At 41.8% G+C, this 72,089-nt stretch overlaps 1 protein-coding gene across 1 annotated transcript; it reads right to left on the bottom strand.

Moving 5' to 3' along the window:
- Window positions 1-21,118: 21,118 nt before the first annotated feature.
- LOC135507370 (protein TUNAR-like) lies at window positions 21,119-33,254 on the bottom strand. The gene is made up of 2 exons (XM_064926922.1): window positions 33,187-33,254; window positions 21,119-23,421 (listed from the first exon to the last, which is right to left on the bottom strand). Exon 2 carries the CDS (start codon window positions 23,380-23,382, stop codon window positions 23,236-23,238), a length of 147 nt encoding a protein of 48 aa, XP_064782994.1. The 5' UTR covers window positions 23,383-23,421; window positions 33,187-33,254; the 3' UTR covers window positions 21,119-23,235.
- Window positions 33,255-72,089: the final 38,835 nt, after the last annotated feature.

Genomic DNA, 72,089 nt, shown 5'->3' with positions numbered 1-72,089 from the left:
AGTTGGAAAATGGAAGCACCACATTAGTAAACCTGAACATTTGATCATTTTAGCCTGCAGCACACACCTGGACTTAATTAACATTTTGCTGCATTAGGAATGACTTTGCAGCAGGGCTAATGAATTGCATTAGCGAGAAATACTTTTTAGATAGTGTGTCACAGACAACACATCGACCTCCAACGAACACATGCAGAAAATCTAGGCACTTAAAAATTAGGCAACCACCTTAGCCAGAGACGGATTTTAAAAAAATATTTTTTTTGTGGAACCACTAACCTTTGATGACGATGTCTTAATGTACATGTTCACCAAGCAGCACCAGCCCTTAAAAGAGATACTTTAAATAAATTGCATATATTTCATATTCCTTTTGAAAGCTGCTAAACTGCACCGTTTTATTGATTTATTTATGGGCATTAATGGCTCCCCAAAGGCGAGTCCTCCACGCCAGGATATCTGGATACTGGATAGTGTTTGCTACAGTATAATGTGTACATTTTAGTAATATTTCTTAGTAGTAAGGCAGGGCAGAGGACAGAATTTAGCCTGTAAATAAGACTCCTTTATAGTCCAGGGGACACATTAACCATTTATCAACAGGCACAGAGGTCACAATGACAGCTGAAGCATAACCTTTGATGTGTTTGGATTGCATCCAATTACACCTCATCGCCACTGTCTTGTCATCCAGCCACATCTGAGTGCTAATGTGATTCATCACAGCAGACCGCCGGTGAGTGTTTTTCTTAGCGCCAACGCCAACCCTTGAATGAATTATGGGAAAACCATGTTGATGATGCTCAGATGAACGGGAGACCAATAATGGGCTTGTGTCAGGATCTTCATCTCATGTGCATGCAAATGTATTCAAGTTGAGCTTCTAATTTATTCATCCAAATGCAACTTCATCTATTTATCCTTCATCTTTTCCTATCAATATTATTCTCAGACGAGGTTGGAGTAACACAAAGGAATGTCCACTTTACCAAGATGATAAGTTTGTGTTGAGGTTCTTCCCCAGAAGAGGAAAACAAGGAAACAACAAGGGGATCTCTCTCTTTTTTTTAGCAATGTGAGGATAAGTAGCAGTGTGGTTGAGTATAGGGCTGTGTAATTGCTTCATATGTAATATGATGAACATGAGGCAGGGTTGGTGAGAGCCTCCCACAGATGAGGGGTGCGGATGCATTCCACGTGCTGCTTACTACTCCTGCTTTTATCTTCACTGGGCTGTCTCCGGTATGCACTTCTCCTGTTTGCTGCACTGGTGCATAAAACGGGTTACCAAATTAGTGTGGCCAAGCACTCTCTGCAAACGTACATGAACTAGGCCAAATACAGCACCTCGGAAACAATCCCTGTCACATTTGTGGTCGCCAGGGGGCAAAACCGATGCAAAGAAGATTGATCCTACATATTGTCAACTGGGCCAAAAGTTCTCTCAATGTCAATTGAAGTGGTGAAAGTGTTATAACCTTAAAATAAGCAAAAATGTTGAGCTATTTTTATCACAATTTTAAGTTCCTGCCTCATACAGTATTTTGTGTATTCAGTACGTTGTTGGCAGGATTTATGCTTCAAAGTGAAATATTGATTTTGGGTTGTTCTTATCAAGGGGATGCTGGATGGAGCCAGTGATTCGATCAGTGTGTGTGGTGCAGTTTTTTGGGGAGCCTAATTTGGTTGGCCAGATAAATGGTAAGTGGTCTCTAAAAGGCTGTCAGTGTTAATTAAAAGATGCGCTCTGAAAAGGTCACCAACCCCCCCTTTCCCCTCCCCACCGCCTCCAGCAACACATGGGGCCAGAGGCTGCCTTCCAAATGGTGCCATATTCACTATATAGTGTACTACTTTTGACCAGGGCCAATAGGGCTTTGGTCAAAATAAGTGCACTGAATTAGAAATCTGGTGCGATTTGATATGTATACAAAGACATAGTGGGAGAGAAAACATGGGGGCCAATGCCACCCACGGCATTAAACCTACTCCGCTATCATGCCATGCACTGACATTTCAAATAATGTTGTGTCTGTAGATGAGATGGACACCCTGCCTTTACAGTACCAGCACTCATGAGAAGAGGAACTTTGTTCAATTGCTGGTTATTCTTACTGCACAGCACAATGTGGGGTATACAGTATCTATTGCATTCTATCAGATTTTATGAAGTGTAACTTAAAAGAGGTAACCTTGTTAATCCAGTGTGTAGCTGCCATAAATTAATCTAGCATTGTGATGATTTCTCTATAACGTATCAACAAGAATCGTATTCTTTTTTTGAGGTCACATTCTAATCAGAGTGAGTCTTTCAACTTTTGTTTTCTGAAGTGCTTATACTACCTTGTTTTTCTCTCTCGATCCTATCTGATCGTGCAGTAAAACCAAAGCCACAGCCAGAGTCAGAAAATCGGGGAGGTAAGAGACCTGGTATTAAGGTCATGCAATGGGTGCAATGAAAGACAATAAATTTTCCATGCACACAAGGAGAGACAATACATTGGGGTTTTATCCTGGGAAGGTGACAAATTCTAGGATCCAGTTCATGGAATAAATTATTTGCTCCAATTTTGTGAGGAGAGTCAACAGGCTCATTAAAGTGAGTAACTCAGAGGCCTTATTTCATGGTGCTAAAGTCTTGCACCAGCAGGCAGAGTCATGAAGAGGAGCCATTACACAGTCATGCACAGTCACAAAGTCTGTACAGAATTGGTCAGGTGGACACAATCAATATTGATGACATAGTTATTGTCTGAACAATATTAGACCTTGAATCATTCGATCCATAACACTTCTCACAGTTCATTAATTTTCATAATTTTATTTCACTTATTACTGCATGTTGGCGTTCAGAGCCTAAGATTTTCACTGTACGCCGCAATAACATCTGCAACCCTGTACATTTGACTATTAAACACTTTGAATCTCTGATTATATTGGTTTTTATTTTATGTTCTTTTGTTTTTACCCTGTAGCTTCAAGGCAGAACTTTGTATTACCAAGGCAAAGTATCCATTGAGCAAGGCACTCCTGTAATTCGCTCTGGATAAGAGCATCTGGTAAATGACTAAAATGTAAATGGTAGTCTTTGATACTGGAGTGGCTAATTACCATGATGACAGAGCTCTATCTAAATTGCCTGACCTTTACATTGAGTGTACAAAACAATAAGAACACCTTCCTAATATTGTGTTTCACCACACCTTTTTTGCCCTCAGGACAGCCTCAATTCTTTGGGCCTTGGACTCAACAAGGTATCAAGCGTTCAACAGGGATGCTGGCCCATGTTGACTCCAATGCTTCCTACAGTTGTATCAAGTTGGCTGGATGTCCTTTGGGTGGTGGACCATTCTTGATACACACGGGAAACTGTTGAGGGTGGAAAAACTCAGCAGCATTGCAGTTCTTGACACAAACCGGTGCGCCTGGCACCTACAACCATACCACGTTCAAAGGCACTTCATTATTTTGTCTTGCCCATTCACCCTCTGAATGCCATGTCGTCATGCTAATTAGCCAGTCCAGTCTCATAAGATGGCGAAGAAGGCTGACGTTTTACGTGTTCCTATCCAATTGTGTTTTTTTGTTTGTTTCTTTGCGTTGTTTCTGACTTGTTTTTTTATGTATTTTGTACATAATGTTGGTGCTACCGTCTCTTATGACCGGAAATAACTTCTGGACATCAGAACTGCGATCACTTACCATGAACTGGCAGAATCCCTTTTTTCCTTTAACGAGTCCAATGAGCCTGACGTGAATGATGTACTGCTTTCCCGGAAACAGACCCAGATCCCCATCATTTGCGTGAAGAGAAGAAGGAGAAAAAGGGGCCGGAGGGTGGACTGCCTTCTGAGAATTCGTAGGCGATCTAATAAACTCCCACCGCTTTCCATTCTGCTAGCAAACGTGCCATCTTTGTGAAATAAATCGATCACCTACACGGAAGATTAAACTACCAACAGGACATTCAAAACTGTAATATCTTATGCTTCATGGAGATGTGGCCGAATGACAACATGATCAACATACAGCTGGCTGGATATACGCTGTATCGGCAGGATAGAACAGCGGTGTCTGGTAAGACAAGGGGCGGCGGACTATGTACTCTTGTAAAAAAAAGCTGGTGCACGATATCTAAGGAAGTTTCAAGGTTTTGCTCGTCTGAGGTAGAGTATCTCATGACAAGCTGTAGACCACACTATCTACCTAGTGAGCTTTCATCTGTATTTTTCGTAGCTGTCTACATACCCCCACAGACTGATGCTGGCACTAAGACCGCACTCAATGAGCTCTATTCCGCCATAAGCAAACAGGAAAACGCTCATACAGAGGCGGCGCTCCTATTGGCCGGGGACTTTAATGCAGGGAAACTTAAATCGGTCTTACAAAATTTCTATCAGCATGTTAAATACACAACCAGAGGGAAACAACTCTGGACCACCTTTACTCCACACATAGAAATCTCTCCATCGCATCAATGAGCGGGACTCTAACCTGGACGCTTATAAGAAATCCCGCTATGCCCTCTGATGAACCATCAAACAGGCAAAGAGTCAATACAGGACTAAGATCGAATCGAACTACACCGGCTCTGATGCTCGCCGGACGTGGCAGGGCTTGCAAACCATTACCGACTACAAAGGAAGCACAGCCGAGAGCTGCCCAGTGACAGAAGCCTACCAGACGAACTAAACTACATCTATGCTCGCTTCGAGGCAAATAACACTGAAACATGTACGAGAGCACCAGCTGTTCCGGAATACTGTGTGATCACGTTCTCCGCAGCAGATGTGAGTAAGACCTTTAAACAGGTCAACATTCACAAGGCCGCAGGGCCAGACAGATTACCAGGATGTATACTGCGAGCATGCGCTGACCAGCTGGCAAGTGTCCTCACTGACATTTTCAACCTCTCCCTGTCCGAGTCTGTAATACCAACATGATTTAAGCAGACCGCCACAGCAGACCGCCATAGTCCCTGTGCCCAAGAACACCAAGGTAAATTACTACCGACCCGTAGCACTTTGAAAAACTGGCTCACATCAACACCATTATCCCAGAAGGCCGCAAGGCACTACAGAGGGTAGTGTGTACGGCCCAGTACATCACTGGGGCAAAGCTTCCTGGCATCCAGGACTTCCATACCAGGCGGTGTCAGAGGAAGGCCTTAAAAATTGTCAAAGACTTTAGCCACCCTAGTCATAGACTGTTCTCTCTCCTACCACACGGCAAGCGGTACCGGAGCGCCAAGTCTAGGTCCAAGAGGCTTCTTAACAGCTTCTACCCCCAAGCCATAAGACTCCTGAACATCTAATCAAATGGCTACCCAGACTGTTTGCATTGCCTCCCCCCTATTTTATTCCACTGCTACTCTCTGTTGTTATCATCTATGCATAGTCACTTTAATAACTCTACCTACATGTGCATATTACCTCAATTACCCTGACTAACTGGTGCCCCCGCACATTGACTCTGTACCTCCCTGTATATAGTTTTGTTTTGTTTAATTACTTGTTACTTTTATTTGTTATTCTTATTTTAATTATTTTTTAAATTTGAACTGCATTGTTGGTTAGGGGCTCGTAAGTAAGCATTTCACTGTAAGGTCTACACCTGTTGTATTCGGCGCATGTGTCTAATAAAATTTGATTTGATTTGAATGGCACACATACATAATCCATGTCTCAATTCTCTCAAGGCTTAACAATTATTCTTTAACCTGTCTCCTCCCCTTCATCTCTACACTGATTGAAGTGGATTTAACAAGTGACATCAATAAGGGATCATAGCTTTCATCCTGAATCACCTGGTCAGGCTGTCATGGAAAGTGTTCTTAATGTTTTGGACACTGTGTATTCCCTGATTTTCTGTGGGCTGTGACTTCTGGGTAAGTCTCCGGTTCTAAGAATAGTGCCCATGTTGACCCACTTTCTCCCAAGACACAGACTGTACAATCAAACCACTCCAGACAGACAGGCTTGTTAGTTTGGGAATGCACTTCCTTGCAGGGAGAGTATCAGAAACGGAAGTACCTTAGCACGCAATGGGAGATGGAAAACATGGGTTCCCTTTCAGTTGGTCACTCTGTATAACATATTATGGGGAGTCAAGGACCAATCATATTCACCTGAAGAAAACTGAAATTCGCACAACGGGCCAATGGATGCCGAGCCCGCCCCCGAAGCCCTGCTTTCTGGCTATAATACCATGGCTCACATTAATTTCCTAAATTCTTTGCTCTTCAGCTCGCCTGAAGGAAGAACCTGTCACACAATTTCAAACTTAAGTGTTTGTTAATGGGGAGAGAGTACTCGTCCCCCTAGATGTTATGAGTTTTGGGTCATCGTATCAGTTTTTGTGTTTGCTAAAAGGTTTTGCTCTGCTTGTGTAGCTAATGCATACTTGGCCAGTGGTAAGAGTAAGGTCAAAAAGGCTAACCAGCTGAGTTCGAACCTAAGACCGTGCCCTATGGCATGTGGTTTCACAATGAAAATTGATGATAATCACAAGTGCTGCCCTGTTTGCCTGGAGTGGATTCACGTTCAGGAGGCTTCGGCTCAGACGAAGTCATGTGACCATTGTCTCCAGCTGGGTTCAACTTCCATTGGGCGTCGGGTTGACTTTGAGAGAAAGACTGGGTCCGCTGAAGAAGGATCTTCTGGTGAAGCAACCTCGTGAATGGGGTTGTCTGAATGGGGTTGTCTGAATGGGGTTGTCTGAGGCAGGGAGAGAGCAGCAGCGGTGGTCGGAATTGATAGGGGTGTCATGGCAGCTGAGTGTGGCTCTTTCTGGTTTCTCAGGAAGTGTTCAGAGTCCATGTTCTTGGGATGATATACTATTTCTGGTTAGCTCTGGAAGGATTTCAAAGTGTCAATCGGCTTTGGATTCAGGAGGGGAAGAATGAACAATTGGTGGTCAGTGCGCCTTTGATGGAGCTGTGTCTTAGGGCGGCAGATCACCTGGGAGTGGATTGGCCGTCTTCTCCTCCACAGTGGAGTTACTCCAGGTTTGGGGGAAGGTATTTACCTCCTGTACCTGAAGAGGTGAAGCGTCACATACCCGTGTTTAAAGATTTCGCAGATGAGCTAAAGGCGATATGGGATTCCCCTCATTCAGTCAGGCTGGGGCTAACAGGTTACGGCGAGTTTATGAATGTCGAGGGTATGGAAGAGGCGGGGCTCATTTACACACCGCCGATGGATGGAAAGCTGGTGAATTACTTAGCTCCACAGGCTTACAATCCTAGCACGGTGCTTCCGAATAAACAGTTCTGGTACTCAGCGGATCAGCTGGACATTGAATGTGTTCACAATGCTGCAGATGTGTGTCATATTGATTTGCTGATTTTGTGCTATGTCTGTTCCACTGTAGTATCCTGGCTGTGGGGAAAGGTATGGGGGCGACGGTGGTGGCTCAGTGCCACATCTGGTTGACGTTGTCCCAGATTCCTGAGAGGGACATGCAGGTTGAACCAGTTTCACCAACAAGGTTGTTTGTCTCGGCTATGGAGTCCTTACAGACCCGTTTCAAAGAGAAACGGTTCCTCGGTGTTCAGGGATATCGAAAGTGCAGTATCGTCCAGGTGTGTAATAAACACAGTTTCTTCCCTACATACAGACAGACGGTTGTCAAGAGTGGTGGATTTGAAAACAAGCATAACAAACAAAACAAAATTACAGTTGGTGCATCCTAGCGAGTGGTTCACGTCCATAGATCTGAAGGATGAGTATTTTCATATGGCTATACATCCTCCCCAAAGAAAGTTTCTGAAGTATAATTTCATGGTGTGGCCTGTACATTTCTGGTCCCGCCTTTTGGGCTTTCCCTATTGCCCCGCACCTTTTCTATGGTGGTGGAGGCGACTTTGGCACTGGTGTGGTGCCATGGGTTCAGAGTATTGGCCTGTCTGGACAATTGCCTGGTCGTTGCGGAGTCGAGGGAACAGGTGAAACTCCACACTGCCATGCTGGTTTCCTATATTTAGTCTCTGGGGTTCATAGTGAATCACAAGAAAAGTTGTTTGACTCCGGCTCAGCGCATTCAATTTCTGAGTCTCATTCTGGACTCGGTTCTAAATCATGCATTTTTGCCTCAACAGAGGAAACCGTGCCTATCTGGCACAGTTCCAGCTAGGGCTATCGGTGCCTTGTCGCTTGTGCCTGCTGCTATTGGGTCTAATGTCCTCTATGGTAGCTGTGGTAAATGGGACTGCTGTTGATGCGTCTGTTTCAACACTGGGTGATTGCTAGACGTCTGGATGCATTTCACCACTGCCATCAGTTGCTTAGTGTATCCCCATCATGACTAAGGGTGTTGAATCCTAGACGGGACCCGCAATTGTTGTTGCAGGAGATTCTGATGTTCCGGGTAGTGTCCGAAAGACGCATCCTAACTCAGCCTGGTCTCATAGACTAGACGTATCATAGTACATGTAAATCCGGGACACTCAAATTAGTATGATATGTTATGTTGGTAGGGTTACATACATAAGCTAGCTAATATTAGCCACCTTGCTAGAATTAGTAACATAGCACATGTTTTGCAGATTCATAACATATAGTACAAATTGTAATTTGTAACATATCATACAAAATGTGTGATGAACAACCACAAATGAATACATACCATACGAAAGGTAACATATCATACTAAATGGAGTCACGTACAGAAAAATACAAAATGCTCTGAGACCAGGTTGCCTTACTAGGATGACGAGTGCTGTGTGTGGGCTTTGGTCAACAGTGTAAAGGGTGCTGCATATCAATTACCTAGAGCTACTTACTGTTTTGCTAGCACTGAGGCATTTCCTTCCGATGTTGGATGGCCAGTATTTGTTGGTAAGGTCCGACAACAAGGGGTGGTCTCTCTCCTAAACCTGCTCAGTTATCTGCTCAAATGGAGCAGTGCACATTTTCTGTCACGCAGGGCAAAGTATCTTCCCGGATCTCCCAATGTGGGTGCAGATCTACTTTCCAGTGTGGGTCCTATCTCTATGGAGACTGCATCCCTAGGTGGTTGCCCAGATATGGGACTGGTTCGGCAAGACCGGTGTAGATCTTTAGGCAATTGGGAGAAAATGCACATTGTTGTCTGTTCTTCTCAATAAGGTATCTGGGCACTCTGTTGGGAACGGATTCTTTGACGTATCAATGCCCTGCTCTATGTATTTCCTCCGCTGGACCTGATTCAAGCCAATTCTGGTGACTCCCCTTTGGCCAAGACAACCCTGGTTTTCAGAGATCATTTGCATGGGTGGGGTGGGGGGGGGGACTTGTGGAGGGTTCTATGTCATCGGTTACCTATTGTCCCATGCGCATGGGAGAGTTTGGCATCCACACCCGCAGATATGGGATCTGTGGGTTTGGCCCCTGTAAGGTTGAATTTGATGGCAAGGGGTTTACCCTCGAACGTGATTACGACTATACAGTGGGCGTGTGCACCCTCTAGAGGGTTGTAGACATAAAAGTGGCGAGCATTTGAGAGTTGGTGTCAGATTAAAGGTGTTCTTTTCAGAGCTCTTTGGTGGACATTCTGTTGGACTTGCAAGGGATTTTTGAGCAGGGCCTTTCTTCTTTCACATTGAAGGTTTATATGGCCACCATGTAGGGATTGACGGCTCTACCCTGGGGTCTCATCCTCTGGTGGTGCGGTTCCTGAAAGGTGTGCATTGGCTCAGATCAGTGTCTAAGCCCATGGCATCAAACTGGAACCTGAATTTGGTCCTGGGCGCTCTGTGTGAGCGTCTATTTGATTCATTGGAGTCTGTGGACCTGAAGGTCCTTTCCGACAAGACTACCCTGCTCATGGCCTTGGCGTCGGCCATAGCCCATTGGGGATCTCCACGCATCAGTACACACTTCCTGTTTGGTAACTCCAAAGTGATGTTAAAATCTAATGCAGCTTTTGCTCCCAAGGTTATGCCATTCTCTTACAGGTCCCTGGCTTTTGAGCTGTTCCCTTTCTCACCTCCTCCATTTGCTTCCAGTGAACAATGGAGGTTGCATGGCCTGTGTCCGGTGCGTGCTTTACCCACGTATATGGATAGGATCAAGGATATCTGTTTTTGTGACCAGCTTTTTGCCTGTTTCGTTAATCCAGCTCGGGGTAGGATTGTGGAGGCATATCTCCCTGACACATGGGGGCGTGGCGGCTACTTGGGCATTGTTCAGGGGCCTGGCATCTGATATCTGTGCTGCAGGGAGTTGTGAGATTTTATAGCTTGGACGTAACTGCTCCATGTGTGGCTCATAGTGTTCTTATGGCTGGGTCCGGGAGTGGGTGTTAGGCAGTGCGCAGGTTGCACATTTATCCAGGTTACCACAGTTCCCTGTGAGTTGTAGCCTTGGGCTGCGGCAGCATGTAAAGTACACACTATCAGGGTAACCACAATTTCCTTTGGTTTGAGCCTTGGGCTGTCATGGCAGCGCCTGAGTACCCAGTTTCCAGGTTGCTGCAGGTTTCATGTGGGTTTGAGCCTCGGACTGCAATGGATCATCAACGCTGGTCAATGTTATTCAGTGCAGTTCCTTGTACGAATTCTGATATTTCAGGCTCGAAAGGTAAGTATAGTTCTTGGAACCGAGGCGTGGCAGCATGGCAGTGCGCATAGCCAAGTTGCATCAGGTTCAGGTTCCCTATATGGGTCTCTGACAGTTCAGGCCTCATGAGGCTCTGACAGTTTGGGCTTATACCGAGTGACAAACTGAAAGGGAACATACTGTTTTGAATATAACTACTGTTCCCTGAAGGAGGGAATGAGGTATAACATATTTTGGTCCCACACCGTCAGGGGGTTTGGGCTCGCTGAAGAGCGGTACTGAACTGAGGAAATCAATGCAGGCCCTGGTATTATAACCAGGATGGTGGGGTTTCAGAGGGCGGGCTCGGCATCCATTGGCCTTGTTGGGCGTGATTTCAGTTTTCTCCAGGTGAATAGGATTTGTTGTTGACTCCCCATAGTATGTCATACCTCATTCCCTCCTCCAGGGAAAAGTAATTATATTCATAACTGTACGTTTTCCCCACATTGATCTATAGCACATAACTAGTCTCAATACTGAAGTTTAAAATGTGAAATGCTGTTGAGAGTGAACATATAGTTTGCAGCATTGTACAATTGTCTGAAAGGAATATAAGTCTCTTAATGTTGAAATAACATTTGGATAGTGTGAACTGACCTTATTTATAGGCTGACATGTATTTTGAGTATTATTATTAGTTATTGGTTATTGTTGTTTACATGTTTTATTGACTGACATGTATTACCCTACCGTTTGGCATGGTATAACCCTCCTTCACTTTTACTGGTCCTCATAACTACCTATCTATTTAATTGTGTTCGAAAGATCTGCTATTACCTTCAAATCAAATGTTATTGGTCACATACATGTATTTAGCAGATGTTATTGCGGGTGTAGCGAAATGCTTGTGTCAGCAACTGACCAATGTTTTGGAGCTTGCGCGGCAGGTTTTTGACAAGTTTCCAGTGAGAGGGAATAGGGATGGGTGAATACAGTAACAATGATTTATTAATTACACCCTCATTTGATATGGCTTGGTTTGGTATGCTTGATATCACAAATGTGATGTGAAATGTTTGCAAACTTCAAAACCAGAAACGAAAGCTGCTCCAAAACGGACAAAATGGAATGTTCAATGATTCAGCAGTGTTTTATATGCTGTTGAAAACATTGCTAGATAGATGAATGACTTGTGTGTGTGTGTGTGTGTGTGTGTGTGTGTGTGTGTGTGTGTGTGTGTGTGTGTGTGTGTGTGTGTGTGTGTGTGTGTGTGTGTGTGTGTGTGTGTGTGTGTGTGTGTGTGTGTGTGTGTGTGTGTGTGTGTGTGTGTGTGTGTGTGTGTGTGTGTGTACTGCTCTACAGTCATGAAGAGACTTATGAGCTATACATTACAGGCGGGAATAGTACAAATGTCCATTGTGAACACAGTCATTATAGTACACTGATTACATTCTGAATGTTATTCTAAATCTCACACAAACCAGGATGAATCAAAAGGTACAAAAGGTAAGTGGATAAATTAAGTCATTCATAACAATCCCATCTAAACCCAAAAGCAAAGAGCCAACAGCAGAGGGCAGTGTGCCACACAACACAGCATGCTAACCAACCTAACCAAGCTCATCCTTCTCTAAAGTATCATCCGTCCATGGGTTTGAGTTGGATCGTTTTGCTCATCCTACCTTTGAAAACAGACTGGTCTGTGGGGCTGTGAAATCATTCTGGCGGCTCAAAGAGAGACATATCGGCTGTTCTTTGGCACTCATCCTCCTCTCGCAATGTCTGTTCTGTCAGCATCTCCAACTCCATCCCACATAGCACCCTAAATTATTTGCTACAGTATAAACAGATTGCCCCCCACCCCCACCACGACAGGGGCTGACAGTTGTATAGCCTTGCTGTGCCAGAACCCCCCCACCACGACAGGGGCTGACAGCTGTATAGCCCTACTGTGACAGAATCCACCCACCACGACAGGGGCTTACAGCTGTATAGCCCTACTGTGACAGAATCCAACTGTGTTGACAGTGACCCCATTATGACATGGCCCTTAGCCAAATGCCCGGCCTGAGTCGCTGTGGCAACGTCTTAATTAACAAGGTTCATTAAGACTTGTGATCCACTCTGAGTGGTGATGACCGATGTTATGGGTCATGATGCTCACTGACCGAGAGTAACTTCTGCTCTCTCCAGTGAACTGTTGACCAGCTGAGGGGAATGACCTTTACTCTCTCACACAATCTCCTCGGGGGAGGACACACACACACACACACACACACACACACACACACACACACACACACACACACACACACACACACACACACACACACACACATAATAATTTAATCGTTTTGTGCAGTTCTTGTTTACATATGTACACAGAGAAGACAGCTTGTAAGCAAGACACTGGACAGGCTGAAGTAGACCTTGTTGATGGCTCGATTTATTTTAACATTCACTGCAATTATGCTTGACAGCAGTTGTGTCTGTGTCCATAACATGCTTCACTGATGGAAATAAAAGCTCCTACTGTATGTCTGTACTGTACATTCAGCAGCTCAAAGGCTAACATGCTACCTCAGCGCTCAGTAACACATATCGCAGGCTGATTTATTAAGTGAATTGGAGTGTTTCAGCCTTTGAGGACCACAGTGTCTGCAGCTTTTTCACTGTACCTCAGGTCTACTACTCCTAATTATTTGGCCAGAAAGTCACCTCCTCCCCTCTTCCCAGTGTAAATCAGCCACTGTACTAATCGACTATTAGCTGAGAGGTAAGCTTTAAACCTGCAGACCTCATGCATGCAGTTAACCACCATTGATTAACCTGGGAATAAACTCAAACTTACTCTTGCTGAATGTAAAATGTCTTAACAATTACAGTATGCCATTATTTTCCCTGAACAGAATGCGGAGTCAATACTGTATTAACCAACCAACATTCTGTCACATTTTCCTGGGTCAGAAATGCAGTCACCTCATTTATTGATGAGTTTGTCCTAGTTTTGTCAGTGTTTGTTTTGTGGGCTGAACTTCAGGGAGAGGCAACAGTGACAGATAGAGTCAAAGCAGTATCAAGGTATAGTCTGAGACAGCACAGCACAGATGTCCCTCATTAAAAAACAACTTGCTGAGATCTGTCCTTTTAATCGCTGTCGTCAGTGTCCTCCAAAACAGTACAAAAAGGCAGTTTGCTTTCTGAATATACAGTTGAAGTCGGAAGTTTACATACACTTAGGTTGGAGCCATTAAAACTTGTTTATCAACCACTCCACACATTTCTTGTTATCAAACTATAGTTTTGGCAAGTCAGTTAGGACATCTACTTTCTGCATAACACAAGTCATTTTCCCAACAATTGTTTACAGACAGATTATTTCACTTATAATTCACTGTATCACAATTCCAGTGGGTCAGAAGTTTACATACACTAAGTTGATTGTGCTTTTAAACAGCTTGGAAAATTCCAGAAAATGATGCTATGGCTTTAGAAGCTTCTGATAGGCTAATTGACATAATTTGAGTCAATTGGAGGTGTACCTGTGGATGTATTTCAAGGCCTACCTTCAAACTCTGTGCCTCTTTGCTTGACATCATGGGAAAATTAAAAGAAAATCAGCCAAGACCTCAGAAAACAAATTGTAGCCCTCCACAAGTCTGGTTCATCCTTGGGAGCAATTTCCAAATGCCTGAAGGTACCATGTTCATCCGTACAAACAATATTATGCAAGTATAAACACCATGGGACCACGCAGCCATCATACCGCTCAGGAAGGAGACGCGTTCTGTCTCCTAGAGATGTAATTTGGTGCGAAAAGTGCAAATCAATCCCAGAACAGCAGCAAAGGACCTTGTGAAGATGCTGGAGGAAACAGGAACAAAAGTATCTATATCCACAGTAAAACAAGTCCTATATCGACATAACCTGAAAGGCCACTCAGTAAGGAAGAAGCCACTGCTCCAAAACTGCCATAAAAAGTCAGACTAGGGTTTGCAACTGCACATGGGGACAAAGATCATACTGTTTGGAGAAATGTCCTCTGGACCATAATGGCCATCGTTATATTTGGAGGAAAAAGGGGGAAGCTTGCAAGCTGAAGAACACCATCCCAACCGTGAAGCACGGAGGTGGCAGCATCATGTTGTGGGGGGATGCTTTGCTGCAGGAGGGACTGGTGTACTTCACAAAATAGATGTTATTATGAGTAAGGACAATTATGCGGATATATTGAAGTAACATCTCAAGACATCAGTCAAGAAGTTAAAGCTTGGTCGCAAATGGGTCTTCCAAATGGACAATGACCCCAAGCACACTTCCAAAGTTGTGACAAAATGGCTTAAGGGCAACAAAGTCAAGGCATTGGAGTGGCCATCACAAAGCCCCGACCTCAATCCTATAGAAAATGTGTGGGCAGAACAGAAAAAGCGTGTGTGAGCAAGGAGGCCTACAAACCTGACTCGGTTAGATGCACTATTGTAAAGTGGCTGTTCCACTGGATGTCATAAGGTGAATTCACCAATTTGTAAGTCGCTCTGGATAAGAGCGTCTGCCAAATGACTTAAATGTATGTAAATGTAAATGTAAATGAGGAATGGGCCCAAATTCTACTAACTCATTGTGGGAAGCTTGTGGAAGGCTACTCGAAACGTTTGACCCAAGTTAAACTATTTAAAGGCAATGCTACCAAATACTAATTGAGTTCTTCTGACCCACTGGGAATGCGATGAAAGAATTTAAAGCTGAAATAAATAATTCTCTCTACTATTATTCTGACATTTCACATTCTTAAAATAAATATGTGATCCTAACTGGCCTAAGACAGGGAATTTTTACTCTGATTAAATGTTAGGAATTGTGAAAAACTGAGTTTAAATGTATTTGGCTAAGGTGTATGTAAACTTCCGACTTCAACTGTAAATATAAAGTAAAAAATACCTATGACAGGTAAATGGCAGATAAATCAATAAAGGACTACACCATAGAGACTTAACTTTGATCCATTCAAGAATATACTTAATGTACAGTGGAGATATGCTGAGATAAAACAATGAAGACATGATGCAAGCAGGCATGGTTGTACTGCAAGCACATGTAGGTGGAGGGCAATGCAGGATCACTCCAAACAAGCGATAGCTGAGGGATTGCTATTTATTCCATGCCGACAAGTAGCCCTAGTGAAAATCTTTCAACTTAAAAAGTTTCACTTGGCAAACACAGCATTTGGGAAGATCTGCTGGGATTAAAGGCAAAACTAGGCTGAAGGATGACAAGAAGGCTATTTAATCATGCTGTTCTGTACCACCAGGCTCTAAGTAAATATTAGTACAATGAATCATAGTCAGGACATCACTCATGTTAAAAGAGCCTTCCTGAAACTATACAAACAGTTTTCATACAGTGCTTTCAAAATCCTCTTTCAGCCTTATTGCAGGTCCAGGATGTCATTTCGTTAAGGTAATGTCTCCTGGTTTTAGCATATCCTTCCTGCAGTGGACAAGAAGGCACCACTTTGATGTCTCTTGACAGTTTTGCTGTTCTTAGTTGAATGTCATAACCTGCATTTCTAAAGCATTTTCTTTTTACAGCTTTACCACAACAATAGGTTTTTTAAGGACGTTCTCAGGCAGCTTTTAATTTGCCTGACGAGTGTTTATGCAGTAAAGCAACATGTTAACTTCTAAACTTCTGAAATACCAAAATAGGGAGTCAAATTATTATTTATATATTTTACAATTAGTTGAATGACTTTAGAACAAAATACACAAATACCGCTTCTATAAGGGTTTAGCTAAAAACACGCACCTAACTTATAGTGATGATGTACGTTGAACTAAAGATGACCACAAAGTGTGTTTGTTCCCTTAACCTCTTAAATGTAAAGTTCCCATATTTAGAGATCCCATTTGATTTTCTTTATTAAATTCAGTCTGGTATGAGAATGGCACCTATCTGCAAAAGCAGGGTGTCTGCGGAAAGCTGAGTATCTTGGCTATTGATCGGTGCCTTCAAATCTTTGGTGTGACTTACTACCATATATGGCATACAAATTTATAAGGGCAAGCTGAGCCGATGACCTAATTTGTACCCACATTCTGGTTAGCGTTGTGAAGCATAAACAAAATAAACATGTAATATGTTGATACACACTATTACCAATATTATCAGATGATGTATGACTTAATGGTAACAGTGAATGTCCATTGAGTGACTAGGTTGAAAAACACGTAGATATCCCCTGTATGTCCCCCGACACCACCACTATGTTTGAGAGAGTTTGGTGTTGTAAAAATTTAGTTTTTATAGTGAACAATGACTTTTAGTTACATCCAGTGTGCAAAAACAGTGCAATTGACAGATTTGGACACTTTGGAGAGGTTTAAAGGACACTTGAATGTACCCTGGATACTCCATAACACCACCAGCATGTTTGGGTGAGGTTGATATGGTAGAAATTGTGTTTTTATACTGAACAAATAGTGTTTAGGGATTGCAAATATGTAATATCACTGGAATTATCTAATTTCTAGACATATGCCACTTTGGAGAGGTTTGGGGACACTTGGAAACGTCCCGTGACCACACCTGACACCCCTTACGAAAACATCTGCCCATTTCTAGTTATTAGGTCTATCAATCACATTTTACTGATATTGTTTGCATGTGTGCAATCCATTTGATAGGTGTCCAGCTCTAGCCATCAATAATTCACATAGCTGAAAGATGACTTTCAAAATAATAAAAAAAAAAATGTTATTTTGTGTGTGCTTGATCTTGTGGATTCTGTACTATGTAACTCCTATCTATTTTCCTCATAATCTCCCAAATGTCTTCTTTCCAAATATACCAGTTTTTTTGCATGTTAGAATCATGTAATTACATATGAACAGCATTTACTTTTGGGTATGTGTATTCAGGCGGAAATCTACATTTTGCCATAACATCTAAAGATGACCACAAAGCATGTTTGTTCCCTTAAATCAATGGTTTCAAACATACGGCCTGTGGGCCAGATCCGGCCAGCGAGGTGATCCAATCCGGCTCATGGGTGGTTTTAGTAAAATAAAGAAGAAAAATAATATAATTTATAAAAAATATAATAAAGAAAAATGTATGGGGGGACTAACAAAATACTTTGAAATGAAAAAAACAAATCTGAACAGTGTTTTTTGTGAAACAAATTTAGCACATTTTGACGGCGAGGAAACAACACACTTTCAGTGCTGCCCTCCAGACCTTGTTGACCGAATGGGGCCCCCAGGGGATTAATGAGATTGACACCCCTGCCTTAAATTAAAATCTTTGGCTTGTATCCTAAACGTGGGACAAGCACTTTGAAGCATATTTTACTTTTAATGACTTTCTTTCCCTCTTGTCCCATCTCATGTTAATAAAGGATGGTGGATATCTTGAGACCGATTTTAATGTCGACATAGTTCAGTCGTAACTCAGCAGGGTGCCTGTGATGAAAAGTCCTCATTACTTTCTCTCTGGTCAACATTTTATGTGTTGAAACTGAAATACCATCACTATTACTGCCGTACTAGAATGGATTGTAGGATTGTATGGCAAATGTTATGATATTTGCTTGTTTGAAAATCATACTTTATCATGTTTACCTGCCTGTACAGGATTATGTCTGAGTTTTTTGTTTGTTACTAAGATGTATGTATCTTTGTAAAAAAAAAAAATGTATTTATGTATTATTTATGTATGTATTTCCTCCTCTTGATCAATTTATTTGAATCACTGTGTTTTCACTTTACAAAGATCAATCTGTAATCTGACACCTTTTTCACTAAATCTGACACATGGACTTTTGCTTCTTGAGTTTTACATTTATACCAGGATTTGTCATGGCTTTCAGCCTCGCTCCTATTCTGAAGAAGGGATTTATTTCAATACATGAATAAACGTTAGAGAAGCAGAAGACGGGCTGGTGGCTGGATAGGCTATGTGCACCCTGTGTGACATCAGATCTACAGAAACATCTATTGGGGAAATCCCCTCACATCAATCATTAATTGTGGGATACAGCAAAGCGAGGCTCTAGGGAAGCTCTGTGTGGGGACTCCGAGGTGAACTCTGACCTTGTTGTTACACAATGGGGCCATGATTGTTGATGGCATACAGTATGTATGAGATAGCTCTATCCTCAATGTCAGCAAGACAAAGGAGCTGATCGTGGACTACAGGAAACGGAGGGCCGAGCACGCTCCCATTCACATCAAAGGGGTGTAGTAGAGCGGGTGGAGAGCTTCAAGTTCCTCCTTTCCACATCAGTAAGGATCTGTCATGATCCACACACACCAACACAGTCGTGAAGAGGACACGACAACACCTCTTCACCCTCAGGAACTTGAAAAGATTTGGCATGGGCACCTCAGATCCTCAAAAAGTTATACAGCTGCACCATCGAGAATATCTTGACTGGCTGCATCACCGCTTGGTATGGGATTGCTTGGTATCCAACTACAAGGCACTACAGAGGGTAGTGCGTATGGCCCAGTACATCAATGGGGCCAAGTTCCCTGCCATCTAGGACCTCTATACCAGGCGGTGTCAGAGAAATGCCCTAAAAATTGTCAAAGACTCCAGCCACCCAAGTCATAGACTGTTCTCTCTGCTACCGCACAGCAAGTGGTACCGATGCACCAAGTTTGGAACCAACAGGACCCCGACAGCCTGCTTCAGGGAACAAGCCTTCAGAATGAGAGCAGAAGGTGAACTCTGAAGCTGAATCAAGCAAAATGATCTGGGCTGGATTACCACCCCTTCTTACCTCTGTGAGATTATGCAACTCAACTCGTTATAGCCTGTCATAATATTGCACGGAATGCAAATTACTTTGAATATGCTCACCATTTGACTTGGAAACATCTGAGCTTGATTTGACAAGGGTATGTGCTTCATAAAAACATGGCAGTATTACTGTATCCTCTTTTCTGTCACCTAAACAGGTGGAATAACGTGATAAATGTGGATCCCAAACAGTGTTTAATCCTGTTGTTGTCTTTGCATTGTTTTTTATTGGGGTTGATTGGGGCCGTGCCTTGGGCAGATGACACTTTGGACCCTATTTCTTGTTGAGAATAATCATTTGAGAGACAGAGTATATGCTGTCTCAGTGTGATATGTCTTGTTGAAGTATGGATACTGAATTTTTATATGCCTGCATTGTTATGTAGTGTTTACAATTTGGCAGAGAATAACTCAAAATAGTTTGGCGTCACTGTAATTGGAATAATTAATTTTGTAAAGCAGCTCTAAAGTTTGGGTTGAACCTCTAGTGAATAAGAGATGGTAATAGAATGCATTAATAAATATACTGTAGCTGCTGTACATCGTAATATTATTTTTGTGCTAATTGACTGTACCTGCATTTTCTTATATAGCTTGTTCTCCAATTTTTTTTTATATAGGGAACCAATTTGTTTTCAGCACTTTAATTTCCATGACTGATCAAAACTCGCTTTCTCATGGCTCTCTCTTGTCCCTCTACAGCAGACATATGGTGAGCAACATGTTTGGAACATCGAATCACAATAAAGTCACAGTATCGAATCGCAATACATATACTGTACATAGTGAGAATGGCAATGCATGCAGTATCTTATCGGCACTAAGTAGGGTGATAATATTGTATAGTGAGTTTCCTGGCAATTCCCAGCCCTTCTCTGCATACAGTATCTTGTTGTTGGTATGTTTGTTTGTATGTTTGTTTGTTGAATATGTTATCCAACCTAACATTTGAACATCCAGATTATAGCATTAAAAACTTAAATTCAGTGCATCCTTTATATAGAGCCTGTATGCTTTCATGGACAATGACCTTGATTGAATCATTTCTCTCTTGTACATTGCAGTCTTCCACCCATTCTTCAGTAAGCATCTCTTGGCTTCAAAGGGAAATAATCTGAGGGTGTGTTGGCTGCTGTATCCAGGTGAAACAATAGCTTAAAGCCGGCTCCTGGGCTTGGTTGAATTTAAGCAGCTGTGCATCTTCAAACAACTCTGTTTACTTGATTCGTTGTTTAATCCAATATATATAAGAAATGTGGATTTAAGCTGTCTTTTTTCCCAGTCTGTTTGGAATTTCAGTGGATTCCAGTGAAATTATTTCAACACATCTATGGTCGTTCAAACAACGAGGAGACGGAATAAAAATAAACTTGTTCAGGATGATTTAGTTTTGGTCCCTTGTCCGCCGTGCTTTGTGTTCATTTCTTGTTTTCTGTCTTTCAGTTTGATTTGGAATTTGACGGAGAAGAAACACTGTTAACTCTAAATTAAAATGTTTTGCCCTCACTTGAAAGCAGTGTATTTATCTCTGTCTGACTGTCAGTGTAAAACAAGTTATTTCTTCAAAGCTCTTGTTGAGAGTGATTATGAGTGCCTTTTCATATTCCGGTGTAAATTATTTCCCAAATTTCCCATCACTAAATCTCTCAACTTCGAACAATGTTGGAAACTCATACGACTTATGAGAGTTACTAAATATACGTCTGGCTGAAGACATTTAAGGCAACACTGTGTGTAATTTCATAATATAGTTTTGAATAGGTTTTATTAAATTCTTTTTTAACAAAACAGCAAGCTTAAAAACTATCTTAGACATGGAAAAAAATAATAATAGGAAGATAAGATTTAAGTATTTTTCTTTTTACTTCTAGTATTACCCATCAAACTATGTATAATAGGCTTTGTGGGCCAGTTTCCCAGACCCAGATTAAGACTAATCCTGGACTAAGAAGCACTACATTTGTCAGAGCTTTTTAGTCCAGGAGTCTGGAAAACTGGCTCTGAGAATTCAAAGATAAGTGTACAACTACATAAAAATAGAATTATCTGATAAAAGCTTAAATCTGGGATTTTATAATATCAGGTCAAAGGTTAATAAAACGATGCTCATGGTTACTGAGACCCATGCAATGCTATGAAACTGCATTTAATAAGAGATGGTTTCACTAGGCATTTAAATTACACAAGAATATAAATAGAAACAGAAAGGCAAGGACTTACAATTCAATTACAAATCTGAAATACATTCTCAACACTGCCCATGTACTTACTACACTACTGTACCTCCTCCAAATATCTGCTATGTCTGGAGGAATAGGAACAGGAACCAGTCACCTTTGGGAGTAATTCCGAACCTTTTCGAATGGCTCCTTACAGGGAAATCAAGAGTAGACAAAGTTGGAGGATATCATAATACGAGTTAGGATCATCTGCAATTAATTACCAGTGTTCTGGAGATGTTTTAGATAGCCATTACATCCAGGTTAATTAGCCAAGCACTTTTGCAGATTCTGTTCTGTGTGGTTTGTCTTGCCACTGGATCCCCTTGCATATTATCTTCTTCTGCTTTGAGATCTGAACGATGGGATTGAGATACTGAACTTGAACTCAGGCACTTTTTTTGAAATCATAAGAGGTTGTAGGCTTCAGCGTATACATTTTTACACACATTTGCCCATACATTCGTACTTACTGTGAATAGTAATTTCCAAATTGTGCTTTTAAATTCACTATACATCTCATCTCAAGGCATTGCAGTTAATATGCAGAAGTTTACGTTAGATGACTTGGCACAGTCCTGAAGGAGAGGGCAACACAAAAAGGAGTCTATTCAGTCAAAGCTCGAAAGCTCAGTAAATGCTATATACATTTAGATAAAGTTTAGAACAATAATATTTTCTTCCATACTACCATTTTAAATGCGCTTTTTAATACTATATCATGACGCATGCAGATCGCACATTTGTGATCATATTTGATGCTACCCCCTACTTCACCAAATACCCACCTCCAGAAAACAAAACGAAACATAACTTAAGTTACTTGGATTCTTGATACTCCTGAGAAGATTTCTCTCAGCAACAATAACAAGAAGTCTTAGATTTCCCATTTTGCTAGTGCCAAAAAGCAGATAGACAAAAACCGGTTGCCTCCTTTTCTATCACTGTACGTACAATAAAATAATGATGTAAAGTAACAGGGTCCAAAATATATTTTCCTGAAAATAGAAAGCAGAACACAACAATAAATAGTATAGAACCATCATAAACTTAGGTTGACTTACACATTGCTACCACCTACCCACTAAAACACACTCAGTTCAAAGTATTTTTCTGTAAACATAATTTTTAACTATATGATAGTGCTCGTGTAAATAGAGTTATCATCTATCAACTATCAATTTGATCATAATGTACATGACTTCTCCAGTCTACAGTTTCAATGTAATCTGTCCATTCTGAGGGTATGATTATCATGCTTTTCCCTTTTTAATATCAAAATGTTTATCAGGCCTTTTTTTCCACTTTCTCCTTGTCTTGGTACCTGTGTAAGAAAGCTGGATCTCGAGAGCTGACTTACCAAGTGGCTCGCGCTAGCCTCATGCATATTTACAGGTTAAAAGGTCAAAGTAGTATCAGAGACTCGGGATGATACTGACGGCCCGGGACAAAGGCCCCATAGGAATGGTCCAGTCTCCAATAGACATAGTCTCAACACCGCTCGGTGACCCTGCCGTAGGTTACAAGCGTCGCGGTAATCACACAGTCTTAGATGCCTTTGAATGTTGGGAATGTCGATCGACAACACGGCACCGCCTCGGCACAGATCCAACTCCCAGCCAAATAACATGGCTGCAGCCGTTAGGTCTGCTGTGCTGTTCAATGCAAACGATAGGAATGTATTTTTATCACAGTCACAGCGTGGTGTAGATGTAGACAAAGATGATGACTACCAGGTTGAGAATGGTGCCGATGATCCCAAGCATGGCCAGAATGGACTCCTCTGTACCTTCCTTGTCTTGCATTCCAGTTTCTTCATCACAGATGGCAGTGTTTACCATTTTCCCAGGAAAGGTCTGCAGTTTCCCTCTCAGACCAGTCTGGAAAATAATAGAAACACAAAATCATTAAACACATCAACAATAAGGTCAAATAGGGTATTCTTATATTTGTCCTGTTTCAAAGATGTTTAAGTGTGTAACTTGTACAAGTGTGTGGTTTGAAATATCCCACTCCCTCTGAGACACCCTCAGAGAGTTGGGTCACAGCCAGGGATTTGTCTGTTATACGTTGGCAGCTGAGACATAGTAGTAGCAAAGCTATAAGGAACATGCACACACAGATCAACTGACTTTTGGAAATTATTTGGAGCAGAGAAACTAACATGTCATTAGAAATCTTTAATAGGCAAGACTTGAAAATAAACAAATTGCTTTATGGGCTTTACAAAAACAGAAGCCTATCTCAGCGGATTGCCCAAGATGATATAACTGACACACTGGCTGCCCTATGACATAGTGGAAAACATTGTCAAGGAGCAGCTGAGAGACCATCGTGATTGACGCACTGGTCATCGTGCGAATGGCTCACTGGATGAAATTACTCACCACACTTGCATGTATGTCTCTATATGGCTTATGGGTTATGAAGCGTACATTAAGGGAAAGGGGGATACCTAGTTAGTTGTACAACTGAATGCATTCAACTGAAATGTGTCTTCCGCATTAGCCAGGTCTGTGGTGCCTGTTGTCAGCCCACAGTAGGAGCAGCCAGGTTGGCTTCCGGACACGACCCAGAGGACCAAAGCTTGATCCTCTAACGGTTCCGTGGTTTCAAAAGCATGGAAACTCATGTACAGTAGAAATATAAAGACCACCTGCTATAAGCCGTGGTTGGTGTGGCGATTATTATCATCTTTTTGACAACTTCAAAAGTATGATTCAAATGAAATATTTTGAGCATTTATGCCCCTGCTTGAGCCTAGTTTTCAGTTGATCTGTATTATGGTATACTATATATATAAAAGTATGTGGACATCCTGTCAAATTAGTGGATTCTAATATTTCTGTTGCTGACGGGTGTATAAAATTGAGCCATGCAATATTAATAGAGAAACATTGGCAGTAGAATGCCATTACTGAAGAGCCCAGTGACTTTCAAAGTGGCACCGTCATAGGATGCCACCTTTCCAGCAAGTCAGTTTGACAAATTTCTGACCTGCTAGTGCTGCCCCGGTCAACTGTAAGTACTGTAATTGTGAAGTATTTCACAGAGCGCGACCACCGAGGGCTGAAGCGTGTAGGGCATAAAAAATGGCTGTCTTTGGTTGCAACATACTCTACTGAGTTCCAAACTTCCTCTGGAAGCAACGTCAGCACAATAACTGTTAGTCGGGAGCTTCATGAAATGGGTTTCCATGGACAAGCAGCCGCACACAAGCCTAAGATTACCATGCGCAATGCCAAGCGTCGGCTGAAGTGGTGGAAAGTTTGCCTCCATTGGACTCTGGAACAGTGGAAACACGTTCTCTGTAGTGATGAATCACGCTTCACCATTTGGCAGTCCGACGGACGAATCTGGGTTTGGAGGATGCCAGGAGAACACTACCTGCCCCAATGCATAGTGCCAACTGCAAAGTTTGGTGAAGGAGGTCTGGGGCTGATGTTCATGGGTTGGGCTAGGCCCCTTAGTTCCGGTGAAGGGAAACTTTAACGCTACAGCATACGATGAAATTCTAGACTATTCTGTGCTTCCAACTTTGTGGCAACAGTTTGGGGAAGGCCCTTTCCTGTTTCAGCATGACAATGCCCCTGTGCCCCATAAGAGGTCTATACAGGAAGAAAAAAATTGATATCGGTGTAAAATAACTTGACTGGCTTGCACAGAGCCCTGACCTCAACCCCATCAAACACTTTTGAGATGAATTGGAACAGCGACTGCGAGCCAGGCCTAATCGCTCAACATCAGTGACCGACCTCAATAATGCTCTTGTGGCTGAATGGAAGCAAGTCCCCGCAGCAATGTTCCAACATCTAGTGGAAAGCCTTCCCAGAAGAGTGGAGGTTGCTATAGCAGCAACGGGGGGGACCAACTCCATATTAATGCCCATGATTTTGGAATGAGATGTTCGACGAGCAGGTGCCCACATACTTTTAGTCATGTAGTGGATGTCCCATGGAGAGGAGCTAGCATAACCCACTGTCAGTTGGAATCCATTTGTTGGCCATATCATTGCTTCTCTGGCTCACCTCATCAATAATTAAAACAAAATCAAATGGATTGAAGGATAGTTTATTGACAGGACAAACACATTCTCCTTTCAGTTCCCTGGGAGACAATTTCCCAGTGGGGCTTTGAGCAAACGCACCACAGTCTGAGTTGAATCCATATGAGGGCAAACCCCCGTAAGTAAGAGTTTAACATTCAGCTGGTGTCTGCAACCCATCCATCACAATGTCTACAACACAGAAAACAGTTCATCTGCTGTGGCTGATGATGAATCCAATTTCGCACGATTGTTTGCTATAATTAACATCTGCGACATCCAGATTATTAAGGCTCATTTGCAAATCCTCCATTGGTGTAATTTAAATTTGTGTAACCTTTGGAACAGGTCTGCATGAGGAGAGATTTTGTTATGTCCTCGCTCGGCTCTCAGGCCCCTCTATATTTTTCCCTTTACGTTATCTTGCTGCAGTTCTTTCTCAAACAGTTTGGCAGGGAAAATGTCCTGTCAGAATCATGACATTTATTACTCTATTATACAGTCTGGCGAGAGTCTGTGAAGTGAGTAGGGTGAGAGGTGAGTGTGAGAGATTTGACCAGGTATTATAAGGGCACCAACATGAGGAAAAGGGAGCTCCTGAGCCTCTGGTTAATGGACAGTTCAACTAGAAGTGGAACAAGCTATACTGTATGTCAAATATGGTAGTGTATTGTGGCATCTGTGATTGATTGGGAAAAGCAAGAGGTACTGTTATGACGATTCACCAGTTTCGATTCAAAAAATGTAGACCTATTAACCAATCAATACTTCATCAATTACTCATTTCGGGAGCATGATTTATCCAGCAAATGTCACTTGGGTAAGCATAGGCAAATTAAATTAAGAAGAAGAAATCCAACTTGAAAGTGTCTTCAGATATGAACATCATTTCTTATCTTAATGTTTTGTATTCATGCATATTCCTGGAAAGAGCAAGCCAAACGATTATTTCTAGTGGGCTGAGTGCTTTCTTTACCTGAGATCTCTAACAATGGGCTGTGATTGTTCGCCTTGGGGAGTGCTATAAACAGGGTTTCCCTCAAACTGAATGGCACTCATTGTGTAGTATGCTGCTGGATGGGCCCTCATGCATGAAGACGCCTGCTCGCTGCTGATATAAACTGCACTTGGGAGAGAGAGATATGGAGTCCCTGCCAAAACTGGGAGCAGAGAAACAGCTTTACCACAGGGAGCAGCTGTTCGTCTCTCAAACAAATGCTCTAGAGTACTTCCATACAAACCTCCACTGTGCTAGCTGGCCGGTCCAAACCTCACGCTTTACAACAGGAAAGGTGTGTGGCAAGCTGTGACATTTGGCCTATACAATGCACCCTACTCAATGGCCACATGGGTACCGTATGTCATCTTCACTTTGTTTTACACCTGAGCTCATCACTATGGTACTTCTCCCTAGGTTTTGTCTTCGTCCTGGGTGTATCCTGATTGTTTGAGTACCAAGTACATAATGGCTCTTGCGTTTGGAATTGGAAGATAAGGCACCAGCTCAAAGTGATTTTCAAACAAACAATTAAGGTTCGATTTTTTGGGGGTGATGTACTTTATGTACTTCAGTAGTCACATTTTTACGCTTATAGTAAGAAAACGACACCAAATTACAGATTTCTGGTTGCACTAAGCACAGTTCATATCTGAAGACTTCCAAAGTAAAATACTTGTGACTAGAGGATAAAAAAAACATGTGCATATCATCAAATGCAGTCCATCATAGTTAATTATCATTATGCAAAAAAATGATCCAGTTGCAGTCCAAATACTGTATGATATTTCCCAGGAAATATGTGATTTCTAAAGTAGAGACTTTTGTTCAAAGCAAGCGTTTGCATTTCAGGTCATATACTTGTTCAAATAGTAATGATTCACACCTGGTTCCTGGATTTCAGAGCAAAAGCCAGAAGCGTGGCCGAGATAAATGGAGCATCACCATGGAAAGAAGGAAACGTTCATACTGTACCTGGAACAACACATCCAGGCTCTCCAGCTACACCTAATCGAGTTTAGCGTCTGCAGATCAGTGAAGAGTGAAACCTTTTGCCTCTTGAATAATTCTGAGCATATCAAACATTCCCAGATGCTAACTGGGTCTGACAGGCAGAGTTGCTTTTGGCATTGTTTTAAATGTGGAATTAAAGCAAACAACAACCCCCCACTCATTCACACACATACACACGCACAGCGGCATCATGCCCATAGGGGACACAGGGACACATGCACCCTCAGACACATGCACCTTCCTAAAATATATAGACATTTTTCATAACATTTTGTTGTTGTTATTTCTCTTTAATTCTACTAGCCACCTAGCAATTTTATGAAGTTGGCTTTAGCTAGCTCAGGTAGGTTATCCAATTTCCCAACCTCATATCTATACTGAACAAAAATATAAATGGTCCCATGTTTCATGAGCTGAAATAAAATATCCCAAAATGTTCCATACACACAAAAAGCTAATTTCTCTCAAATGTTGTGTACAAATTTGTTTACATCCCTGTTGGTGAGCATTTCTCATTTGCCATGATAATCTATCCACTTGACAGGTGTGGCATATCAAGAAGCTGATTAAACAGCATGATCATTACACAGGTATACCTTACTCTGGGGCCAATAAAAAGACACTCTAAAATGTGAAGTTTTTTCACATGACACAATGCCACAGATGTCTCAGGTTTTGAGCGAGTGTGCAATTGGCATGCTGACTGCAGAAATGTCCCCCAGAGCTGTTGCCAGATAACTTGGTTGAACTTGCAACCTTTCGGTAACTAGTCCAACTCTCTAACCACTAAGCTACCCTGCCGCCCCAAGTTAGAGTAGCTAGCTTGTCTATCTTAGCTGGCATGCCTGCTGGCGTGGTTGGTAGACTTTAGAAAAGCAAGCAATAACAAAATGTACTGGATAAGACTGACATTCCTTTAGTTATTTACCTAGATTTTAGCAGAGATGCAGAGAAGCATATTTAGTTTCTTTAAAAAAAGAACCACCAGTCAGGAGGATACATACAGCATATCTAAGAGGTATGCTTAGATATGCAGAAAAATGAACATATTTTTTACATAGAATTATTAAGCATAATGATTATGGCTATAGACTGCAGTAAATAGTTTTTTCAGATGTTTGAAAAATGCAAAATTCTCCTACCTCCGGATCACCCTCCAGCCACCCTGACGTACTTTGTGCCCCCTCAGATTTTTGGACCCACACATACACACACATGCATACAGTACATAAAACTACACAATGTACACGCGTTCACGGTCTGCCCAGCGCATTACCGGGGGCAAACTACCTGCCCTCCAGGACATCTACACCACCCGATGTCAAAGGAAGGCCAAAAAGATCATCAAAGACATTAACCACCCGAGCCACGGCCTGTTCACCCCGCTATAATCCAGAAGGTGAGGTCAGTACAGGTACATCAAAGCTGGGACCGAGAGACTGAAAAACAGCTTCTATCTCAAGGCCATCAGACTGTTAAACAGCCATTTCTAACACATTAGAGGCTGCTGCCTATAGGCATAGACTAGAAATCACTGGCCACTTTAAGGAATAGAACACTAGTCACTTTAATAATGTTAACATATCTGGCATTACTCATCTCATATGTATATACTGTATTCTATACTATTCTACTGTATCTCAGTCACTGTCGCAACCACTATTACCAGCCTGTTCAACCTCTCTTTCATATCGTCTGAGATCCCCAAGGATTGGAAAGCTGCCGCAGTCATCTCCCTCTTCAAAGGGGGAGACACCCTGGACCCAAACTGTTACAGACCTATATCCATCCTGCCCTGCCTATCTAAGGTCTGCGAAAGCCAAGTCAACAAACAGGTCACTGACCATCTTGAATCACACCGTACCTTCTCCGCTGTGCAATCTGGTTTCCGAGCCGGTCACGGGTGCACCTCAGCCACGCTCAAGGTACTAAACGATATCATAACGGCCATCGATAAAAGACAGTACTGTGCAGCCGTCTTCATCGACCTTGCCAAGGCTTTCGACTCTGTCAATCACCATATTCGTATCGGCAGACTCAGTAGCCTCGGTTTTTCTGATGACTGCCTTGCCTGGTTCACCAACTACTTTGCAGACAGAGTTCAGTGTGTCAAATCGGAGGGCATGCTGTCCGGTCCTCTGGCAGTCTCTATGGAGGTGCCACAGGGTTCAATTCTCGGGCCGACTCTTTTCTCTGTATATATCAATGATGTTGCTCTTGCTGCGGGCGATTCCCTGATCCACCTCTACGCAGACGACACCATTCTATATACTTCCGGTCCGTCCTTGGACACTGTGCTATCTAACCTCCAAACGAGCTTCAATGCCATACAACACTCCTTCCGTGGCCTCCAACAGCTCTTAAACGCTAGTAAAACCAAATGCATGCTTTTCAACCGTTCGCTGCCTGCATCCGCATGCCTGACTAGTATCACCACCCTGGATGGTTCCGACCTTGAATATGTGGACATCTATAAGTACCTAGGTGTCTGGCTAGACTGTAAACTCTCCTTCCAGACTCAAATCAAACATCTCCAATCGAAAATCAAATCTAGAGTCGGCTTTCTATTCCGCAACAAAGCCTCCTTCACTCACGCCGCCAAACTTACCCTAGTAAAACTGACTATACTACCGATCCTCGACTTCGGCGACGTCATCTACAAAATAGCTTCCAACACTCTACTCAGCAAACTGGTTGCAGTTTATCACAGTGCCATCCGTTTTGTCACTAAAGCACCTTATACCACCCACCACTGCGACCTCTATGCTCTAGTTGGCTGGCCCTCGCTACATATTCGTCGCCAGACCCACTAGTTCCAGGTCATCTACAAGTCCATGCTAGGTAAAGCTCCGCCTTATCTCAGGTCACTGGTCACGATGGCAACATCCACCCGTAGCACGCGCTCCAGCAGGTGTATCTCACTGATCATCCCTAAAGCCAACACCTCATTTGGCCGCCTTTCGTTCCAGTTCTCTGCAGCCTGTGACTGGAACGAATAGCAAAAATCGCTGAAGTTGGAGACTTTTATCTCCCTCACCAACTTCAAACATCTGCTATCTGAGCAGCTAACCAATCGCTGCAGCTGTACATAGTCTTATCGGTAAATAGCCCACCCAATTTTACCTACCTCATCCCCATACTGTTTTTATTTATTTACTTTTCTGCTCTTTTGCACACCAATATCTCTACCTGTACATGACCATCTGATCATTTATCACTCCAATGTTAATCTGCAAAATTGTAATTATTTGCCTACCTCCTCATGCCTTTTGCACACAATGTATATAGACTCTCTTTTTTTTCTACTGTGTTATTGATTTGTTTATTGTTTACTCCATGTGTAACTCTGTGTTGTCTGTTCACACTGCTATGCTTTATCTTGGCCAGGTCACAGTTGCAAATGAGAACTTGTTCTCAACTAGCCTACCTGGTTAAATAAAGGTGAAATAAAATAAACAATAAATAAATAAACTTACTAATGTTTAAATATCCTGCATTACTCATCTCATATGTATATACTGTATTCTATACTATTCTACTGTATCTCAGTCACTTACTAATGTTTAAATATCCTGCAATACTCATCTCATATGTATATACTGTATTCTATACTATTCTACTGTATCTTAGTCACTTACTAATGTTTAAATATCCTGCATTACTCATCTCATATGTATATACTGTATTCTATACTATTCTACTGTATCCTAGTCACTTACTAATGTTTAAATATCCTGCATTACTCATCTCATATGTATATACTGTATTCTATACTATTCTACTGTAACCTAAGTCCGTTCCGCTCTGACATCACTCTGTCAATATGTATATAGTCTTAATTCATTCCTACTTAGATTTATGTGTATGGGGTATATGTTGTGGAATTTGTTAGATATTACTGCACTGTCGGAGCTAGAAGCACAAGCATTTCGCTACACCCGCAATAACATCTGCTAATCACGTGTATGTGACCAATAAAATTTGATTTCATTTGACAACTCCGCACACACACGATCACTATATTGAAGCGCATTGAATCTTTTTTTAACGAGATTTCCTTGATTTAACCTTTGCTCTTTACGATTGACCACCCAGTTATTATGACAGCTATTACCTTTTTATTTTACAAAGCAACACCACAGATATCGATCTTGACCAAATTCTATATTATCTGTGCGAATGTAAAACTAGCAACAAAGAAAGATAAAGAGTTTGTGATACATTATTTTCTAATGTATCATGTACAGTGCAGTACATCTAGCACTTCATTTCAATAATTAGACAATTCCGCATGGTGAAAGAACAATATCCCAATATCCTCAAGAGGAAAAGTTTAAGAATTTCATACTATAAAGAAGAGATTCAATTATCATAAAACACTATTTAAAGGGGGGATTCATACTTTTATGAATCTCAAATCTCAGCTTTGTTCTTTACCTCCAGACATGAATAAGTTAACACCTTGCCTGGTGAAAAAAAAGATTCAAACCCTATTATTTCCATGACTATACTTTTCAACATTTTCCTCTAGTCCAAAAAAATATAACTAATCAATTGCCTAGTTAAAATGCAAAATGACAAAACAACCCATGATGATAAATCTAGGCTACTGATAAGTTTCTATAACACTGTATAAAATAGGAAAATCTGTTGCTGTCAACAAGCAGATATATACACCTGTCTCGACTGTCACCTGGACCTATGGTCACCCCAGTTGACTGCATACGATTAAGGGTGAGAATTTTGCAGATAACATACCTTGCAGAGCATCAGGAGGAACATAGCATTGGACATGCTGGAGGGGTTGTTTGCCTTTCCGTAGTGCACAGATATCCCTGGCAACTAAGGGAAAAGTCGGCACCTCTCATCCTTTGGCAGTGGAGAGGCACGGGATCCGAGGGAGAGGGCTGTCTCGTCTTCCAGGCTGTCCAATTCAAAGGTTTCTTTCGTCGGATGTCGTACCCCGCGGCAGTTGAGCGTTTCCTCCCCAAGTTGCATCTCAGTAGTGACCTAGTTCGCTTTGTGGTCAGTTTCTCCTCCTCAGCCTTGATGAGCTGGAGCTGGAGCAGTTGTGCTCTCCTCTTCTCCTCTCCACTCCTTTTCTGATGGGGAGATGATGTCAGGTTGAAGTGGGGAGTCAGATGATGAGCAGGTGAGGAGGGAAGCGGTTTCATGTATGTAATTCCATCTCACTTCTTTTTGCTTTGCAAACCCCAGTTGATTCCACCAAAGACTTTAGTCCTCGTTCTCACTTTAGAGTACTGTACACATCAACCTGCAACTTGACTCTCCTTTTTAAAGATTAATTCGCACTGTCAAACTTTGGCTCATGCAATTTAAAACACTTTCAGCTGATGTACTATTCTGGATTTTCAATTTTAAGGAAAAAAAATAATGAAATCAAGCAACAACTTCTGATTTCAGAAAGTTGATTCCACCCTGGAAATTATTAGCAACCTAACCAGGCTTTTCCTGTTCCTCTGCTCCAGTGGCTGAGTGTTTCCCTTGCTGTCTACTGAACAGTGTGTGTTTGAGCTGGACGGCTATAAGAGCGAGCGCTGTGAGCGAGGGACTCAGTCTCATACTCACGCCGATGTGGTTGGAGCAGTTGCCATGCTCTAGAGGCAAGAGGCTTCCCCTGGTCCTTCTTCCGCTCATACAGTATTAACGCAGCCGGGGTTGCCTGGCAACCAGCTCTGGGGAACCACAGAACACCTGGTGACAAAAAGCATTCGTGACAGACGGGCTGAGATGAGAGGGTCTCCTCCACACAGTCTTCCCTATTGTTTGGAGGGAGTGAGTGTGTGCGTACATACATGCATGTGTGTGTTTGTGTGCATAATTTACATGCATGTATGTGTGTATGTGTGTGTGAGTGTGTGTGTGTGTGTGTGTGTGTGTGTGTGTGTGTGTGTGTGTGTGTGTGTGTGTGTGTGTGTGTGTGTGTGTGTGTGTGTGTGTGTGTGTGTGTGTGTGTGTGTGTGTGTGTGTGTGTGTGTGTGTGTGTGTGTGTGTGTGTGTGCGTGTGTGTGTGCGTGCGTGCGTGCGTGTATGCGCGTGTGTGTATGTCACAACTACGGCTGCGTGGACAGACAGGAGCATGGTCCCCTCACAGCCTCAGAGACATCACAGTAGAGTACTGAGCCCTCCTGTCCATTCCCCACAACAGGCTCCTCTGTAAAAGACCAGAGCCAGTAATAGATATGCTGATTAAACATGAAATCCATCAGGATGTAATGTTCCAAAACCAACACCAGGACAAACCCAACATCCCCTCCTAAAGTCCACCATCCCCTCCCCTACACTCCCATTGCTCCAGTCGTCCCACTTGGTCTCTAGTTGGAGACAGATACACGTGAGCTCATAATGGGAGCACAGGACCAAGCAGTCTTCGGTCTCCATATCTTATACACAGTGACACTAAATGTGAATCAGCTAGACAGCATCCCCCTTTCCCATAAAATCAGAGGCAGATTCACGCTGTCAATGTATCTGCTCGTTAACTCGTTTATATTACAGACCCTTCAGTGATGAATATTCAGTGTATCTGTGTTTACAGTTTATGGGGAAAGTAAAGCCTGTGGTTTTGGACGTTCAAGGTCAATCTCTCGTGTTTTTGATCACCAGTAAAACGTGCCAAATGTATTAACAAATAACATTTATGGTATTTCAACTCTTATTGTACATGTATGAGCAATAAGGAGTGTATGGAGGGTGAGTACCAGAGGGACTTGAAAGTCTCAGCCATCATTCATCACTATACTGTGAAAAACCTGTGCTACACATTCCCACACCTCAACACACAAACAGTACAGGTGGACACTAGAAAATAGGACCAAACCCCCAAACTGCTCACATCAAAACCCAAAAAGGATGAAGCAGATTTATAGCCTAAATAAATCTGTTCTCAGGTGAACTTCTTGCAAGCTTTTTTTTCCAACCTTGGTAGAGCTTTTCCTGTTGACTGGTATTTTTTTTTACGGTAGTGAAATGCTAATACCGTATTTCAAGGTAAATTGACATTTTTGATTAATGTTGTCTCTACATCACTGATCCAACTCTTCTTTCTGCTCCATAAAGTTGATACAAATTAGATAACTTCATAGTCCATGTTTAGTGATCCCTGGCATGATTAGATTTATATTGCACAAACTGTACATCCACATTTTTTACATGGACAATATTTCATTATGTGGGGGGTGATGGTAATGGAAATGTTTGGAAGGGAAACAAATTGGTTTAAGCTTGATGTTGATTTGTGCATGAAATGGCCTGGAATGGACAGCAATAAAAATGGAAATGTAAAGGAAACATTCCCTTCAACTGAAATCGTTGGTGTGCAAAATTTTATTGCTTACTTTCAATCCCTTCCTGTCTTCGATTAACTTACTTAGAGTATCCCTATCAGAAGGGACATTTATAATGATTAATCAGACAGTACATGTACTTTATTTCTCTCATCTGATCACAGAATACAGCCTGATAAGACAATAATACCCCCATACTAGATTTATTTGCTCATTCCTCAATGGCATCAAACACATACTGTGCTACATATGGTATCAAATCAAATCAAAGTTTATTTGTCACGTGCTCCAAATAGCAACATGTGCAGTGAAATGCTTACTTACAGGCCCTAACCAACAGTGCAATTGTTAAGTAAAAAATAGGTATTAGATGAACAATAGATAAGTAAAAGACAGTGAAAATAACAGTAGGGAGGCAATATACAGTAGCGAGGCTATAACAATAGGGAGGCTATATACAGGCACCAGTTAGTCGGGCTAATTGAGCCAATATGTACATGTAGGTATAGTTAAAGTTACTATGCATATATGATAAACAGAGAATAGCAGCAGCGTAAAAGGGTTGGCGGGGGGAGGGGGGGGGGGCGATGACACACAATGCAAATAGTCCAGGTAGAAGCTGTTGAGAAGCCTTTTGGTCCTCGACTTGGCGCTTTGGTACCGCTTGCCATGCGATAGCAGAGAGAACAGTCTATGACTGGGGTGGCTGGGGTCTTTGATGATTTTTAGGGACTTCCTCTGACACCGCCTGGTGTAGAGGTCCTGGATGGCAGGCAGCTTAGCCGAAGTGATGGGCCGTACGCACTACCCTCTCGTTCCATGCGGTCAGAGACCGAGCAGTTGCCGTACCAGGCAGTGATGCAACCAGTCAGGATGCCCTTGATGATGCAGCTGTAGAACCTTTTGGGGATCTGAGGACACATGCCAAATCCTTTTAGTTTCCTGAGGGGTTATAGGCTTTGTTGTGCCCTCTTCACGACTGTCTTGGTGTGTTTGGACCCTTCTAGTTTGTTAGTGATGTGGACACCAATGAACTTGAAGCTCTCAACCTGCTCCACTACAGACCCATCAATGAGAAAGAAGGCATGTTCAGTCCTCCTTTTCCTGTAGTCCACAATCATCTCCTTTGTCTTGATTACACTGAGGGAAAGGTTGTTATTCTGGCACCACCCGGCCAGGTCTCTGACCTCCTCCCTATAGGCTGTCTCATCATTGTTGGTGATCAGGCCTACCACTGTTGTGTCGTCTGCAAACGTAATGATGGTGTTGGTGTTGTGCCTGGTCAAGCAGGCACAGGGAGTACAGGAGTGGACAGAGCATGCACCCCTGAGGGGCTCCAGTGTTGAGGATCAGCGTGGCAGATGTGTTTAGCAAGCCACAAGGCGAGACCTAGATGCAGACACACAAGGCAGATGGTTGGAGTCTTAGATGTTTATTGATCCCAAAAGGGGTAGGCAAGAGAATGCTCGTGGACAGGCAAAAAGTCAAAACCATTTCAGAGTCCAGGAGGTACAGAGTGAAAGGAAGGCTCGAGGTCAAGGCAGACAGAATGGTCAGGCAGGCGGATACAGAGTCCAGAAACAGGCAAGGGTCAACACAGGGAGGACTAGCAAAAAGAGAATAGAGAAAGCAGGAGCACGGGAAAAACACGCTGGTTGACTTGGACATACGAGACGAACTGGCACAGAGGAAAAGAAGCAACACCTGAAGGGCATGGAGACAATCACAAGGACAGGTAAAACAGATCAGGGTGTGACAATACTAGGGCCGCCACCTGGCGTCCTACCTGGGCACATACCTGGCTGACTGGGTGTCGGCTGTGAAAATCGGTGATGAGGGCCGGGTCCAGGATGTCTTTAGCAGGACCCAGCACCTCTCCTACGGGCCATAACCCTCCCAGTCAACCAGGTACTGGAAACTTCTGCCCCATGGTCGAACCCTCAGGAGGTGTCTCACCATATATGCTGGCTGGCCATCGATGACCCGGGGGAGGTATGGGCCTAGAAACAGAAGACAAAGGACAGTGAGACACGGGTTTAATCCTAGACACATGTAAATATGGAGAGTATGGGGTAACACAATATGGACAGCAGTGGAACTAAGGACTAGAGATGGGAAAAGGACCAATGAAATGGGAGGACAGTTTACGGGACTCCACCCAAAGAGCAGATCCCGAGTGGAAAGCCATATTCTCTGCCCAATGCAGTAGTGGGGAGCTGGGGTCCGACGACGGTCCGCTTGTCGACAATACCTGGAGTTGGTCTTGAGAACACCAGGGCTGAGGGTACGCTAACCTCCTGCTCTTGTTCCGGGAAGAGTGGAGGTTGATACCCCAAAGAGCACTCAAAAGGAGAGAGTCCTGTGGCCGAACAGGGAAGGGTGTTCCGGGAATACTCCAACAAGACCAATTGTTGGCTCCAGCATCTCAGGGTGGTTTCTAGGGTCATGGTTGGCTCGCTCCGACTGGCCGTTGGGGATGAAACCCGAAGGACAGGCTGTCTGACGACCCAATAATGGTGCAGAACGCGTTCCAGAACTTGACCTATTGGTCAAATCACAGATGTCCTGTCCTCTAGTCAGTAATCCTGCCTTCCAAAAACTGCCATTGGGGGCTCTCCAGCTCTTCAGCCAAGATGGATGATCATTGATCTTCAACACAAATCACCAGGGCAGCAGACCTCTGTTCTGTTCTTTTCTGTTCTGTTCAGCACCATCTGTTTTCTCATCGTCGTCATGAACATGAAAGAGCTCATTAGACACGTTCACAATCTTTGCCATCCCCCTTCCTCTCCTCCCCTCCTTCCTCCCTCTACAACCATATAATATGGCCAAGGACAGAAGTGTCATAGCTAGTTTTGAATGTCTCTGGGCATGCATGGGGGACAGTAGCCATTAAGTCAGTGTAACAGCATAGATGCACTCTAAAATTGATATGTTCACCTTGCAGCCCAAATACCAAGTTACCAATTGTTTAAACATTTCTGACTAAAGAACTCATGCTCTGAAACTTGCATGTTTTAAATATTATACAAATAAAGACAGGATATTCACGTATTGACTCAAATATGAAAGCCCATTTTCCCCATAATTTATTCAAACAAAGGGAATCAAATGATATAGAGTATGCTGATTCCACCTGCCAATATCAGGTCTATATTGTGTACCAGTAACACCTGTAGTGTGAAGGCTACAGTCCTATGTAAATATACAGTAACTGTATCACCTCATTAAGAGATCAAACAGAGAGCCAGCATAGTCTTCTGAGTGTTAGGAACATTTCCACAGTCTTCTGTGCTTACTGTATGACCTCCACTGATCAGAAGAGAATTTCAAAACAGAGGGCCATGGGGTCACACCCGATCCGAGGCCAAAATAGCAAATGTTCCTTCTGCCCGAATATTCTTCATGTTAAATCAGATCTTTTCTCTATTTTCAATTTGCGAATACTGCTAACTATCTGACTTCTGCCCCGACACTCTCTTTGATGTTGGTAAAGGCTGGAAATAATCATGATTACCATTTAAAGGCAGAATCTTTTAATTCTGCCAAAACTGAAGGCAGGTTTTTGTAAGACATTTTCCCACAGAAATGATGTGGCTTTATAAAGTGGTCTGATAGAAGATATTGGACGGCTGCAAAGCAAATCAATGGTTTGACAAATAGACAGCTTAATGTGCTTTAATGGTGATTCATATATTATGTCCTTACAAGCCACCGGTGATTAAGACATCTCAGTGACTTGCTGGGATCAATACCACCAAAGACGTTTGATGTAACCAAAACTGGAAAAGCAGGAAATAAATCTGTAGTTAAATGATCATGATGGGTGCTTGTTAGTCTATTGCTTGTTAATGTCTTTGATCTATTCACCCACATTTACACGAGTTACAAGAGTCTGACTATGATCAAAAGGAAGAACATTGAAATATAATAAAAATACAGAATGGAAAACTAATTTTAATCCATTTGAATGACATGACGAAAAACTGTACAAGAAGAGTAATTACATTACACATATACATGTCAAATAAGGACGTTTCCAAATGTCTTAATTCTACAAAAATCACAACAATGTTGATGAAATACTGGACATAGCATCATGAACTAAGAACATACTAATTGAAAATGAAAATGTGTTTATACAATTCCACACCATAAAAGAGAAACCCTGTGCTGGTGACATCCCTGATCTGGAACCAGTTATACGTTACCCACAATGCCAGAGGAGAGTGACACATTAGCACCCATCTAATTAAGAAGCCAAACAAGGAAATGCTCTGATGGACAGTTAAGATCAATTGGACTTTAATCAACCAATAACATCTGCTCACAATATACATAATCAGGAAGAGATATGGGCCATATGCCTTCTACTGCAAAAAACAACCTGGCCTACTGTTAATGGGAGGATTGTTGAAATACATGTATGTTGCCTAAGTATACCTATTCCCTAGACGTTGGACTTCCTCTGTATATGAATAGTACTGTACATCCTTGATATTACATTTACATGAACAAGACATCACTAATTAGACTCATCTTTGCTGCAATGAACATATGGCTTACCTGAACTAAAAGATATGGCTGCCCAATCATCAAGACTATTGAATTCACCGCTACTTACTTATAAAGTGAATACCAATCTGCTTTAGCATAAGGATACTGTGTGTTCCTGTGTGGGGTTCACCTTGTACATATGGAATACAATAATAGACAGGTGGTGTATGAGGATCCTTTTGAATTTCTCTTGAACAACACAACTCTGGCCAACACAACTCTGATTTTCCAAGCAAGCATTACTCTGAGAAAAATGAGTAAGGTCATATGAAAGAAATCCGATATTTTAATTGACAATTGTTTTTTAATCATAATGTTTTACTTGAACCCAAGGGAATCACAGAGGTGCGGAAAACAGAAGTCGTCAGCACATCTTTAAAAGTGTTATGTGTAATATAAATAAGCTGAGTGTAAGGGAAGTTCTTTAACTGGACAATTTTCTGCACCTCTGGGATCTCTCACATCAATTCAATTTATTTCAGTAAATGGACCAATTCATCAGGGAAATGTGGTGAGTCGTCTGTGTTTTTCATCAAGCGATACCTTGCCCTGCTTTCTCATGACCACAAATGGATGGAACACTTGATAAATTGATGAATTGACATTGATAAATCCTATGTACAAGAGAGGAAATGGTCAAATAAAAACGACAGATGTACAAGAAACAGACACGTTGTTAAGGTGGCCTCCAATCTAACTAGATTGACTTTCTATTGTCTTACTTCCAAGGGAAGTATGTATATTTTACATAATAGTAATGTAATGTACCGACAAGTTGTGAACTTGTGACACCAATGTGGCGCTGATAGATTAATCAGCCACATGATTACCTACGGCAGTTATGGACCTCTGGCCAGACAGGTATCTACAGTACACTGATTTCTATAGATTCTCAGCTCAGCTCATTCTGTAGAAATGAATCACTACGTAGGTTGGCATTTGCCTAAAGAACGAATCATAAAGCTAATAGAAGAGTCATAGAAAAGAAGAGTCATAGAAATAAACTCTAAACAGAAGAAAAATACAGCTGAGACTGTGCCTTTGAGAGGCAGCTAGCGGATCGTTTCTTCCAGATGTCTGCGTGTGATATACACTTCCCTCCTGCCACCCCGCATTGATGAGCCTGTGTCATCCCGTGACATTTTCAGAGCCATTACATTTCATCAGGACAGTAATTAATCATAGCTGAAACAATGTGGTGGCCTGGAACAGTCAGGCTGCCATACAGTAGCACTGAGGTACACAGAACCCTGCCAGGGACCTCCATGGCAATGACACCCACTGGGGTGCGACAGGAAGTGTTTCAATAGCGATCGCAAGTGTCAATGACATCAGGCCCAATCCCACGTTGACACCTGTCCTTGTGTCTTTTTTCAACCTGATGTACAATACCAAAACAACACTAAACATACCTATACAGAATACTCCAACCCAAAATGTGATGCAGTGTCGCTTCATTACAGTATTATATATCTATCACTATTTATACAACATGTGCGTCTAATCCTGAATGATGATTGGTTAAAACTGCATTCCAGCCGGTGTCTATTCCCCCATTTACCACAGGCTAAATCTATGACGTTAAAATTAATTTATACTCTGTTCCATCTGACTGCACAATCCACTGTCTCATCAGCCCATCCAATTTGTAAACTTGATCTCCACTATAAAAAGCATCTACTGTAGACATTATCTCACATTTCTTTTAGAACAACATTTAGTTTTCAACAGCAGAGATTTATATAAACCTTGCTTTCTGTCTCTCCGACATTTGCAACATTGTTTCACTATTCAAATTCCATCTCCAGCTGTCCTATAGTAATGAACGTGTCGTTAGTTGGGACGAGACCGACAGACAGGCATCGTTTCTCAGCCAGGCGAAATCATGAATCAGTTGGCATAGTTTTTATGGATATATGCAAACAAATGTCAATTGAAAAAAGGTCAAATGAAACGAAGTGCAGCTAGTTTGCAGTCTTTCCAGCTTCAGTTTGAAGTGATTGTGTTAGCTGTGTTCTGGGCTAGCTCCTCTGAGCAACCGTGTCCTGACGAGTGAGCGCACTTTCTATTCCAGGCGAAATTGTGCCCCATTAGCTCATTGTTATGGATGTATCCAAATAAATGTCACTAGAAAACAGCTTAAACAAATGTAAATGAAGCTACTTTGCTGGTATTTGACGTGACTGTAAGTTAGCCGTAGTTAGCTAGCTAGGAAGCAAGGGATAAGAATGTTGCCAGCCAGTACGGCAATGCAACATTTAGAATGAACGACTGGGTCGCGTCCATAGTTACAGAATAAAAAGACTGAACGACCGGGTCGAGTCTCTGACGATAGAACGAATAACCAGCCGGCTTGCGTAGCAACCCTAGATTTGTGTCGAGACTTTATCTTGTGGAAGGATGAAATAGTATGAATAAATTCATAAAAATAAAGTTTTTAAAGAAAATATGTCAATCATTATTTGAATATGTTGGCAACCCGTTGTATAAAAGTGATAATGCCCTCTAAGCCAGCGTTTGGATGATATATTGGCACGTGCCAATATATCATCCAAACACCGGATTCTTTGGCATTATCACTTAAATAATATATGTCCAACAATCTGGCAACTGATCTGATAGATATTCCTTATATGATAGAATCACAATTTACCATGGGCTTTTAAGAGAACGTGAACAGCACATTCTCGCTCCAAACAAACAGTAGTAAAATGTAATTGCTATATTGACTGGGGTTCATTTCAATACTTCAGCATAATGTGTCCTACAGGATTCCTCATGGTTCTATTTAATGCCATGTTCTCAAATTGTTCTAGAATGTTAAGAAAACGTTCCAAAAAAACACACGAAAACTTGAATAACATGAATCTCACTGATGCCCTTTCACAATAAAAAAATACATGTGTTTGCAATGCATGACTAATACCTAAGAAAATTAATTTCCATGTGTCCTATTTGTGGTTGGAGTTACATAAAAGGTAACTCAAAATAAGATAGCAATGTTATTAAAAGTAATTTTTAAACATTCAGTGAAAGTTTTAAAGACAATATTCTAAAACTTCCAAATAACCTATCATTTTTTGTTCTCAGAGCATTAATAAAACCTCTCAGGAAAACTTTCAAGGAACCAGAGTAAAATGTTCTCAGAACCTCCCTGCAACCTAAAAATAAACATTCCCTGAACGTTAAACGTTGTTTTACCGGTCAGGAAATGTATGGCTTCATTCCTACCAACAACGTGAAACCATAAACATACCCACAACTTACAAGGAACAACATGTGCTAGCTGGGACTGGACTCCTGTAGGTTATATTCCTGTCAACCGAGTTACATAATCCCATTCACATCTTTGTATGTTAAACCATCCTCTCAGCTGGCCAAGAGAGCTGAAACACAAAGCAGAGGTGTGATGAAGTGGTACAACCTTCAGCTACAGGCTGCACTTAGCTGGGTTACATAAAACACAGATGTGCCAAGGAGTTTCAGGGTACAATATGTGTGTAAAAGATTAGAAAACATATAGGCTCTCCAGCTGTAAAGATTGTTTAAAAATTCTGAAGAACAAAATAAGTTCTAAAGAAGTTTTGAGAGAGAAATATATCAGGACATAACAATCATTACATAATTTCTACGTATCTAAAGGAGAGGCCATTGAAATGGGTTTGGCTTCAGTTTAATGAAGGTTTGAGGCTTGAGAGACGAAAGTAAGCCAACAGAGATTTCTCTTGACAATTTAATTTGTTGAATAGGCAAGTACAAGTACATCTGAGTGAAAGCATGTAGTGTTCAACTGGAGGTTCTGGTGAATGGATAATTCCATATAATTCAAAATAAATATAATGGGCAATGTAACCTGGATGATTATGTTTAACCACTTATACATTGTCTCAAAATATCCATTGTTAGCAGACTGTGGCACATTTTCAACGTGATGTTTTTTTGTGTTGTTCTAATGTTGTTGTGAGCAGGGTGGTCTTCATCGGAGGGCATAAGGAATGGAGGGTGCCATCTCATGTCAAGCCATGCTACTATTACTGTCAATTCTTTCTGTTAGCCTGTACTTTTTTTAACCGACGAGGCAAGTCAGGCTAAACCCAGACGACGATGGGCCAATTGTGTGCCACGCTATGGGACTCCCAATCACGTCCAGTTGTGACACAGCCTGGATTCAAACCAGAGTGTCTGTAGTGACGCCTCTAACACTGAGATGCAGTGCCTTGGACCGCTGCTCCATGCAGGAGCCCCTGTATTGATTAGCGGGAGAAGATGGCTTCAATCCAGGATGTAGCTGGCTCATCGAATGGACACAGTGTGATAAGAACATACATTCGATGTTAAGATAATTCTTGATGTACTGAGAAAATAACATGCAAAGCTTTTGACTTAAAAAAAGAAATGGCCAACGATTGTTGGTCACTTTAACTTAAAAATAAAAAATATATCAGGGGTCTGCTTTTTATTCCAGTGTGAATTTTCAGATGATTGAAAAGGGACTTAAAAGATGTTTAGTGGTACTTGTATACTTTACACATAGTGTAGGCCTACCTGACTGGATATGTGAGGATGATATCTTTCACATGTTAGAGGTAGGTGTGAAAGTTGGGATTTTGGAATATTCCAGCTGACCAAACCCGATGAGGTCAGATGATTATCAAAGCTGCTGAATCAGAGAGTTGCTACATTGGCGTTTGAAAGGGAAGACACTGATAGTCCAAGGCCTCCGCATCTGCAAGAAAAGGAGGGTGGACGCTATAGAAATGCAGCTGTAAGCACTGGAATTATTAACATTTAGGTGTGCTTACAAGACAGTATTAAATCAAAGTAAGCAAAAAATGAAAAGGGCTGCAGTACTGTGGATGAAAGAAGCCAGACCCTCACTTTTATTCTCTCATGTATTATTCATGTCATAACCCGCCCTCCCTGACCCAATCCCCCTTTTTGTACAGAGACAAAAAAAAAAGGTTCCAAGCCATCACTGACCTCTACATGCATCTACATATGTGGTTCATAAGGGGGTTCAACTTTGAGTTTTCAGTCATTTGAACTTTCATATGAGTTCATAGCATTTTAGTGGTCATGGTCTTTCAAAACATGTCAAAACCTATATCCTTGGTTAGGATACTCACAGTCATACAGGACAGTAAACCAATATCTTAGTCAATAAAGATAATGTGGGGAAATTTGAAATCTATAATGTCTTATTTGGTGTGATGTTGGGAAATCCCCTAATGTTTTCATGCTTCCTTTAATGAACCTTTTTACTTATTCTAATGTCCTCCACGAAGAATATTTTGAGAAGATACTTTCCTTATAGTTAGAGGTTTTTATTTTGGAAAAATTTAATATGTGGTTGTCTCACCTAGATACTCCTAGATACATCTCACCTAGATGGATGTATTAACTGTGAGTCACTGGTTAAGAGCGCCTGCTAAAATGAATCAAATGTTCATGTGATTTAAGTGATTTCAAAATCACTAGCAATTCTTATCATGTTTGATAACGTTTACATTCATATGATGCTTAATTATTTACAACCTCTTTTGAAGGCTGGCAAACATAGCATCTTAATATTCAGTAAACACACATTTTTGAAGGTATTTTAGTTTGTCTATCATTAAAACAATCTGGAAAGCTTAAATCTAACACACCAGTTGCATTCTATTGACTGCAGCTTCCCTCTGGCTCCTAGACCTGTCTTGTCCCTACAGGTAACGTTTACTCCCAACATGATATCATAGGAAACGTTTTCTATATACATTGCAGTCAATGGGAAAGGATGAGTGTCATGGGGTTGATGTTTTTCTCTACATTGCAGTCAATGGGAAAAGATTATTGTCACGGGGATGATGTTTTTATGTCGCTCTCTGCCTCCTTCACCCCTCAATCTCTTATCTCTCCCTTGTCATTCTTGCACCCCTTCCACCCTCAAGTCAATAACAAAAAGACCAATATCCTCTTCAGAATTCATTCAAGAACTCATAACAAGTCTCTTAGTTCATAGAACTGCAAGACCATTGTGTCAAATGGAGGTAAAAAAAATGCTTTTGGGTTGATTTACTTCAAATGTTATATACTGGGTTCCCCGCTAACAAATAGGTCAAATGTGGGAATATAAAATATTTTTAACCCTTCGAAAAGTAATGTACGGCCTCCTGGGGTGCCATTTAACGATGCTCTGAGTTTCAAGTCTTTACGTTAAGAATTGACCATTCTACAGATGATGGGAGACAGTGTTTTGGTGTTACCGCAGGGAGAGAACGAAGGACTGTGTTGAGGATGAATTAAGATTTTCTTTTGCCACAGGAAGCTGAACCTCAACACAGGACATCCCTATAAGGTCATGATTGGTTGTGTGCAAGGAGGGTTAGCCAGATCGAACACAGTCAATGGGAGCGTCATGGTTATGTGAGGGCTGTAAGTAATGAAAGAAAGACCTTGTTCTCTGTGGGACCAAGTTTTAACTGTGAAGAGTGAATTTCACATGGTCAGATGTACAGTAGGCTTGTGTTCATCAGGAGCATCAATCCCATGCATGAATTTTGTTTCTAGCCTCAACCATCCGGTCGATGTCACTCAAAGCACATTGAAGGGATACTTTGCGATTTTGGCAAGGAGGTCCTTCATCTACTTCCCCTAACTTTAACCCTCACTTCATCTCCACCTCTTGGTTGAACCGTTCTGCCGATGTCACTCAAAAGCACATTAACTCTAGGTCAGTCTTCAAGTGAGGGTTTCTGCCATGTATTGGTGGCAGGGGCCAATTATGTAGTGGGGGCAATTGTTAATTGTATTAAGGTTAGGGTTATGTCTAGCCAAGATGTGGAGGGCTAGGGTTGAGCAGGGATGTGGACATGAAGCTAGGGTTAAGTTTAGGGGTTGAGTTTAAAGGTTGTCTGCCTGCCTGGCTGTCTGCTTCTCTGTCTGTGAGTGGATATATCTGTCTGTTTGTCTGTCTGAGTCTTTCACCAATTTACCCATTGCAGCTCTATCACCAACTGTTTTGCCTTGAATGCAATGTATTGACTTGAGCACCAATACCCTTAATGCATAGTTATGCTTCAACATCTTATCTGTGGAGGTGGGAAAGTGGAGAGAGAGGTGGAGGTGGGAGAGAGAGAAGAGGCAGAGAAATAAGATTAGATTGAGGGGAGGAGGGAGAGAGAGAGATAGAGAGAGAAAGGGCGAGAGGGAGAGAGAGTGAAGGAGGGAGGGGGGAAATATATAGATTGAAAGAGAGAGAGAGAGGGAGCGAGAGAGAGAGAGAGGATTGTGTCATGTTTGTGATGCATCCATATTGTGATGTTAACCTTCTTTTTGGTCATAACTTACTGTGCCCGTGTTGAGTCTTTAATGTGTATGTAAAGAGAAGCAGTGGATTTTGAAGAAGAAAGTACGTGCATGCACCACCTGACACTTGATCTGCTTTAGTTACTCTGATAGACCTATAGGAGCACTGGTTTACAGTACAAACAGTTGTACCTTTATTTGGGGAAACACTAGCCTATTGTTGGTCCACCTATGACAGCCAATGTTAAACTCGTTTGACATTTTGACGTACTGTACTGACATGTAACTTATGCAGGAGATATTAACATACTAGACGAGAAACTGAGTACACATTTTTGATTATTCCATTGAGAGCAGTAAGAGTCTCATTAACCAAGGAGAAAGTGGTTGAAAATAGATAAACACTCCTAATGGGGTTCCATAAAATTACAAGAGCAGGATATGACAGTCAATGTGACCCAATGACCTTAATGAATTCTTTAAATCTGCTGATGAAAACACTTATAGTAGATAGGGCGGTGAGTTTCAAGACTCTCAAAAGCTCTGTCTGAGAGGGAGAGAGAGAAGACGTGGAGAGAATTTAAACTCCCCCATTTCTAACGCCGCAGGAGATGTTTTAAAACTTTCAGGACATATTAGAGATTCATTATATAATGATGGTGAATAAAGATATTTGCTCATCAATTAGCTCTGCATTGGCATTGTCCTGGGGCAAAACTAACTGTCCAGAAACAAAGTTTAGAATTTTAATGCTGTGAAATTGTGCTCTCAAACTCAACACTGTTTGGGAAGGTACTGGTAAGAATTACAGTGAAAAAGTAGTTAAATACCACTATTTAACTGCTATAAGCTATCACAACTTTGACAACTTGTTAAATATAGTCAACAATGCACGTTACAATTCATCTAATATTCAGCATTTTTCATGGTTTTATAACAGTTTATTAACATGTCATTAACATGTTATTAATGTTATCATCAACATGAGCATTGTATTATCAGTTATACCTATCAATCTACCTACCCTATATTACAAAGATAACCTATTAGGAACATATGACATTGATGGTGATATTTTATTGCTGCATTCATCATTTTCAATTGAGGATAATAGCCGGCACACTCTTACAGTGTAAGATACCTAGATATGTAAGCCATAGAAGGAGACATTAGTGGGGACAGATTGTGGAAGGCATTGTGGAAGGCAAGAACAGGTACAGTATCACAGCAAGGAGAGAACTAGGAGCCCCGTACATTTCCAGCTATGAAATATGCAAGCGCTGCACATGATTATGGAATAAGACCTGAAATGTAGCCCTTCAACTTTTGCTACACGCACAGTCAGCACTAGGGGATGCCTGGTAGATTAACATGGAGAACCCCTCTGCTTATTGCGTTAGAGCAGCTCCAACGGGCTATTTTAATAATGCATATTCACTCATGCATATATTCTCAGCACTGTGTCAAGTACAGGGGATTAAAAAAGTTTATCATTTCAAAACTGACATATCAGGCTTTTTTATTAGCATCCAATACATGTTGATTCCTTTTTTGCCTTTCATAGAGCACCTAATGACAGTGTTGAAAAAACACATTTACCAGCCATCAGGGAGATGCTGTATTTCATGCCAATACTAATATTCTCAGATCTCAAAAAAGAATTCTGAAGTTAGTGTCTATTACAATAAAAATGATAATGTTCTAAAATGTTCTAAAATGGTTTATATCAGTGAGGTTTTATTTCATGTCCACTGTTGAACTTTTTTAAAGAATTTGTTGTATTTCAGTGGCTGTGAACTGTAAAGGCAGAGTCTTTGCTCAATGGTGTCAATGCTTTTCTTCACCATGTTTGGAGGTCTGTTTGCCATGACTCCATCTCGCATGCAGCCCCAAACTTTCCAAATATCCCCCGGCTAAACACAGACAGCGAGTCTCTGGTGCTAAAGTCGATACAGAACCTTCTTGAGGTATTGATGGGATGGATATCTGGAGGATAGGCTTGAGATCTTGCCAAACCCATGGCCTCTAATCCCTGGGTGAGAAATACAAAAAGAGAGAAAGAAAAGAGAAGAGTAGAGAATGTGAAGTATAGTACCATTGTTAAACCACCTAAATCATCTGCCATAAGTGGACCGGAGCAGTCCGGGAACAGACTCGGAAATGTCTTATTTCATTTTTAATACTCCCGGAGCTCCTGAGCAGTCTAGGATTGTGTTGCTGTAATCACACTGCTAGATGTTTCCTATGCTCAATATGTTAATATCTTCCACCACATGGATCATTTGTCAGGGACTTGGCAGATGGGGTTTGCATCCATTTGCATCCAAGACAGATGTACCAACATGTTTGTTCCCCTTCTCTGTGTGCATTTCAATGGTTGACTCACCATGCTTTTCCTATGGAAACAATACCTGCCTTTGTTCAATGATAAAAAGTGAATAGGTAAATCCAATGAACATACAGGGGAAAGAGATCAACAGACCTGAGGGTTAGCAGCCTGTAACTAAGTAGAGTGTGTAGAGACAGATGGTGAAATGTGCATTGTTATTACTCAATAGACCAAATATGGAAAAAGGCATGTGTTCCACATCATCTCTAGCTGAATCAATTCTACAATTATCTTTCAAGCCCTCTTCAAAAAACTACTCTATAACCAGTGTCTGACCAAAATCAAATACCTACTTTTTATGGCTTTATTTGGTTTATTTATGCACTGAGTGTTTTTCTCAATTTACCCAGTGCTTGATCTCCATATTAAGTACGAAAAGCTCTTTGATGGTATAGTTTGTATCTTAATAATCATCGTAACACTGTACTGCCCTTAATGGTTTGTGCTAGCACGTATGTTTCCGTAATCATAAACGGTTTGAAGTGAATCACATTAATCTGTTGAATTTAAATTCAGTCAAGGCAACACTTTGCTGTTGTTGACTACTGTAAAGTGAAGCATCATCAACAACACAATCATGGAACCAACCTAATTTCAAGGGGAAGGTGGAGTCAAGCATTGAGAAAAATTACACAAAACAACGCCATCCGGTTATCTAGCAGCACTATTGAAAGGGACCGAAAAAATCCACTTCATCGGATACTGTCATGCCGACATATAACACTGTAAATATTTTCTAAGTTATGCAATACTGTACTACTTATACATTTGCCCTTCCTACTCTCAGGCAATACGACTCGTTGGTGCTGCCATCCATGCATCCAAACAAACAAACAAACAAACGGACCAGAACCCATTTCAGCATGCAAGCTATGTTATTAACATCAGTTTTTTTCTATTGTTGTTTAGGAATGTATACCCGTACGTTTTTAGATGGTACTGAGACTAATGAATGTAATGAGGCATTACTTCCCTCGCCATCCGTTGAGGGTGGAGATGTTATTGTTGTTGCTGTGGTTGATGTGTACAGTTGGGGAACAATTTCAATTATATATGCTTGGGCTTGTAACTATACCACAGGCAATGGAGACAACTTCCTCAACACTCTTTGAAAGTTGGCTACCGCTTGAAGTGCATGACCATCAAAGTTCCGTTGCTCAATTCGTTTTTTTTCCAAGTCTCATCTGATTGATGACGTTGGAGATGAAGTATTGTTTACACCACAGCCGCCCGTCATTATACAGCGTATGCTGCTTACAGTGGAAACCTGCAGTGAGGAGAATACATTTGAATGCATTTCCATGAGATTAAAACATTTTAAGTGTATGTGCTGACCCGAGGACTCTCAGATGGGCCCTGCCCTATTTTTCCCTTAAATGTTTCCAGGATAAAAATGAATGCTGTTGTGAATGTTGCAGTCGGCTGGCGAGGGGGTCTCGGCAAACAGTCTTTCATGTGCTCAGCCTGACAGGCTTTTGAAGTAAGTGGTAGCCTGAGATTAGCCTGGGAGGGTATCAGGTCAGGTCAGGTTTTATAGAGAGACAATCGTTGATGATGATAGGCATCCTCCAACTTCAAGACATCTTCAGAGACAATATCCTGTTTTAGATATACTGTATACCTGAGTTAACAAATAACATGGAAAAAAAGCTTCACTCCAGCATCTATTAACATGTTAGATGTTGCATAAATACAGTATATGCTGATGTAAAACACTGTTCACTCAGAGTGGCTTCTGGGCATCATTAGTATCCTTAACAGGGTTCCCCTTTAGTGTTTTAGTTTCTTTAATATGGGGGGAGTATTTCTATTTCTGCTTCGAGTTGGGTTTGATGTTTTGCCAAAAGGTAGGAGGAGAGCTAGAGCTTGGACACCTCAAAAGATTCACTCCAGGGACAAAGACACTCTAGTGGGTCAAACTAAACATGTCTCTACTTCTCTTCATGTGCATCCAGGCAAAGACCACATTAAAGTGTCACTACACATCTTCATCAATATTTCCAGTCGAAAGATTTTAAAATTCCATAGCACCCACAAAGTGGCTAACGGTAGATACCTAGAACATTCTGATAAGGATTGCAGGATTGAAGTATCATTAGTAACAGAATAAATGCAGTAATTCTGACATAATTGTACAGACTTTAAGTATTGCCCTTAACTTTCGAACACAGTTTACTCATAAATTACCAGTGAGCAAGTCCCACAACCACAGACAGAATATCTCTCCAGATTAATTTAAATCTCAGCACTGAAGAGATTAAATACATTGCAAGTACATTAGAATATAGAACAGTATAGAACCCCTGACATTAGATTTGTAGAGTATTGGGCTGATTGAGAAATTGATTGAATTATGCCTGCACTCTGCCACAAACATATACAGTGCATTCGGAAAGTATTCAGACCCCATGACTTTTTCCACATTTTGTTACGCTACAGCCTTATTCTAAAATTTAGTATTTAAAAAAAAGTGGTCTTAAAACCTGTTTTCGCTTTGTCATTATGGGGTATTGTGTGTAGAGTGATGAGGAAAACATTTGTTTTAATCAATTTTAGAATAAGGCTGTAACCAGTGTCGACCCGTCATTCAGGGCAGGTGGGGCAGAGCTAAGGATTGGGGGGATGGGTTGCCATGGTTACTGTTAGCCGCCAGGGAGGTTTCACAGGAGGGCACAAGTTTCAGTCCAAATGACCTAGTGTTCGGACATAGTGTGCGTGGGCTTCTAGCAGTGCTCCAAGATGACTCCTAAGCCACCTCAGTCCTTGTTATTTTATGTGTGTGATTTTGGGCGATGCCTGTACGCCGCTGGTGATCTTCACAGGGGAGGATGAAAGGAATATTTGATAGGTGACCTGAGCCTCGTCACTTTAGTCCAGGTGACCAGGTTCTTGCTCTGCTGCCAATTGTTAATTCTCCTTTTCAAGCCATGTTTCAAGGTCCATTTATGGCAAAACTATCTAGTTGCCACTTCAAGTAACAGACACATCTCAACATCAACTGTTCAGAGGAGACTGCATGAATCAGGCCTTCAAGGTAGAATTGCTGCAAGGAAACCACTACTAAAGGACACAAAGAAGAAGAAGAAACTTGCTTGGGCCAAAAAAACACGAGCAATGGACATTAGACAGGTGGTATGTATGTATGACAGTATGGATGAAGAGGTGTGATGGTGTAGGAGTGCTTTGCTGGTGACACTGTCAGTGATTTATTTAGAATTCAAGGCACACTTAACAAGCATGGCTACCACAGTATTCTGCAGCGATACACCTTCCCATATGGTTTGCCCTTAGTAAGACTATCATTTGTTTTTCAACAGGACAATGACCCAACACACTTCCAGGCTGTGTAAGGGCTATTTTAACAAGAAAGAGAGCGATGGAGTACTGCATCAGATGACCTGGCCTCCACAAACACCTGACCTCAACCCAATTGAGATGGTTTGGATGAGTTGGACTGCAGAGTGAAGGAAAAGCAGCCAACAAGTGCCCAGCATATGTGGGAACTCCTTCAAGACGGTTGGAAAAGCATTCCTGGTGAAGCTAGTTGAGAGAATGCCAAGAGTGTACACAGTTGTCATCAAGGCAAAGGGTGGTGTCGCATGTTTTGTCAATGCCTGTTCTGTCTCGGTTGTTTTCGGCAGCCCAAAGCGCAGCTAATGCCTGTTTGATTCAGTCATAATGTCATCAAAAAGCATTGCTCCTCCTTCACTAGAAGTAGAATGGTTCGACTACAGAATATATAATTTTGGGCACATTGGTGCTGTTATTTTGATACAATGATTTTTGGTATCTCTGAAGGCTTAGATCCTATAATCCTATAGTCACGGTTCACCACTGCTGTGATCATAACCCATCCATCTTTCAAGGGGAAAATCCTTGGAATTTCAAATCTTCCTTTTCGTTGCCTTGGCATCTTAATTAGTGACAGGAGCATGCGACTGAGAGCAGCCGGCTGGGCTGGGTCTCTTGAAGGAAGGCTCCTCTCCAGCTTAGGGACACACATATGGTCCTGTCATGTTCCTCCCTAATGAGGATTAATGGCAGCCATGACAGTCTCTTCTTCCAGAGCTAGAGACAACCACACTTAAAGCCCACTTAACTTTGAACTCCATCTGAACTAGATGCCAATGTTTCTTTTTCGCAATGTGAAAGTTCCGAGGCCTCCTATTAGACCCATGCTTTTGCTGTTCACTTTCAGGTACTGTATGTCACAAAGTTGTCTTATCTCTGGTGTATTTTTCAGTTTTCACATGTGACTCCGCAGGAATTGAGCAAAGGGTTTGTGTTTGACGTCAGTAAAGCAGCTGGTGTGTTAGAGTTTCTAGTGAGTAAGGTCCTGTCATTTCAATATGGATGAGTATGCGTTGCTGAGATGATCGTCTACACTATGTCTATGTTCTCTGAATGATGCATCAGAAGGCTAAAGTTGGGTCTTAACACAAGTACTGAAAGAAACCAAATAAAAAGGCGACTCATTAGTCCTCCTACCAATGTATTCATAAGTATTTATAAAATGTTTTACTGTTTCTGAAAATGTCATTTGTTTTCTAACATCTCATGGTGAACACCTACGATATTCAATATAGCTGTCACATATCTTAACGACAAGGCCATACTGTATTACACTCAGCACAATGAAACTAGTGCAGTCATTGTAACACCGTAGCCTCTCCACATTTCAAAGCTGACTGCAATGCCCCTTTCCACTTCCGCTAAAATGCTCAATGAAGGGAAATACGTACTCACAGCTTTTCAGGCTATTGCAAGGTCCCGTTGTGCTGCAGACACATGCAACTGCTTTGTGTTCTACAGTTCACACAAGGGACAGACAGGTGAGTGAGTCTCAGTGGAAAAGCACAGTAGTGAAAAGGGTACTAAATTCTCATACTTGAGTACAAGTAAAGATACCATAATAGAAAATGACTCAAGTAAAAGTGAGTCACCCAGAAAACATTACTTGAGTAAAAGTCTAAAAGTATTTGGTTTTAAATATACATGAGGATCGAAAGTAAATATAATTTCTAAAATATACATATAAAAAATACAAGAATATATCATTTCATGCTTTATCTTGGCCAGGTCGCAGTTGTAAATGAGATCTTGTTCTCAACTGGCCTACCTGGTAAAATAAAGGTGAAATTAAAATTACAGTAAATTCAAATAAATGTCAAATGTCTTATATTACGCACCATTTTTTATTTTTTATTTACCGATAGCCAGGGGCACACTCCAACATCCGGCCATCATTTACAAAGCATATGTGTTTAGCGAGTCCGCCAGATCAGGGTTCGCGCTATATGTAACTTATTTTGTACATAATGTTTCTGTCACCATATCTTACGTCAAAAAAAGAGCTTCTAGAAATCAGGACAGCGATCACTCACCTCGGAATAGACAAAGATTTTTTATTCAGCAAGCAGGACGCACAGACATGGCCAAAATCCACATCATTGGCAAGAGAAAGAGACGCAGGTACAGAGGACACAGAGCATGGGTGCCTCGTAAGGATCTGCGAACGGCGAGTGGGAAATCAGCCATGAAAAATAGAGATGAAAATTTTCTTGGCAAATAGTGTGGTCAACAGCTTATCATGAGATACTCTACTTCAGGCGAGCAAAATCTAGAGACTTCCTTAGATTTCGTGCACCAGCTGCTGTTTACAAATATGCACAGACCCTAGATTTTTGCTCGCCTGCAGTAGAGTATCTCATGGGGGGGGGGGTGTCTGTGCATATTTGTCTTGACGTCTAAGAGAACGCTGGAGTGAGAAGAGGTCTGGCCTTGGGCACACTTGTTTATTCGCTAGGGCTGGCTCACCTTCTAAAGAATCCGGAAGTTTCCAAAGGCAGTTTATCCGAGAGGATCCGAAGCCACCCGAGCCCACTCGTGGATCATCTACGACGGGTGAGTTGGGATACTCCTGAGCCAATGCAACCAGGAAGAGCTCGGTTATTGGTTAGCGAACGCTCACGAAGGTTGAGTTCTAACTGTTGTCTGTACTGTGGTGAGGCATGACATTATATAGCTAACTGCCCTATCTGCTAAACAGTCTGCTAAACAGAACCCCAAAACCACAGGAACAAGGGGTGAATCGATGAGGTGGAGCTTTATAGTCTCACTGATGCTAAACAGACTGGGAATTCCTTAATTCCCATCAACCTTACACCTTTGTTTGTGTTTTTGCTGTGGGGAGACCAATCTAAGTCTCTCTGAGTGCTCATTGACTGGGGCTGATGAAAGTTTTATGGATGCTACCATGGTTTCTGAATTGGGTATTCCCACTCAACCTCTCTCTGTCCCCATGGATGCAAGGGCACTGGATGGCCATTCTATTGGAAGAGTCACCCATAGCACTGTGCCCGTCCATATACGGTATCAGGATTTTGGTCCGACTCTCTTTCACCTACAGAAAACCGTGACAGAATCACCCACCACAACAGTACATTCCAGCTCCGCGTATCAGCCGGGCTAGAGTGAGCGTCGAGCCAAATGCCATGAAGCCGGCTCTACGCATCTGGTCCCCAGTGTGTCTCCTTGGGCCGGCTTACATGGCACCAGCCTTGCGCTATTCCACCTCGCCGCACTGGCAGAGAGACCGGGAGTATTCAACCAGGTAAGGTTGGGCAGGCTCGGTGCTCAAGAGCTCCAGCGCGCCTGCATGGTCCGGTCTACCCTGTACCACCTCCACGCACCAGCCCTCCGGTGGCAGCTCCCTGCACCAGGCTTCCTGTGCGTGTCCTCGGCCCAGTACCACCAGTGCCAGCGCCACGCATCAGGCCTACAGTGCGCCTCGCCTCTCCAGTGCTGCCAGAGCCTTCCTCCTCTCCTGCGCTGCCGGAGTCTCCCGCCTGTTTAGCGCTGCCAGAGCCTTCCTCCTCTACAGCGCTGCCGGAGTCTCCCTCCTGGCCAGAGCTGCCAGTCTGCATGGAGCAGCCAGAGCTGCCAGTCTGCATGGAGCAGCCAGAGCTACCAGTCTGCATGGAGCAGCCAGAGCTGCCAGTCTGCAAGGAGTTGTCAGTCTGCAAGGAGCTGCCAGTCTGCAAGGACCTGCCAGAGCTGTCAGTCTGCATGCAGCTGCCAGAGCTGCCAGTCTGCATGGATCCGCCAGACTCTCTTTCACCTATAGAAAACCGTGACAACTACTCTTTCCCTCTCTCCAAGAGAGCTTGAATAAGTTATGTAAATGTCAGACAATATGCAACAGTTAGCATCCTCCACGAGGCCTCAGTGCTTTGTTTTCAGACAGAGTGTGTAACTGTTGCCCAGAGTGAGCCACAAACAGGCTCAGGGCTGCTTGACTGGATACAAGGGCACTTAGCAACATGATACTAATTGGGGGCGGCGTTGGGCTATAAAATATACAAACGCATTTAACACAGGAAGCATCACAAACCTAATAGGGCAAAGCAGTAACTCCTCACTTACCCATTTAAACTCGCTACTGAAGAGTAGATTCTAGGGCTATGATTCCAGATGACAGTTTCTTTACATTCAGTTGCAGTAAATTGAGGTTCTCAGTCCTCTCCTCCACCCTTTCATCCGATATGCTGAAAGACAGAAATAGAAGCAGAAGAAGATATACAATTTGGTAACTATTACAGCCACTATATGTCATCCGTTTTTTTGAAATGTATAAAAAGAAAGACAGGCAAAGTAATACATCACTTTAATTAGCTTTGTCTTTTTTCCTTCCTCCAAAAAAGAACAGTTATTGTCACGAGGGTGTGAGGGTCCTCTTATGTGTAATTTTTTGGGGTCTCATTTGCCATTTTTACCAATGTCAATCAATCCTGAGCAGGTTGTACTTAAATACCCCTTTTCATTTTATTTTGATGCTCAGGCAGATGGTGTGCCATGCTCCAGAACAATGCTGACTTTATTGAAAATTGCTTTATAAAAAGCTGTGTGGAACTCACTAGCTTAATATCCCTGTGGCAAACATGTGAAAGGGAAACAGCTTTGATGTTTAGGGAGAAAAGAGACAGGTGCTTATTATGGAGTCAGCATTTAATAGCATACCCGCTTAAAGCTAAAATCCTTAATTGAAACAATATCAAAGTGTATAGCCCATCTTTGTTTTGGTAAAAAGCTGAGGGTTGGGCCTGGAGAAATGTAACCACTCTCAAATTATAGACAGAGTTATGGATGCAACGATTGACCATACATTATCTCAAAATTATAGTTTTAATAATGTTCTGAGGCTAAACAGTGTTTGTTTACATTTACATTGATCACAAACATTGTAGTAAAACAAACTTATATTTTGGGTACGACAGTTGAACTAAGCTCATGAGGCATTTATCAGTCATTTTCTTCAATAATCAATGGATATACTGTATATCATTAATTTATAAATCCAACAATGTATGTAGCAATTCAGGATTCTAGCTTTAAGTGTCAAAAATATATGTTTGATTTTCATTGTTGGAAAATGTCAACTCGTGATATGCCAAGATGATACCAGTATTAGTCATGATTTTACTCTGGATCACCATTTCCAGAGCCAAATCAACAAATCAGTGTCATGTGTCTTAGACGAATCTGAGCACTTTTTCTAACAGATTGAGAGGCAATCAAATCACCACATGGCTCCACCTAGTGTCCTAAAGGTCTCCACTATATGAGTCGTGCTGTCTCGCCATCAGCATCGACTCAATTTGATGTTCTGCCTGCTACACAGAGCGTGTTGTTTTGAGAGCGGGCAGTAGCAGCAGGGAAGAGGTCTTTATTCTATTTCCCCCTGCTGTACTGTACCATATTCATCGATTATTTGTAAGTACAACAGGCTTTGGTCCAGATTTTCAAGAGTACTCATTAAATTGTTGCTAGTAGATGTACTAAATGATCCTCTAATTACACAAGTCACTTTTGTTTACATTGTGAACATAGTCCATAGTACATACTGTAGCTTCTTGACTTCATAAATCACCTTTGGTGCACAGTCGAGACCAAATGCAACCAAAATCAAATGTATTTCTCATTAGTTTAATTTGCAAGATAGAATGAACGTACTCGTTAGCCATCGAAAATTGAACCTCAGTCATTCTTGAGCTTGAACATGACGCAACGCAGGCACAACATCAGTATAGCTGCTCGCATTGATTTCAAAGGAAACATTCCCTCAATGGCTGATGGCAATGCTGGATGCCCAATGGCTGTAGCGTAGCAGGGCCTTAACTATACTGAAACAGTTCACCCGTAAGTAACTTTTCCTTTCCTTATGTCTTTGTTTTAATGTTCAATTGATTCAGGCAACTGGTCTCAGCTCAGACTGTGTAGAGAAGTTTCATTATGTATGATGAAACAAACGCCAGTTCCCTGGTGTGTTCCAGAGTGGTCCTCGGATTCAGGAAGAGAGAGGCGATATTACACTATTTCAATTAGGGACCCAAATCCTCAGTGGCCCACTTATTCCAGACCTCTAGGAGCAGAAATAATGACAAAGAAATTAAACTTTTGTCTAAGACTATAAACTGAGAATATGTAAACAAGATGTTGTTATTGCGTGACGAACATAGCCGTTCCCCATGGTAGCGAGCGGCAGTCCTTAAATATTTATTAGTTCTCTGACACTCACAGGCAGACATGGCGGCAAAAGGCCCAGATCTTTTATTTATCAGGAATGATCCTCTTGGTAACTAAGATGAATACTAGTTAACTACTATGCTATAAGCTACTTATAAACAACTCTTGATAGTTTTGGCATGGGTGAAAGAAGGTAACTGTCTTTAGTCATATGGACATCCTCAGCTGGGCTACCTCACTCCATATTCCATACCATGTGTGTCCATCCATATGTCCCATATACTGTGGGCAAATGTGAGTGAAAGTTAGACCCAAACTCCAAGGTCAGACCAAGGCCAGCTCAGCCCAGGGAATCACTGTGGACCTCATCTGGTCCATGCTCTGGATGTAAGGAGGAACCCAGCTGAACCAGCAGGGTGCCAACATCATAATAAGAGTTGCATAAGCTCCATACAACAGGAATGCCCTATACCAACTCCTGTTAATAAGAAGGAAGTGTTATGGGGAAAGAGACTATGTGTGCGTACTGTGCATGGACAAAGACCGCCAAGCAGATCAGTACATCTGGTCCCACTGGCACAGTCTTAGTGTCTTAGCGGCTGTTTACGTTTACAGCATACTGTAAAAGAGAAACTGTTTGCAAATGATTCACGAACGGATCACTTATCTGCATCCTCTCATCCTGGAGGTTGTATGTATGATGACTCAAGTGTTTTCTGAAAGAGGTGTGAATCCTATTAAGTTTTTAGGGGACCATTCCTTACGCTAATGCTTGTGCAATACTGCAGGCTTCAGCCCGCTATCTGACAGCCTGTAATTAGGCTGACACAGGCCACCAGTAACGCCCCGCCACAGGGATTCACTGTGACAGTACACTGAGGAATTTAGGCAGAAAAATGTAACTTATTTAGCTGAATTCTAATGAGGAGTAATGGTCCCTTTTGACAGGTAAAACATGTGCTTCATCTTTAGATACAGTACGTGTTAGAACTACTATAAAGTTAGGTAAAAGTTGGAAGAACATGTATCTCTACGATGACTTTCATTACAGTCTGTCATCTACTTTGATAAACTGTTTAGTACAATATTACAGCATTTTCGTAGGATCAACAGTTCCAAATTAAAAGGTAGACCTACTTAGCCATCATTTTAGCTTGTTTTGAAGAAACTATCAGATCACAAGCTTTGTTACTGGTGTGTACCGGAGGCGAAGTCAGGTGCAGGAGAGCAGAGTGTAGTTAACAGGCACACTTTTTATTCCGGTCCAAACGAAAGCACATAAGTACATAAACGTGCCTAAAACAAGGAACATAGACAAAAGTCTGGCGCGTGACAATACCCACATAACATAAAACAATTTCACACAAAGACATGGAGGGGAACAGAGGACTAAATACATTCAGTGTGATTAGGGAATGAAAACCAGGTGTGTATGGAACAAGACAAAACAAATGGAAATAGGAAAAATGGAGTGGCGATGGCTAGAAAGCCGGTGACGTCGATCGCCAAACGCCGCCCGAACAAGGAGTGTAGCCGACTTCGGCGGAAGTCGACACAAGCTTGTGTCTTTTTCTGAGTAGATTGTTAAATATTAGAGAACTTCATAAGAAGGAGGAAAAAGTAAGTAGGTAAAGTAAGTCAGATTTTTCTTTCACCTGCTCTAAAGATGAAAGCACCTGTCTTTTTGTTCGATGCAAGGAAGAGACTCTGACAGACAGTATTTTTTTGTTGTATTGATAACTACAGGCAAGATATAAAAGATTAATGAGAGGTCCCTGTCGAGAATGAAATCAGTCAAGTCAAGTTATAGCAAGGAGTAGATATTCTTGCTCTTTCTCCTCTCTCTCTTTCTCTCTATCATTATTACATGTTTATGTGCAGTGTGAGGCACCGACAGAGATGGCCGTCTTGCTTCGCGTTCCTAGGAAACTATGCAGTATTTCGTTTTTTTTACATGTTATTTCTTACATTGGTACCCCAGGTAATCTTAGGTTTCAATACATACAGTCGGGAGGAACTACTGAATATAAGAGCAATGTCAACTCACCATCATTACGACCAGGAATACAACTTTCCAGAAACGGATCCTGTGTTTTGCCCACCACCCAGGACAATGGATCGGATCCCAGCCGGCGAACCTAAACAACATCGCCTTAAAAGGGGCAGACGAAGCGGTCTTCTGGTCAGGCTCCGGAGACGGGCACTTCACGCACCACTCCCTAGCGTACTATTTGCCAAAGTCCAGTCTCTTGACAACAAGGTTGATGAAATTCGAGCAAGGGTAGCATTCCAGAGAGACATCAGAGACTGTAACATTCTTTGCTTCACGGAAACATGGCTCACTCGAGACACGCTATCGGAGTCGGTACAGCCAGCTGCTTTCTTCACGCATCGCGCTGACAGAAACAAATATCTTTCTAGTAAGAAAGAGCAGATCGATTGTGCAACCAGGGCTGGTAAAACCCTGGATCACTGTTATTCTAACTTCCGCCACGCATATAAAGCCCTCCCTCGCCCTCCTTTCGGAAAAGCTGACCACGACTCCATTTTGTTGCTCCCAGCCTATAGACAGAGACTAAAACAGGAAGCTCCCACGCTCAGGTCTGTTCAACGCTGGTCTGACCAATCTGATTCCACGCTTCAAGTCTGCTTCGATCACGTGGATTGGGATATGTTCCGCATTGCGTCCAACAACATTGACGAATACGCTGATTTGGTGAGCGAGTTCATTAGAAAGTGCATCGGCAATGTCATACCCACAGCAACTATTAAAACATTCCCAAACCAGAAACCGTGGATTGATGGCAGCAGGGTCTACAGTCAATCACGGATTACAAAAAGAAAACCAGCCCTGTCGGGGACCAGGATGTCTTGCTCCCAGACAGACTAAATAACATCTTTGCTCGCTTTGAGGACAATACAGTGCCACTAACATGGCCCACTACCAAAACCTGCGGACTCTCCTTCAGTGCAGCCGACATGACTAAAACATTTAAACGTCCCGGCCGAGTCCTCGGAGCATGCGCAGACCAGCTGGCTGGTGTGTTTACGGACATATTCAATAAATCCTTATCCCAGTCTGCTGTCCCCAGATGCTTCAAGAGGGCCACCATTGTTCCTGTTCCCAAGAAAGCTAAGGTAACTGAGCTAAACGACTACCGCCTCGTAGCACTCACCTCCGTCATCATGAAGTGCTTTGAGAGACTAGTCAAGGACCATATCACCTCCACCCTACCTGACACCCTAAACCCACTCCAATTTGCTTACCGCCCCAATAGGTCCACAGACGACGCAATCGCAACCACACTGCACACTGCCAAATCCCATCTGGACAAGAGGAATACAGCTCAGCATTTAACTGCAGCTCAGCATTTAACACCATAGTACCCTCCAAACTCGTCATTAAGCTCGAGACCCTGGGTCTCGACCCCGCCCTGTGCAACTGGGTACTGGACTTCCTGATGGGCCGCCCCCAGGTGGTGAGGGTAGGTAACAACATCTCCTCCCCGCTGGTCCTCAACACTGGGGCCCCACAAGGGTGCATTCTGAGCCCTCTCCTGTACTCCCTGTTCACCCACGACTGCGTGGCCATGCACGCTCCCAACTCAATCATCAAGTTTGCAGACGACACAACAGTGGTAGGATTGATTACCAACAACGACGAGACGGTCTACAGGGAAGAGGTGAGGGCCCTCGGAGTGTGGTGTCTGGAAAATAACCTCACACTCAATGTCAACAAAACAAAGGAGATGATCGTGGAATTCAGGAAACAGCAAAGGGAGCACCCCCCTATCCACATCGACGGGACAGTAGTGGAGAGAGTAGTAAGTTTTAAGTTCCTCGTCACCAAAAGCACTCACAAACTTTTACAAATGCACAATCGAGAGCATCCTGTCGGGCTGTATCAACGCCTGGTACGGCAACTGCTCTGCCCACAACTGTAAGGCTCTCCAGAGAGTAGTGAGGTCTGCACAACGCATCACCGGGGGCAAACTACCTGCCCTCCAGGACACCTACACCAACCAATATCACAGGAAGGCCATATAGATCATCAAGGACAACAACCACCCGAGCCACTGCCTCTTCACCCTGCTATCATCCAGAAGGCGAGGTCAGTACAGGTGCATCCAAGCAGGGACAGAGAGACTGCAAAACAGCTTCTATCTCAAGGCCATCAGACTGTTAAACAGCCACCACTAACATTGAGTGGCTGCTGCCAACATACTGACTCAACTCCAGCCACTTTAATAATGGAAAATGTAATGTAAAAATGTATCACTAACCCCTTCAAACAATGCCACTTAATATAATGTTTACATACCCTACATTACTCATCTCATATGTATATCATGTACTCTATACCATCTACTGCATCTTGCCATCTTTATGTTATACATGTATCACTAGCCACTTTAAACAATGCCACTTTTATGTTTACATACCTTACATTTCTCATCTCATATGTATATACTGTACTCGATACCATCTACTGCATCTTGCCTATGCCGTTCTGTACCATCACTCATTCATATATTTTTATGTCCAAATTCTTCATCCCTTTACACTTGTGTGTATAAGGTAGTTGTTTTGAAAATGTTAGGTTAGATTACTTGTTGGTTATTACTGCATTGTTGGAACTAGAAGCACAAGCCTTTCGCTACACTCGCATTAACATCTGCTAACCATGTGTATGTGACAAATACAATTTGATTTGATTTGATTTCATTGAGACAGAAAACTAGACATGGTCAATGGTAGACAAAGTTAGTTAAATAAATAATACCAAATTATGGCGAAAATTGGATTATGCGATCTAACATGCAATCAATTCTCAAATCTTTATAAAATGTGTTGGCCCATGAAGCGGTAGACATCGAAAGGTCAACCACAATAACCTGAGTAGCATTCCACTCAAGGCTGTCGTGACCTTAAGAGAGCGCCATTCTGGGAAAGGGGGCCATTATGACATAACTTAATTGAAATGTAGCCTTTTGACCTCTGTGATAACATGTTTTAATTGTTACTTCATTAAAAGGAAAAGGTCAGTGGATGATGACCTGCGGTTCGTTCATAATTATCTGTAATTGATATGGAATACTACCGCCTTTGTTTATGGTGATCCTGTTGTGGACCGAGAATCGCTGTTCCAGCACCATTTACAAAGCGCAGCGCAGTGAGATAATATACTCCCTGGACTGACTCCTTTCCCTGCTCCCCTGAGTCTCGGAGTGCTCTCGACTTCTGGAGCCACCGCAATCTGTATCTCTCATTCTGAACAAGATTCTACGCAAGCCCTGGAAAAGAGGAAGTCGTGGCGGGGTAAGAGCTAGGCTAAGGAGGCGTCCACACAGATCACCTCTAACCTCAAAAATCTTCTTAAATATGTAATCACTGTGGAATAAGATGGATGAACTTTAACCTCTAGCTTCGAGCAATCCCGTATCCGGGAGCGTAATCATAGCCTCAAGCTCATTAGCATAACGCAACGTTAAATATTCATGAAAATCGCAAATGAAATGAAAGAAATATATTCACTCACAAGCTTAGCCTTTTGTTAACAACACTGTCATCTCAGATTTTCAAAATATGCTTTTCAACCATCGCTACACAAGCATTTGTGTAAGAGGTATTGATAGCTAGCATAGCATTAGCCTAGCATTCAGCAGGCAACATTTTCACAAAAACAAGAAAAGCATAAATAAAATAATTTACCTTTGAAGAACTTCGGATGTTTTCAATGAGGAGACTCTCAGTTAGATAGCAAATGTTCAGTTTTTCCAAAAAGATTATTTGTGTAGGAGAAATCGCTCTGTTTTGTTCATCACGTTTGGCTAAGAAAACCCCCCGAAAATTCAGTCATTACAACGCCAAACTTTTTTCCAAATTAACTCCATAATATCGACAGAAACATGGCAAACGTTGTTTAGAATCAATCCTCAAGGTGTTTTTCACATATCTATTCGATGATAAATCATTCGTGGCAGTTGTGTTTCTCCTCTGAAGAAAATGGAAAAATGCACGCAGCTGGAGATTACGCAATAATTTCGACAGAGGACACCAAGCAGGCACCTGGTAAATGTAGTCTCTTATGGTCAATCTTCCAATAATATGCCTACAAATACGTCACAATGCTACAGACACCTTGGGGGAAATGACAGAAAGTGTAGGCTCATTCCTGGCGCATTCACAGCCATATAAGGAGACATTGGAACACAGCGCCTTCAGAATCTGGGCCATTTGAAATTTCATCTTGGTTTTGCCTGTAGCATCAGTTCTGTGGCACTCACAGATAATATCTTTGCAGTTTTGGAAATGTCAGAGTGTTTTCTTTCCAAAGCTGTCAATTATATGCATAGTCGAGCATCTTTTCGTGACAAAATATCTTGTTTAAAACGGGAACGTTTTTTTATCCAAAAATTAAAAGAGCGCCCCCTATATCAAAGAAGTTAAGCAAAAGGACTGTATTCAGGGAAGCCTGTGTTATCGCTCTCTGTGAAACCTGGCTGGATAAGCAGTTCTCCAACCAGGACATACCCCTTGATGGCTTCAATGTGTTTCAAGCAGACAGAACTAAGGAGTCAGGAAAAGGGAGAATAGGTGGTGTATGTATGTACATTAATAACCGGTGGTGTAATAACATTACATTACATGAGCCCAACATCGAGCTGCTCACTCTGTGCACCCATTCTATCTCCTACGCGAGTTTCCAGCTATTGTGTTCATGTGTAAAAGTCCCACCTAGGGGCAATGACAATACAGCTGCAGAGACCATAGCCAATATAACCCACTCCATGATTCCCTGCTCCAATCTTCAGTCAGGAGGAGGTGTATGGGATCAATATCATTCCAAATGTATTGTAAACACACAGCATGCATTTTGGTAACGTGTATCATGATCTGTACAAATAAGTACCAATCCAAAAATATAAATCACATTCCACAAATGTGACCCTATTCAGGAAACTAGGCGTATGTTGCAAGTCACGATTTAATAGTAGAGCCGTTTGAACGTAATTTTTTTTTTAAATCAAAATGTATGCCTTAATATCAAACTTGTATGCCATCTGTAAATACAAATAACATTTTTAATTACGAGCCTAGTTGGTTTAGCCACAGAAAATGTGAGCAACCTTCCCGCTGGCCATGATTGGCTGAGATAATGAGTGGGCTGGACATGCCAAGAGACCAGTTTGGAATGGTCTGCCATATAGCACGCGTCTGTCTATTGGAGCTGGTCAGTATGTTTAGGTAATCGTGTCGAATGCGGCTTTAAAAAAAAGTATTGCGTAGTAAAACTGCAGAAACCTAATGTCAAGTTGTATTGTAAATTGCGTAGTAAAACTGCAGAAATCTAATGTCAAGTTGTATTGTAAAGTGTATTGTTAACTAGCTAACGTTAGCTGGTTGGCTCGCTAGCTAACATTATGTGTATGCACTCCACTTTCTGTTGGACCGAGTTTTGAAATCAGTGGAATTCGAGTACAATAGCTAAGGAAATGTAGAAAACACCAGTCAGGATTACATCTTCATAAAGGCAACCATGCATGGCATCAGACAGGAGACGCGTCCAACCATGATGTATACGGACGGGTAAGATAGTCTAGCTAGCTACATTTTCAGATATTACACACTTCTAATTTGACATAAATCTGTTTCATTTTAAGAGTAATGTTAGTTATTTAACGTTAGCTGCCTGGGTCGCTAGCTAACGTTATATGATATAATTCTTTGTATCTCAGACACATTTGGTTGACTAGTTACAGCCATAGAACATGGTTGGTTAGCTACCTGCAGATTAATGCAGGGTAGTAATGTCATGAGTTGTGATTATGGTCTATTGTTTAGCTAGCTAGCTACATGTCTAACAAAAGATTCCACTATGCATTTCAATAGAAGGTCACTGCAAATGTTGATAGATGAACTCACTGGTAAATTTGCTCTGGCTATATACTATGATTTCAGACCACAGGTAAGATAGCTAGTTACATTTTCAGATATTACTTATTTCTAATTTTGACAAAGTATTTTCATTTCAAGTTAACGTGTACTGTTATCTAGCTAGCTAACGTTGACTGTCTGACTTTGCAAATTTGCTCTGGCTATATACTTCGATTTCAGACCACAGGTAAGATAGCTAGCTACATTTTCAGATATTACTTATTTCTAATTTTGACAAAGTATTTTCATTTCAAGTTAAAGTGTACTGTTATCTAGCTAGCTAACGTTGACTGTCTGACTTTGTTAACTAATGTTACATAATGCGTTGGGATTAATTGTTTACCTAGCTAGCTATCTAGCTACATTTATTAACAAAAGACTCTCATCTTAGTGTGCCAGAACGCAGAATAACTGATACATTTAGGAACACTCAACATCCGTTGGGTATGTCCGGTGTCAGTAAACGTTGGCAACAAAGCATAATTCAATTGTTGCCAGCAGCCCAGTTAGTCACCAACGCTCTGGATAACATGAAAACAGCCTAACCATCTCCACTAGGGTGAGTAAAATGATCAGAGTGGGGTGTTCTCTCATTATGTGTCTGGAAGTAGCTAGCCAATGTTAGCCAGTTAGCTTGGGTGCTTGACTGTCGTTGAGAGGTCAGAGCTTTCAGGTCAACCCTACTTATTGGCCAGGGCATTCAGTGTGCTCTCTGAACGTGAAACGCTTTAAATTTATGAACGGACAATCTTACAGCACAGTTGCAGTCACCAACGCTATGGATAACATAACAGCCTAACCAGTTTTGCTAGGGCGGGTAATGTTCAGTGATCTGTTCTCTCTCTTAGATGTCTGGAAGTAGTTGGCAAGTTAGTACAGAATGCTCGGATCAACCCTTAAAGAGATGGGTAGGGTTAAGGCTTAAGAGGGTGTGAACAATGCTAAATGGGTGTAGACAAAGAATGGCTCTCCAATAGTAGTACCAAAACATTGAAAGACGGTTTTCTCAAAAGTGAGTTTACAAGTTGATCAACTTGCAAGGCAGAATTACTTCCCCATTGTTTTCTCAAATGCAGTGCATGATATACCATTTTGTAGCTCTGAGTCTCAACTTTTATCCAGTGTAAAAATACAGAAATTCAAAGTTTGCTACATAAGACTGAAACCAGGTTGTGAGTCACAAATGTAAATCACTTTCCACAAATGTAAATAACTATCCACAAACAAAACCTTTTGATTTGTATCTGTAAATCGATATATTGTGTTACAATTTTTTTATAACTGCAGATATGTAGGTCATTTCCATGGGCCTTAAGTAAAATGACTGCCATAAAGATTCTCACATAAGGAGAGATATGCGCAAACATGACAGATATGGCAAACCTGCAACTCCATATTTGGAATGTTTAGGTCACCTGACGTTTGGCAGGGATTTTGACCCAAAAAATACAAAAAGTTCTCACACGCAGAAAGTGATTTGTATTCATAGAAAAAAGGTTTTTACCCGTAGAAAGCGATTTTTTAAAACCACTGGCGGCCTCTCGTTCGGCCATGTTGATGCCTGCCTTTCAAGGCTGCAGTATAGAGTATTCTAATATAGAGTAATCTTGGGCTACGGTTTCGATTGGACATACTATGGTTAAACGTATGGCATGTATGCCATTAGTATGGCCTCTTGGACCTAGACTTGGGGCTCTGGTACCACTTGCCGTGTGGTAGCAGAGAGAACAGTCTATGACTACGGTGGCTGGAGTCTTTGACAATTTTTAGGGCCTTCCTCTGACACCACCTGGTATAGAGTTCCTGGATGGCAGGAAGCTTGGCCCCAGTGATGTACTGGGCCGTACGCACAACCCTCTATAGAGCATTGCGGTCAGAGGCAGAGCAGTTGCAATACCAGGCAGTGATGCAACGAGTCAAAATGCTCTTGATGGTGCTGCCTGCTCCACTACAGCCCCATTGATGAGAGTGGGGGCATGCTCGGTCCTCCTTTTCCTGTAGTCCACCTCACCTCCCGAGGTCAGGGTCACATACAATTGTTATTGTTCTCTGGCCACTAAACCCTATAGGGGTAACTTGGAACAGACACCATCACGAGATTGATCTCATTCTTTTTGTGTTGTTCACTATTGTAGTAAAAAATATTAGCGGATCACCCTGACAATCCTAACTAATCATATAGTCCTAAATATGGGGCCGGTTTACTGGACCAAGATTAAGCCTCCCGTAGGACTAAAAAGCATGCTCAATTGAGAATCTAGGCATAATCAGGGTCCTGGAAACTGGCCAATGATGTTTATAATGCGATTCAAGTGGTATATAAAGGCCCTCATCGTAAACAAAGTGTCTCCATGTCATCCTTGCCATGTACAAATCAAAGGCTGTTTCTGTGGAGGAATAAAACGACAGCGAGGGGAGGCCTGCTCTATTGCCGCTGACACCCAGGGTAATTGCATTACCCCACAGCTGAAATGTCACGCATCCTTTTATCCCAGGTGGGTCATCCCATCAGCTAATAAATGTTATTCCCCAGTCTCCCCCTCTCTCTCAGCTCCAAACACTATTAGGTTATACAACAGCAAAAATAAAACTCTTAACTACTGTGTAAGATCATAAAATGTGAGGGGATCAACTTTAGGCTAAACATGGAAGGCTGTTTATATACAGTATGTTCATTAGCTCTTGTAATAAAACCATATTTTATGTTATGTAAGGACTGACAAGACCGTTAACTTCAACCTTTAGGAGCAAATCTATATTATTATATCACTGTTGCAAAATTGTGGCGGGATCTCCTACAATTTTACAAGCCACTCGCCCCTTTATATTCCCCAGTATTTTCTGATTTTTTTTCCCGGGTCATTTTCCCAGTACTTTCCCCAGATTTTAGATATTATTTTTCAAAAGAAAGCAATAGCCATTATCCTAACATATGGCAGTTTTTTTTCTCTGGGGCTGAGAATGATAGTGGCATATCCAGAGTCCCAAAAGTTAAACAGATACATTTCCTAGGAGGGAGGAATTGCATTGAATCAAATTAGTAATTAGATTACTGACTTGATTTATCGCCCGCAAGGGCAAGGTGCTGCTAGTAACTTTATATGTCCATGATGTACATATATTTCAGTAGGACATTTATTTGTAATAAAGATACTGTACAGTATTATAATAATATGGCAACTAATGCCAGTTTTAAAACACCTCATGTGACCTATAGTATAGGCAAGTTGTTTATTATATGTGTATATTCTATTTCATTAGTAGCTCCTTGTCAAGCTGGGAAGCTTAATATAACAATCCTCAGGGATCTAAAACCTGCTAAACACAAGGGCACAAAGGAATCTTATCCGAGAAAATTCAAGAAACCAGCGTCTCTTTCCTGAGGGACAACTTTCTCCAATGCATGGCTATTTGACTTTAATTTGCACCAGCAATTACAGAAGCCCTTATCTCATTTATATGGTAATAATGCCACTGATATCAGCTCAACTGGTGCAGATCGCAAGCTAATCAGGGCTGGCCTTTTGTGGCAAGGGCTTGCTCATTCTCTTGCCTGAATGCCCCTGACTATGAGGCAGTCAACCTCTGTTTAGTTGAGGGGATATCACTGTCTGTCGATGGCTTGAGATACAATGAAGAGCTGAGGTAAAGTTAAAAACAAGCCTTAACACAACAAAGGTTAGCTAGCTGACAAACCAATTAGCACAGGTAATATACATTTTAGTAATTTAGAAGACGCTTTTATCCAGAGCGACTTACAGTTAGTGCCTCCATCTTAAGGTAGCTTGGTAAGAAGACCACATATCACAGTTATGGTACGTACAACTTTTCTACAATAAAGCAGCTATCAACAAAGTCAGTGCTAGTAAAATTGAAGACAAGTGCAAGTGTTAGTGCAAGAAAGGCAATAATTTTCGAACTATTTTTTATTTTATACAATGTTCCATGACCTCAGTCAGATTGGGTTATGTAGCCATACAGAATTCAAACGACATCAACTAAATTGCTCTGAGAAACAAGCAATTGAAAACACATGGTAAAGGTAAGTATGAACAGTCGTAAAGACATCAAAGCAAACTGATACTCTGGGTAACAATTGCATACCTTACTGTGATTGTTTTCAATCAAAATGGTCAAAAATAAACCAAAATAGCTTCATAGCAAGAGCAATTTCTCAAGCAAGAATTTTGCTAGTGATGTCTGGGAGTGGTCTGCGTGGGGAGGGGAAAACTGAAAACTAGCTGTTGGTTTGGAACTCTCTTATTATTCACAGGAAGAAAAAAAGAAAAATATATATACAGTTGAAGTCTGAAATGTACATACACCTTAGCCAAATACATTTAAACTTTCTGACATTTAATCCTAGTAAAAAAGTATCTGTCTTAGGTCGGTTAGGATCACCACTTTATTTTAAGAATGTGAAATGTCAGAATAATAGTAGAGAGAATGATTTATTCAGCTTTTATTTCTTTCATCACATTCCCAGTGGGTCAGAAGTTTACATACACTCAATTAGTATTTGGTAGCAGAGCCTTTAAATTGTTTAACTTGGGTCAAACAATTCAGGGAGCCTTCCACAAGCTTCCCACAAAATAATTGGGTGAATTTTGGCCCATTCCTCCTGACAGAGCTGGTGTAACTGAGTCAGGTTTGTAGGCCTCCTTGCTTGCATACACTTTTTCAGTGCAACCCACACATTTTCGATAGATTTGAAGTCAGGACTTTGTAATGGCCACTCCACTACCTTGACTTTGTTGTCCTTAAGCCATTTTTCCACAACTTTGGAAGTATACTTGGGGTCATTGTCCATTTGGAAGACCCATTTGCGACCAGGCTTTAACTTCCTGACTCATGTCTTGAGATGTTGCTTCAATATATCTACATAATCTTCCTACCTATTTTGTGAAGTGCACCAGTCCTTCCTGCAGCAACGCAACCCAAAAACATGATGCTGCCACACCCATGCTTCACGGTTGGGATGGTGTTCTTCGGCTTTCAAGCCTCTCCAGTTTTCCTCCAAACATAACTCCAGACAGAACTGTTTGATCATTATGGCCAAACAGTTCTATTTTTGTTTCATCAAAATAGAGGGCAATTTTGTCCCCATGTGCAGTTGCAAATCGTAGTCTGGCTTTTTTTATGACGGTTTAAGAGCAGTGGCTTCTTCCTTGCTGAGCGGCCTTTCATGTTATGTCGATATAGGACTCGTTTTACTGTGGATATGGACACTTTTGTACCTGTTTCCTCCAGCATCTTCACATGGTCCTTTGCTGTTGTTCTGAGATTGATTAGCACTTTTTGCACCAAAGTACATTCATCTCTAGGAGAAAGAATGTGTCTCCTTCCTGAGCAGTATGACAGCTGTGTGGTCCCATGGTGTTTATACTATTATTTGTACACATGAACGTGGTACCATCAGGCATTTGAAAATTGCTCCCAAGGATGAACCAGACTTGTGGAGGTCTACAATTTTTCCTGAGGTCTTGGCT

This window comes from Oncorhynchus masou, chromosome 21 (assembly GCF_036934945.1).
Source record: "Oncorhynchus masou masou isolate Uvic2021 chromosome 21, UVic_Omas_1.1, whole genome shotgun sequence".
Taxonomy (NCBI): Eukaryota; Metazoa; Chordata; class Actinopteri; order Salmoniformes; family Salmonidae; genus Oncorhynchus; species Oncorhynchus masou.
This window is presented reverse-complemented; position numbering and strand designations above follow the sequence as displayed.

What these genes read in the sequence shown, in the direction of transcription:
- LOC135507370 (XM_064926922.1), bottom strand. Translation starts at nt 23,382, where the DNA reads ATGGTAAACACTGCCATCTGTGATGAAGAAACTGGAATGCAAGACAAG.